Below are 72,089 nucleotides of genomic sequence, written 5' to 3' on the forward strand. Positions count from 1 at the left end.
GGTGGGAATGCAAGCTGGTGCAGCCACTCTGGAAAACAGTATGGAGGTTCCTCAAACAGTTGAAAATAGAGCTACCATACGATCCAACAATTGCACTACTGGGTATTTACCACAAAGATACAAATGTAGGGATCCGAAGGGGTACGTGCACCCCAATGTTTATAGCAGCAATGTCCACAATAGCCAAACTGTGGAAAGAGCCAAGATGTCCATCGACAGATGAATGGATAAAGAAGAAGTGGTATATATACACAATGGAATATTATGCAGCCATCAAAAGGAATGAGATCTTGCCATTTGCAACGACATGGATGGAACTGGAAGGTGTTATGCTGAGTGAACTAAGTCAATCAGAGAAAGACATGTATCATTTGGCCTCACTGATATGAGGAATTCTTAATCTCAGGAAACAAACTGAGTGTTGCTGAGTGGTGGGGGGTGGGAGGGATGGGGTGGCTGGGTGATAGACATTGGGGAGGGTATGTGCTATGGTGAGTGCTGTGAATTGCGCAAGACTGTTGAATCACAGATCTGTACCTCTGAAACAAATAATGCAAGATATGTTAAGAAAAAAGAAAAAGAAGAAGAGAGCAGGAGGGGAAGAATGAAGGGGAGTAAGTCAGAGGGGGAGACGAACCATGAGAGACGATGGACTCTGAAAAACAAACTGAGGGTTCTAGAGGGGAGGGGGGTGGGGGGATGGGTTAGCCTGGTGATGGGTATTAAGGAGGGCACGTTCTGCGTGGAGCACTGGGTGTTATGCACAAACAATGAATCATGGAACACTATATCAAGAACTAATGATGTAATGTATGGTGATTAACATAACAATAAAAATTTTTAAAAAATAAATAAATAAAAGTAAAAATGAAGTCTCTAGAGGTTCAGTAGTCTAGAATACATTTGAATAGCTCCTCAAAAGTGAGAAACAATTTGTTGCATTTTTGCTATCCACCACATAGATGATGCAAATGCTTGAAGGACATTGTTAAATTCTGGAGGCAAGTTAAAACACTTTTGGACAAACTACTCTGACCTATTTGTTGGTTAACCCATAATGCTGTCATTTTTTAGTGGGGTTTGGAGCAACAGAAAATTCTGCAGGTAGTCTAGAACATGATGCAAACTGTGTTATCCTGTGAGCCTTATGACCCACTAGACCCAATGGCATTGCAAAGGTCTGTGTAGTCTGAGATCAACTGTAGAACCTCTAGTAATGCCCACAGAAGGAACACCGTCCAGACTCCTAGAGTTTTGAAGTAAGGCGTGCTTTCTGCTGCTAAGTATTCTCCATTGAAACAAGCAGCTTCTACTTTGATACTTTGATATACTTTGATAATTTGGTAAATTACTGATTATGAGATGGTGAAAGACTATGTGACAAAAATTGACCATCATTAACTGCTATAATCTCTGTGTGATGCTAGTACTCTGTTAAAACGAATGGTAAATACAAGACTGACCAAAACAGGAGCAGAAGATGTAAGTAAACTGCACAAGCGAATGGTGTACATTTGAGTGGTAACTACTTCTACTCCTCAACTCCTTGTCTGTCAACTCTCCTTATGGCTCTATGGGGAGTTCACTATACTGAGTTCACAAAGGAGGGAAAAACTGGCTTCTAGATGTGTCTGCAAGATATGGTGACATCAGCTATAAGTGAAGTCCTGCTACCTTACAGCCACACTTAGGGGTCACCCTGAAAGTGTATGGTGAAGGCAAATCCTCACAGTGCACAGAGTTTGGTGAGGTATTTTGGCTGCCTATATTTGCTGAAGAAGGAATGTCTTAACTTTAGATTAATGCTGATTTATGGTCAATGGCTCGTTATTCAATGGCAATAGAGAACTAGGAAAGAAAAGACTGGAAATTTGATGATAAGGAGGTCTAGAGTAAAGGTGTGTCGATAGACATCTAGGAAGAGGCACAGAATGGAGAGAGAGAAATATGCATAAAGGAATAGATTAGGAGATGGATGAGGATCAGATTTGCTCCGGCCTCTCCCTGTGCTAAGCCCCCGGCTAGCCATGCAGAGCTCTACAATGTAAGATCATTGCTCTGGACGGGGTTGCTTTTACTGCCAGTTTCTGTTAATATTCCCTCCTTTCTTTCAGGGGGTGGTAATGTCTTCCTCTTGTCGCCATTTAGTGCTTCACTGTCCCCTCTTGGTTTCCCTTAACCCTTTCTATGCTTTGTCAAGAATGACTTTGTTAGATTTTCTCAATTATCCTATATAAGGATAATATTTAATTGTTGCTCAGATCCTGATTAATAGATTCCCTTTACCAACTACAATAATAAATTCCATTGAAGTAGATCTTTATTTTATTCACCCCCCCCCCCGTTACTCTGGCATGTAGGATGATGTGTGTCATATAGCAGATTTCCAATAAATATGTTGAATGAATGTATGTATTGACCACTTTCCATTAGTGATCTGTATGTTAGCTCTATTATGACTAATTTACATAGTCCCACCAGCCTTTCTGTGCTTAACTATTTTTAATTCATTAAAGAATGACAAATAATCATAAATATTGGGGGGGAAAGCAGGCAAATTTTTCATTATGAGCATGAAATCCAAGATAATTAGTAGAGAGTCTGGTGAAACAATAATAGAGTTCTGCAAGAAATAATGTTAAAGAAAAATAAACAGCTTTCCTATATGTAAATAAGTATTCTTGTTAGAAACTATTTGAAAATTTCCATTTGTAATCATATCAAAAATCAGACAGAAAATATATGAACACCCATATTAACATTTATAAGAAAAGTTACTCATGTTAAGAGATTTAGGGAAGATAAAAAATTATATTAATCTCAGATTGGACGGTGTCATTGCAATTATGGAAATATCATATCCAACCAATTAAGTCATAAATGTAGTTTGTTGCTAATTAAAATCTCAACATAAGTTTTTTTAGAGGTTTGACCCTAAAAAATTTTGTTAAAGTTTAGATGAATAGCATGTGAGAACAGTTAGGAAAATTCTGAAAAGTACTAGTCATGAGAGGGGATTAGCTTTACTTAATATTAAAAGTCATAATAAAGCTACAATAATTCACACAGTGTGATATATGGTACAATGATAGACCAGGGAATAGAACATAAAATCCATAGATCTGAGTAAATAATGAGTTACAAGTAAAAAAATACAAAAATACAAATGTAAAAATTAATACATTTCACATTTATATGGAAACGTTGAATTATTAAATTATGTCACACTTTGGATCATAATCAATTCGGGGGATAAATCTGCATCTTTCTTTCAACTTTCATCTCAGAGATTTAGATACAAAAATATATGAAATACTTGAAAAGAAAATTAAGTTGGGACAACCTTTCAAAACTTGACACAAGTCCCAAAGGCCAAAAAATAAGGCTGATAAATCTGACTATGTAAAACTTAATATTACTTTATGGGCAAAAACAAGGGTTTGATGGGGCCTCTGGCTGCTGAGCATCAGGGTGTGGGTGGATGATGAGCATTTTCTGAGAAAGGCGCTGAGGTTACATATGTGTGTGTGTGTGTGTGTGTGTGTGTGTGTGTGTGTGTGTGTGTAAAACATTCCATGAAGAACTTTGAAATTTTCTTTAAACGTTCATATTTTGAATTCCTATAAAAGTTTTTGGTGATGTCTGAGCTACAGATGTAGCTTTCCTTTTATGTCAGATGCCTAATGCCAAGTTCTAAGGAGGTTAATTGAATATTCCACTCTTCTCCATTGCTTTGCAACACCCTTTCTACCACAATAAAGTTCTTAAGTTCCCTTGTTTTATGCCTGTACATGTATCCTGCAAAGTCCTTTCTAAAAGATGCATGATTTGCATCTCCCTGAACATTTGCTTGATTATTTTATTTTGCTTTGTCATTTTTTATGCCTTAATTACTTTTGAAAAGTGTGCCTGCACTTCTCCTACTTTTTTCTTTCCTTTGGTTAAAAGATTTTTTACTTTTACTGGATTTCTATTTTCTAATAACATATAAATGTCACAACCTTAATCCTAAGAGATATTTTTATGTCCCTTGACTTCTCTTAGCCACTTAGAGTTCAATAGGCACACAGGTAAAGAAGATCCCATTTAAAATTTTGTTTTCTACTTTGCACTACTTTCCACACAGAAAATTAGAATAAAGCAAAATAAGCATCCATTCTTCGATTTTAAGTTTTCCTTGCCATATATGTCTTTTCTTTTAAAAGGTAAAGCCAATTTACAAATGTATAATTTCAATCTTAAATACTTAACTATTTGTGCCGTTAAATAAATTACTATATTTCCTATGTGATTCCCATATTAGTTTCACACCAAACAAGAGTAATCGTGTGTTCCCTAATATTCTTAATTCCCAGCCCATATTAAATTTCCCAAATTATCTCCATAGTCTGTGGTAGCTGCTGTCTTTTCAGTCGGGATCTGATCGAGGGGCAAGCATAGCATTGGATTGTAAAGGTCACATTAAAACTAGAACATCTGGGGGCACTAAAAGAACGTGGGCAGAAAGATGGTCACCGACAATATTTTACCAAATGTCTCAAAAAGCGGAAAATACCGCGAAGTCAAGAAGCGAGCGCAGAGGACAATGGGAAATGTAGTCGACTCCAGAGGGATCACCGCGCAGCACTCTGGAAACTGGTCCTCTGGCTTTCTTCTGCGCATGTGCTGTCCCAGCCCCGCCTCTTCCTCTCTGATCTCCGCCCGAGGAGGAGGTGCGCACGTGGAGCGAGAGCGCTGAGTGGCGGGGCCCAGCGCGTGTGGGGAGCCAGCGTGGAGGACTGGGCTTGTGCGGGGGCGCTGAGTAACACCTGGGAGCAGCTAGGGCGATGGGGACTTCCCGAGCCCGGGACGCGCGCCAGGCCCGCGATCAGCGTGGGCAGGTGGAGCTGAGCCCAGTCGGAAGCAGGTGCTCGGTGCGGGCTAGGCTGTGCCGGGACCGTGAGCCCGACCCTGCGGGCAGCTCAACCGGGGAAAACCCTTCCCCGCAGCGGGAGGGGAAAGCGCGTTCCTGACGTTGACAGCTAACGTGCTGGAAAGCGAGGGAAGCTGGTCTGCGGTGGAGCCCGAGTGGGGGAGCCGCAAAGACCAGGTAAATTTCAAGTCCGCCACCTGTAACCGGGGAAAGAGTCACTCTTCTGGAAATGAGGATAATAATAAGGTCTGCTTCTTGGCGCTTCTCTGAGTTAGGTAAGGGGTCACCTGTGAAGCCTGTAGCTTGGTGCCGGGTCCACGTAGCAGCACACGCTTTGTCCCTGTGGGAAATCTAAGTCTCAGATTAGTGAGATATTAGAGTCTGAGGGCCAGCAGGGTGTCCACTGTCCTGTCCCGTTTACTTTGCTCTCTGAGTTCTCTAACGCAAGGAGTAAAATGATATTCCTAGGACAGTGGATAAAGATGGAGCCTGAGTCTTTTTTCTATGTTAATTTTAATGAAAGAGCAGTGCTTTGTCCTTTCCTATACTCGAATCATTTGTTGTTGTTTTTTCTATTATTTTTTTTAAGTTGATTAAAAAAAAAGTGTAGTAACCTGCAGGTTTATGTCCCCGTAATCACTTCAGGGACTCATGTGGACAGTTTTTGTTGGCTCTGCATGGTCATTCCATGTCTTTTCAAGGGCCCAAACGCCCTATTCCTGTAGGGAGCCTGCGCCCCATCTGGGATGCTAAGACTTTGTGGAACCGGATGTAGGAGCTGTGAGGCATGCCAGATCTCTTGACTCCCTCCTCTTTCTTTCCACCCAGCTGAGTCTTAAAATCTCCCAAGAGGTGCAGAAAATGAACACATCTCAGGTGAGCATTTTACTCATTCCTCACTTTGTATTAGGATGGATATAAGAAGTTTATAAAGAGTCCATACATTCAGAAAAGTAGAAATAGATTTAGATCAAGTTAAGCTTTACTTTTTTACACTGTTTTACACTGTTTACCATTAATCCTGATTTTTAATGTTAGGATGCGAGTAGGCACCCTTTATCAGTATAAGCAGAGTCCTTCCTATGACAGTTTGCTAAGATGTTGTTTTAGTCATAAACATGCAAAAGTTATGTTCTAGTTGGCCCAAATGTGGAACTAGAATTTCAAGGTCTGAGGGTGGGCTCAGATTTTATGTTGACAGTGTCCCCGTGAGTTAAGGGAACATATGCCCAGTGTTTTGGTCCTTCTGCTTCTGCATATCCAGCTGTCAATTTTTTTTAAATTTTGGATAGTGTATTCATATGGCCCAGGATACATACTGAGAAGCCCTACTCCTGCTAGCATCCCTGTTCCTATCTATATGATGTCCTCTACTATTTTCGTTGGAACCAACAGTTACGCATACCATATATTCTTGCTTTATAGTTTGTTTTTTCGTAAATATAATTTGGACATTTTTCCATATTGATAATTAAAAAACATCTTCATTTTTTATATAGCTGCATAGTATTCCATTATGTAAAATAGTGATTATTTAGCCAGCCTTCTATTGAAAGAGACATTTGGGTGGTTGATAATTTTATATGTTTGTATGGGTGAAACTATAGGCTAAAATGGTCAGAGGTTAAATGCCGCTTCATTTTGTTAAGTACTGTAGAATTGTCTCCATAGTGGTGGTTATATTTGTTTTGCTGCATGTGAAGCGTTTATTCAGAATTGGTATATTGATAGCAACAATGTCCACAACAGCCAAAGTACAGAAAGAGCCCCGTTGCCCATCGACAGATGAATGGATAAAGACGTGGTATATAATATATACAATGGAATATTACTCAGCCATCAGAAAATTGAAATCTTGCCATTTGCAACGACATGGATGGAACTAGAGTATATTAGGCAAAGTGAAATAAGTCAATCAGAAAAAGACAATTATATGGTTTTACTCATATGTGGAATTTAAGAAACAAATCAAAGGATCATAGGGAAAGGAGGGGAAATAAAATAAGATGAAACCAGAGAGGGAGACAGACCATAAGAGACTCTTAACTCTAGGAAATAAACTGAGGGTTGCTGGAGGGGATGTGGCTGGGGAGATGGGGTAACTGGGGGATGGGCATTAAGGAGGGCATGTGATGGAATGAGCCCTGGGTGTTATATGCAACTGATGAGTCACCAAACTCTACATCTGAAACTAATAATATACTATATGTTAATTGAATTTAAATAAAATTTAATTTAATTTTTAAAAATTGGTATATTGAGCACCTACAGTGCCGCCTGCACTATGGTAGTTACTGTGTAAACAGCTGACAAAGATGTGTGCCCTCATGTAGCTTACATTCAGGTGATGGGAAGTCGTAAACAAAGACTTTGTGTTTTGATAATGGATATAGAAGAAATAAAATAAGGGACATGTTGTGAGGACCAGTTTTAATTTTAAATAAGTTGATCAGATAGATTTCTCTGAGAAAATACTTGAAAAAACATTTGACAGTTGTGAGGAAGGAAGACTTTTGGGTATCTGCAGAAGAACACTGGAAGCCAAGCGAGCTGCCAGTGCAAGTTCTCTGGGACAGCGTGGACCAGAGGTCTACAACCAGCAAAAACAGCAGTAGGCCAGGGTGGCTGCGCCATGACTGAAGAGGTAAAAGAGTGCAGATCATGTGCGGAATTGAAGGCTATCGCGCTTTTCACCCACATAACACAGTGGAGACCCATCCATGCTGTTGCATCTTTCCATAGTGTGTCCTGTTTTCCAATGATTGGATCTATCACAATTTGTTAATCCATTTACCAGTTGATGGACATCTGTGTTGTTCCCACCTTTTGGCTTTGTGAATAAAGCCACAGTAAGTGTTCATTCTTCAGTCTTTTGTATGGACACGAATCTTCATTCCTCTTGAGAAAATGATTAAGGGAGCATGTGGGATACTGGGTTTTGTAATAAGTGCATGTTTAACATCATAAGATGCTGCCATACTGTTTTTCAGAGTGGCCGTGCCATTGAGATTTCTAGATGCTCTGAATCCTTGCCAGCATTTGGTATTGTCAGTTTGGGATGAGGAAGCAGTGTTGGGTTTTTTTGTTTTTGTTTTTTGGGTTTGTTTTTTTGTTTTTTGGTGTTTGTTGTTGTTGTTTTTCAATTTAAGCCACTCCGCTAGGTATGTACAGGTATTTCATTTTGTTTTTAGTTTAATCTGATGTCTGATGATGTTGAACATCATTTCGTTTGTGTATTTGCCATCTGTACCTCCTCCAAGGTGAAATACCAAATCTTTTGTCAGTTTTTTCTCATTGAGTTTTTCTTATTCCCAAATTTTGAGAGTTGTTTAGATATTCTGATACAGGTCCTTTAATGGGAATGTTTTATGGATGTGTTCTAATCCATGACTTATCTTTTCATTTGTTTAATGCTGTCTTCCAAGAACAGACATTTTTAATTGATCAATTTAAAATTTATCAAAATATCAGACTTTATGGGTTGTTTGTTTTTTCTTTTCTTTTTTTTTTTTTCTGGTCCCATCTAAGGTATCTTTGCCTAATCTGGGTCACAAATATATTCCTATGTTATCTGTTAAAAGTTTATAGTTACGGATTTTACATTTATGATCATTTTAAGTTTTTCTTTAATTTTTTATCTGATTTTTTATCTGATTTATATTTTATCTGATTTTTTTATTTTTAATTTTGTTTATGATACAAGTTGTAGCTGTTCAAGGAAAGTTTTTGTTTTTTTTTTTCCCCTGTCTTATGGAGCTTTATTACTTCCAGTACCATTTGTTAAGAAGAAGGTACTTTATCTCCATTGAATTGCTTCAGCATCTCTGTTGGAAGTCATTTGACTATGTGTCCCTCTATTTCTGGACTCTGTTCTGTTGTTTTGTGTATCATTTTGCCTTTATCACACTGTCTTGATTATTGTTTTAATTAATATGTAATTGATTAATTGATTAATTACATATCTTGAAATGTAATGTGAGTTCTTCAACTTTGTTCTCTTCAGAATTACTTTGGATATTCTAGGTCATATCCTTTTCCTTTTAGAATCATTCTATCTCCTAAAAGTTTCCTGGGATTTTTGCCTGTCATCATATGAGATCTATAGATCAACTTGGAGAGAACTAACAGAACTGACATTGGAACATACTGAGCCTCTCAATCCCTGAACACACTATAGCTTTTCATTTAGTGATAAGGTGGGTTAGGAACTATGAAAGTACATGATCTGTTTTACATTTTAGAAGAATCAGTTGCTCCTGTTTAAGAATTGACTCTAGTGGGGCACTGGTTGAAGCAGTGACAATTTAGGAAGCTATTCAAGTGATTCAAGTAAGAATCCATGGTATTAAGTTAGCACTGAGGAGTAGCTTTGCAAATAGAGTGTGCTACCAAAGGTAGGATTTTTGACAATGGGATAAAAACCTGTTTTGTTTTACATCTCAGTTTAGTTTGATGAACATTTTTTTTTTATGATTTGGGTCCATTTCACTTCCTTTCTTTGAATTCTATATTCTTTATCCTGATTCTATTTTGCATTTTGATCTATTCCTTATATTTTGAGATTCACCTTTGCCTGTGGTGTGGATTGCAAATTTTTCTCTAATATGTTATATTTTGGCCCTGCTTATAATTTCTATCTTTGCCATAAAGAAATTTAATTATTATTGTCATCAACTTTAGCAGCCTTTTCTTTTATGAATTCTGAATTTTGAGTCCTATTTAGGTATTTTCCACTTTCCCCACCAGTCCTAAGATATGATTGATATGTGATATTGCGTTAGTTTAGGATATGCACCAAAATGATTTCATATAGGTATATATTGCGAATTGATTGTCACAGTAAGTTTAGTTAACATCCATCACTTCACATAGTTAGAATTTCTTCCTTGTGATGAAAACTTTTAGAATTCATTCTCTTAGCAACTTTCAAATATACATGCAGTCCTGTTAACTATAGTCGCCATGCTGTATGTTACATGCCCGGAACTTACTTATCTTGTACCTGGAAGTTTGTACCTTTGACTGCCTTCACACAATTCCCCCAGTTACCACTACCCCCCACACCCCGCCTCTGGCAACACCAGTCTATTTTCTGTTTCTATGAGTTTGGCTTTTTTAGATTTTCACATATAAGTGAGATCGTACAGTGTTTGTCTTTTTTTTTTTTTAAATGCTTTATTTATTTATTCATGAGAGTCTCAGAGAGAGAGAGAGGCAGAGGCAGAGGGAGAAGCAGGCTCCCCTGATGCAGGGCTCGATCCCAGGACCCCGGGATGATGACCTGAGCCGAAGGCAGACGCTTAACCATCTGAGCCACCCAGGCGCCCCAGTGTTTGTCTTTCTATATGTGACTTATGTTACTTAGTACAAGGCCCTCAGTGGCCATCTGTGTTGTTGTGAATGGCAGGATTTTTTTCTTTTTTATGGCTGAATAATTACATACATATATATTATACATATGATATAAATGAGATATATATATGATGTTTGTATTATGTATATTACATATATATATTATGTCCCCTTTTTTTTAAATCCACTCATCCATTGATGGATGCCTACATTATTTACATGTCCTGGCTATTGTAAATAATGCTGCAGTGAATAGGGGGTGCAGGTTCCTCCTTGAAATAGTTATTTCACTTCCTTTAGATATATATATATATATCTCCAGCTACTGCTGGGTCATATGGTAGTTCTATTTTTAATTTTTTGAGTAACTTCCATATTGTTTTCCATAGTAGCTGCACCAATTTACTTTCCCACTCACAGTGGACAAGGGTTCTCCTTTCTCTATATCCTCACCAACACTTGTTGTCTCTTGTCTTTTATATGATAGCCGTTCTAACAGGTGTGAGATGGTATCTCATTGTGGTTTTGATACGCATTTCCCTGATGATTAGTGGTGTAGAGCATCTTTTCATATACCTGCAGCCCATTTAGATTTCTTCCTTGGAAAAATGTCTATTCGGTTCCTCTGTCCATTTTTTTTTATCAGAATGGAGGTTTTTTGCTACTGAGTTGTATGAGTTCTTATATAAAGAGTTTTGGTTATTAACCCCATATGAGTTTTTCATTTGCAAATATTTTTTCCCATTTAAAAGGTTACCTTTTCATTCTGGTGATTTTTTTTTTTTTTTTTTGCAGTACAGAAGCTTTTTAGTTTGATGTAGGCCCCCTTGTTTATTTGTGCTTTGGTATAAATCCAGAAGTCATCACCAAGACCAATGTCAAAAGCTTAACTCTACATTTTATACTAGGAGTTTTATGGCTGCAGGTCTTACATTCAAGTGTTTAATCCACTTTGATTTGATTTTTGTGTATGGTGTAAGAAAGTGGTCCAGTTTAATTTTTTGCCTGTGGCTGTCCAGTTTTCCCAACACTTTAATTGAAGTGACTATCCTTTTACCACTGTATAGTCTTGTCTTTTTTGTCATAAATTAATTGGCCATATTTGTTCATTTATTTTTGGGCTCTCCGTTCTGTTCCATTGGTCAGTGTGCCTGTTTTTATGCCAGTACCATACTGTTTTGATTACTGTAGCTTTGTAATATCATTTGAAATCAGGGAGTGTGATGTCTCCAGCTTTGTTCTTTCACAAGATTGGCTTGCACTACTTGGGATCTTTTGTGGTTCCATACAAATTTTAGGATTCTTTTTAACAATATTAATTTTCCCAGTACATGAGCATGGAATATCTTTCCACTTATTCATGTCCTTTCACCAATGTCTTATAATTTTTATTGTATAGATCTTTTCCCTCCTTGGTTACATTTATTCCTAGATTTTTATTCTTTCTGATGGAATTATAAATGGGATTGTATTAATTTCCCTTTCTTATAGTTCACTGTGGTGTAGAGAAACTATTGATTTTTGAATATTGATTTTTACATACTGCAACTTTACTGAATTTATTAGTTCTGGCAGTTTTAGTGGACTCTTTAGAGTTTTCTATATCTAACATTATGTCACCTGTAAATAGAAACAGTTTTACTTTTTCCTTTACCATTTGGATTCCTTTTTTTTTTTCTTTTTCTTTTTCTTACCTAATTGCTCTGCTAGGACTTCCAGTACTATGTTGAATAAAAATGTCAAGAGGGGACATCCTTGCTTTGTTCCTGATCTCAGAGGCAAAGTTTTCAACTTTCCCTCATTGAGTATGATGTTAGCTATGGGTTTGTTATATATAACCTTTATTATGTTGAGGTATATTCTCTTTCTACCCACTTTGTTGAGAGTTTTTAGCATGAATGGATATTGGATTTTGTCAGGTGCTTTTTCTGCATCTATTGAAATGATCATATGATTTTTATTCATTTTGTTACCCTGGTGTATCACATGGATTGATTTGTGGGTGTTGAGCCATCTTTGCATACCTGAAATAAGTTCCACTTGATCATGGGATATGATCCTTTTAATGTATTACTGAGCTAGGTTTGCCAATTTTGTGGAGAATTTTGCATCTGTGTTCATCAGGGATATTGGCCTGTAATTTTCTTAGAGTGTCCTTGTCCAGTCTTGGTATCAGGAATACTGGCTTCATAAAATTAGTTTCAAAGTGTTTCCTCCTCGTGTTATTTTTTGGAAGAGTTTGAGATGGTTTGGTATTCTTCTTTAAATGATTAGTAGAATTCAGCAGTGAAGCCATCTGGTCCTGGGCTTTTGCTTATTGGGAGGTTTTGATTACTGATTCAGTCTTCTTGCTAGTAATCAGTCTGTTCAGGTTTTCTAGATTATCCAGTTTGTTGGTATATAATTGTTCATAGTAGTCTCTTGTGAACCTTTGCATTATTTCGTGTTATCAGTGGTAATGTCTCCTCTTTCATTTCTTTTTTTTTTTTAGATTTATTGATTTATTTTAGAGAGAGAGTGTGTAAGCAGGGGGGGAGGGGCAGAGGGCAAGGAAGAGAGAGAATCCTCAAGCAGACTCCACACTAAGCACAGATTCTGATGTGGGGCTCCATCCTAGGACCCTGATATCATGACCTGAGCCAAAATCAAGAGTTGACACTTAACTGCCTGAGCGACCTAGGTACCCTTCTCCTCTTTCATTTCTAAATTTGTTTATTTATTTGCATCCTCTTTCTTAGTTTCCTGGTGAGTCTAGCTACAGGTTTGTCTATTTTGTTTGTCTTTGGAAAGACTAACTCTTAGTTTCCTTGGTCTTTTCTATTGTCTTTTTAGTTTCTCTTTCATTTACTTCCACTCTGGTCTTTTTTATTACCTTAAAGTGTAAAGTAAGATCGCTTATTTGAAATCTTTGTTTATTAATGTAGGCATTTATCACCATGAATTCCCCTCTTAAAACAGCTTTTGCCATGTCTCATAAGTTTTAGTATGTTGTATTTCCATTTTCATTTGTCTCAAAAATATTTTGATTTCTCATTTTATTTCTTCGTTGACCCATTGGTTGGTTGGTAGCATGTCGTTTAATATCCACATATTTGTGCATTGTCTGTGGAGTAATTGCAGTTTTTTTCTAGTTTTATACCATTGTAGTCAGAGAAGATGCTTGATTAGATTTCAGTCTTCTTAAATTTATTAAGATTTGTTTTGTGGCCTAACATATGATGTATCCTGGAGAATGTTTCCAAGTGCACCCGAAAAGAATGTGTATTTTCCTGCTTTTAGATGGAATGTTTCTAAATGTCTGTTAAGTCCATTTGGTATAACATGTAGTTTGTCTTATGCTTCCTTATTGATTTTCTTCCTGGATGATCTATCCATTGTTGCAGGTAGTATATTGCAGTCCCAACCTATTACTGTATCCCTGTCTATTTCTACCTTCAGATCTATTAATTTCTGTATAATATTAGGTCTTCCTATGTTGGGCATAAATATTTACAAAGGTTACATCCTGTTGTTGGATTGATCCCTTATCATTATATAATTGCCTTCTTTGTTTCTTGTTATAGTCTTTGTCTTAAAGTATGTTTTCTTTGATGTGAATATAGCTATCCTTATTTGCTTTTTAATTCCATTGGCATGCAATATCTTTTTACATCTCTTCACTCTCATTCTGTGTGTCCTTAAAGCCGAAGTGAGTCTTTTGTAGGCGGCACGTAGTTGTAACCTTAAAAAAAAAAAAAAATCTATTTGGTCACTTTCTTTTGATTAGAGACCTTAGTCCATTTATATTAAAATAATTATTTATAGTTATGTCCTTTCTGTTGCCATTTGTTCATTGGTTTTCTGGTTTTTGGTAATTCCTTTGTTCCTTTCTTCTCTTTGTCCAATCCTTGTGATTTGGTGATTTGGTGTAGTGGTATGCTTTGATTTATCTTTTGGTTTTCTAAAGGTTTTTGCTTGTGGTTACCATGAGGGTTATGTGAAACATGTTACATTTATAACAGTCTGTTTCAAGCTGATAACCAATTAATTTTGAATGCATACCTCAGCTCTGCATTCTTATTCTGACCCCGACATTATGTTTTTGATGTCACCATTACATCTTTTTACTTTGTTTATCAGTAACAAATTAGCATGGTCATAGTTATTACTATTGTCTTTTAACCTTTGTTGTAGATTTATAAGTGATTCACCCACTACCATTACATTATTTCTTTGAATAAGCTTTCTGCTCCTTTCCACTTTTCTTCTCCTTCTGGGACCCCCCTATAATGCAAATATAGTCTACTTGAAGGTTTCCTGTAATTCCTTTAAGCTATTTTTGTTCCTTTTCATTCTTTTTCCTGTACTGCTTCTTAATTGTTGAATTCCACTGCCCTGTTACTGAGTTCACTGATCCTTCTGCTTGATCTAGGCTACTGTTAAACCCCTCTATTGAAGTTTTTAGTTCAGTTACTGTATTCTTCAGCTCTTTTTCTGTTAATTTCTCATATTTTCTATCTCTTGCTTGGAATTTTCACTTTATTTATGCATTGTTTTCCTGACCTTAGTGAGAATCCTAATGACCATTACTTTGAGCTCTATCAGGTACCTCACTAATCTTCTTTTTTTAATTATTACTATGTTCAGTTAGCCACTGTATAATACGTCATTAGTTTTTGATGTAGTGTTCAGTGATTCATTAGTTGTGTGTAACACCCAGTACTCATCACAACATGTACCCTCCTTAATGCCCATCACCCTTTTACCTCTCCCCGCCAGCTCCTCCCTTCTGAAACCCTCAGTTTGTTTCTCAGGGTCCATAGTCTCTCATGGTTCATCTCCCTCTCTGATTTCTCCCCCTTCAGATTTCCCTCCCTTCCTCTGTGGTCCTCCAAGCTATTGCTCATGTTCCACATAGGAGTGAAACCATATGATAATTGTCTTCCTCTGCTTGACTTACTTCACTTAGCATAATCCCCTCCAGTTCCATCCATGTTGATGCAAATGGTGGGTATTCATCCGTTCTGATGGCTGAATAATATTCCATTGTGTATATGTACCAAATCTTTATCCATTCGTCTGTTGAAGGGCATCTCGGCTCCTTCCATTGTTTGGCTATTGTGGATATGACTGCTATGAACACTGGGTGCATGTGCCCCTTCTTTTCACTACATCTGTATCTTTGGGGTAAATACCCAGTAGTGCAATTGCTGGGTCATAGGGTAGCTCTATTTTTAACATCTTGAGGAAGCTCCATACTGTTTTCCAGAGTGACTGTACCAGCTTGCATTCCCACCAACAGTGTAAGAGGGTTCCCCTTTCTCCACATCCTTGTGAACATCTGTTGTTTCCTGACTTGTTAATTTTAGCCATTCTGACTGGTTTGAGGTGGTATCTCATTGTGGTTCTGATTTGTATTTCCCTGATGGCTAGTGATGTTGAGCATTCTTTCATGCGTCTGTTAGCCATTTGCATGTCTTCTTTGGAGAAGTGTCTGTTCATGTCTTCTGCCCATTTTTTGACGGGGTTATTTGTTTTTTGGGTGTTGAGTTTGAGAAGTTCTTTATAGATCTTGAATATCAGCCCTTTATCTGTAATATCATTTGCAAATATCTTCTCCCATTCGGTGCAATTCAGCAGTGTGGCAAGATACAAAATCAATGCACAGAAATTAGTTGCTTTTTTATATACTAACAATGTAACTGTAGAAAGAGAAATTAAGGAATCGACTCCATTTGCAATAGCAACAAAAAACATAAGATACCTAGGAATAAACCTAACCAAAGAGGTAAAGGATCTATACTCTAGAAACTACAGAACACTTATGAAAGAAATTGAGGAAGACACAAAAAGATGGAAAAACATCCCATGCTCATGGATCAGAAAAATAAACATTGTTAAAATGTCTATCCTATGTGGAGAAAGTTTGTGGAAATGCAAGCTGGTGCAGCCAGTCTGGAAAACAGTATGGAGGTTCCTCAAAAAGTTGAAAATAGAGCTACCCTATGACCCAGCAATTGCACTACTAGGTATTTACCCCAAAGATACAAATGTAGTGAACCGAAGGGGCATGTGCACCACAACGTTTATAGCAGCACTGTCCACAATAGCCAAACTATGGAAACAGCCTAGATGTCCATCAACAGATGAATGGATAAAGAAGAAGTGGTGTATATATGTGATGGAATATTATGCAGCCATCAAAAAATGAAATCTTGCCATTTGCGACGATGTGGATGGAACTAGAGGGTATTACGCTAAGTGAAATAAGTCTATCAGAGAAAGACAGTTATCATATGATCTCACTGATATGAGGAATTTGAGAAACAAGATAGAGAATCATAGGGGAAGGGAGGGAAAAATGAAACAAGACGAAATCAGAGAGGGAGACAACCATAAGAGACCCTTAATCTCAGGAAACAAACTAAGGGTTGCTCGGGGGGAGGGGGGTGGGAGTAATGGGGTGGCTGGGTGATGGACATTGGAGAGGGTATGTGCTATGGTGAGCGCTGTGAATTGTGTAAGACTGATGAATCACAGACCTGTACCCCTAAAACACATAATACATTATATGTTAATAAAAAAAAAATGTCTATCCTGCCCAGAGCAATCTACACTTTCAATGCCATCCCAATTAAAATACCATTGGCATTTTTCAAAGAGCTGGAACAAACAATCCTAAAATTCGTATGGAACCAGAAAAGACTCTGAATCGCCAAAGGAATGTTGAAAAAGAAAAACAAAGCTGAGGGCATCACGTTGCCACCTGATTTCAAGCTCTATTACAAAGCTGTGATCACCAAGACAGCATTTTATTGGCACAAAAACAGATACATAGATCAATGGAACAGAATAGAGAGCTCAGGGGCACCTGGGTGGCTCAGTTGTTAAGCGTCTGCCTTAAGCTCAGGTCATGATCCCAGGGTCCTGGGAATGAGCCCTGCATCGGGCTCCCTGCTCGGCAGGAAGCCTGCTTCTCCCTCTGCCGCTCCCCGTACTTGTGTCCCCTCTCTCACTGTGTCTCTCTCTATCAAATAAATAAATAGATAATCTTAAAAAAAAAAAAATAGAGCCCAGAAATGGACCCTCAACTCTATGGTCAACTAATCTTTGACAAAGCAGGAAAAAATATGCAATGGAAAAAGGACAGTCTCTTCAATAAATGGTGCTGGGAAAATTTTACAGCCACATGCAGAAGAATGAAACTGGACCATTCTCTTACACCACACACAAAGATAAGCTCAAATTGGATGAAAGGCCTCAATGTGAGACAGGAATCCATCAAAATCCTAGAGGAGAGCATAGGCAGTAACCTCTTAGACATCAGCCACAGCAACTCCTTTCAAGACAGGTCTCCAAAGCAAGGGAAACAAAAGCAAAAATAAACTTTTGGGACTTCATCAAGATAAAAAGCTTCTGCACAGCAAAGAAAACAGTCAACTAATCTTCTTTTCATTAAGGACATTTTTGAGGTTTTATCTTGTTCTTTCATTTGGACCATATTCCTGTTTCTTCATTTTCCTTCTCTTTCTGTGTTGGTTTGTGCGTATTAGAAAAAACAGCCACTTCTTCCAGTCTTGACAGTGGCCTAGTGTGGAAGATGGACCTTATCATTCAGCCCAGCCCACACCCTTGGTTGTCTCTCAAATCTTTGTGATGGTCCAACCTGTTTCCTTTGTTCTTAGTGGTTCCCAGTAGCTGAGGGTGTACCAAGATCCATTGTGATGTGGATATTTTCTTATTCACTCAATATATAGGAGTTGCTCAGCTGTTCTCTTGATTTCTTTCTGAGGAAACTGCTCCATGTGTAGCTGTAGATTTGGTGTGTCTGTGGGAGGAGGTGAGACAGGAACTTTCTATGTCACCAACTTGACCAGAACCCTTCATTTCCCAGTCTTACTGTAATAGAAACTTTCCATGTTGTGTTCTAGAACTTGATTAATTTTATTTTTTACATTTATATGTTTGGTCCATTCTAATTTTACCTTGTTCAGTGGTATGATGTATAGATCTAACTTTCTTACCCCTCACTCCTATTTAATTATCCCTATGACATTTTTGAAACTTTGTATTTTTTCCAAAAATAAAAGATGCCATCCTTTTTCACCTTCAAAAATCACCTATATTTTAGTCATTTTTAACTTTCTCTTCTGCTCCATGGTCATTCAAGCTCAACATCTATTAAAACTTGACAAAGTTTGAATATCAAGTACAACAAATACAACATCATTATTCTTAAACATTTTTGGCTATATATGCTTTTTTAGCTTTCCATATGAATATTCAAGCCAAGATAAGTAAGCTGTATGTGTGTATGGTTAGTAAATAATGAAGAAGATACATTTATTTGAAATTCTAGTTTGAATTAACAATTTGAAAAATCAACATAATTCATTAATTTTATGAGAAAGCATGATCATACTATTGGATGTAGGAAATAAATTTTAGAATATTAAAATTTCCAGAGCGACTGGGTGGCTCAGTCAGTTTAGCGTATGACTGTTGATTTGGGGTCAGCTCATGATCTCAGGGTCACGGGATCGAGTCCTGCATCAGGCTCCCTGCTCAGCATAGAGTCTGCTTATTCTTCTCCCTCTGCTCTTCCCCTTGCTCACACACTCACACACTCTCTCTCTCTTTCTCTCAAATAAATGAAATCTTTTTAAAAAGAATATTAAAATTTCTAGTATTCTAGGAATGAAAGAATCTTCCTTATTTTTATAAGCTATATCTATCAAAAACTTTTAAAAAAGATTTGTAATTCATAGTTCACTAGGAAAACTTTTCCTGGGAAGAAAAATGTTGGAAGTCTTAGCCAGTGAAATAAGGCAAAAAAAAAAAAAAAAAAAAAAAAATTCAAAGGTCGGAAAGCAAGAAATAATTTCCCCAGTGTTTATAGATGATATGATCGCTGATGTAGAAAATCTACATGTATCTATAGGTAAACTGTTAGAATTAATGATGCTAGATACAAGGTCAGTATGAAAAATTAGGAATTTGTGCAGATAAAAATTTATATCTGTGTCATCAAGAAACACTTAGAAAATGAAATTTCTAAATTTGATGTCTTTAAATATCAAATGCCAGAATAGCTCTCTTTTCCCTTTGACTGCCTTATCTACACTGATAGCTTCTGAATTATTTCTCCTGCCTGATGTAGATTTTCTTCATATAGTCTGCTCAAAACACAAATCGAGCATCTCCAATATTGTCTCATTCTTCTTCGATGAATTGCTCTGCCAGTTGTTCACCCCGGCATCCTGATGATTCTAAGTGTTGCCGAATTTGACACTGGTCATTTCTCTGAGTCTCCTTTGTCCATTTTCTCTTACCACCAATAATAAATTTTTCCCCTGCCTTCTTGGTTTATTCTTCTTCTGGTAAATATTGGTATTCTCTCAAATTCAGTTTTGTATCTTTTCCCCCCTCAATTTATATGTCCTGTCTGAGCCAGCAGATTCTGTATTATGATTTCAGTTATCACCTTAGTGACTAATGTCCATTACAATTCTTATCTTTATTGTAGATTTCATATGCTACAAAATCACATAAGCAGCTCTGCAGTGGATAACTTTTCTGTGTGTCCTCACATATTTTGAGTACAACATAAACAAGAGGTGATCCTCTACCCAACCCTCTTTACCTCTTTTTCAAGTTTCAGTATATAGCATCAGCATCCGCCCCTTTGTTTATGCTGCTTCTCTGTGGAACTGACCAAGAAATCAGTGTTTCTTTCTCTTGGAGAATTAGTTTCCTATGTTTCTTTCCCATTGCTTTGCCTTAATATAGGTGGGTTGCTCTTAAATTGATCTCTTCTGTTTTGCTGCTTAAAACACTCCACTCTTCCCCTAGATCACTTCTAAAATAAATACGTAGTTATGTATGGATATATCCAAGGCTTACATTAGCCCCTTCATTGATTCCCCATTACCCTAGCAGAAGACTTTGAGTGGGAGTGTTGTATACCCTAGAGAGGCTTAGGACAAAACATTGGTATAGGATAAAATATTAGAAAGGTCTTTTTTTTAGTAACTTTATCTAAACAAAAAATCCCAATAAACATTATAAGTATCAAGTTAACAGATGGTGCATGTATATAATTTATAAGTAATTGCAAATGAATGAGGGCATGAGAATATTTGTATTCATTATGTATCCCCAAAATGGAAGACAGAGTTAAGGCTATGACAGGCATCCTTTGTAACATGTTGTTTTACACTCTACAGTAAACATGATAGAATTAGTTCCAAAGGTATTTTCCATGTCCCCTGTTCAGATTGAACAGAAATGTGCTATTACAGGCATCCGTGTCATTCAAGGATGTGACTGTGGAGTTCACCCAGGCAGAATGGCAGAAAATAGGCCCCACTCAGTGGACTCTGTACAGAGATGTGATGCTGGAGATCTACAGCCACCTCGTCTCCGTGGGTGTTTACCTTATGTGTCTGACTCTCAAATGCAACCTGATTCTTTTTTTTCATCACTTTATTGGAGTGTAATTAACCCAAAAATTAGATGCAGCAGTTCTCTAGATATAATTTGATAAGTTTTGAGGAATGTATTCAGTTGATTTTCACCACCCACATTGTGATATAGACTACTTCCACCACCCTAAAATATTTTGTTTCCTGTTCCAGCCATTTCCCTCCTTCTGCTTTCACCACTTAAAACTACTGATCTGCTCTCCGTCGTAATAGTTTTGCCTTTTCTAGAGATTTATACAAATGGAATCATACAGCACATACTCTTTTTCCTTTACTTCTTTCACCGAAAATAATTATTTTAAGATTCATGCATGTTTTGTGTATCAATTTATTCTTTATACTAGTAGTATCTTTTTGAATAGATACTGTCATTTTCAGATTTGGTCCTATATGAGTAAGGCTTCTACAAACATTCCAATACAAGTTTTTGTGCAGACATATTTTCATTTCTCTTGTGCAAAGACATAGGAACGGTTTTCCTGGGTCTTGCAGTAAAGGTATTTGTAACTTTTTATAAGTAACTGCCAAATGTTTCCGAAGTGACTACGCTATTTTCATGCCCATCAGCATGAGCCACATTCTCACCTACACCTTAGGTATTATAATTTCATCCACTTCAGTTGGTGTCAGGTTATATCTTACTGGATTTTAATTTACAATTCCGTGGTGAAAAATGATGATGGGCATCTTTTCATGTGTATTTTGGCTATTTGCATATCTTTTGTGAAGTATCTCTTCAAATCTTTAACTCACATCTTTTTCTATCTTTTTGGGGGGGGTCTTAACTGGGTTGAAAGAATTCTTTATGTAATAGAGGTGACCATTATAAGATAAATGTTTTCTGAACTTTTATTTCCCCATCTGTGGCTCACCTTTTTCTTAACAGTGTGTCTTGAAAGACAAAAGATTTTCATCTTGTCATATTATTTTGTGTTCTTCTACGTCTTATGCTGTTTTCCCTCCTTTTTAAGACACCTTTGCCTAACAAAAGGTCAGTGAGATTTTTTTCTGCTATGTTAAGTTTTATGTTTTCCACTTAGGTTTTCTATATGGTGTTAAGTACGATTGTGCTACTTTTGTGCATCTCATGGTCCACTCTAACAGCACTGTTTGCCGCAGAGATTACCCTTCCCCTGTTCAATTGCCTTGGTAGTTTTTCCAAATTAAATTGACCATATGTACACGTATTTATTTCTGGAATACATTCTATTTCATTGAACCTACTGTCTATCTTTATGGTAACACCACACGCTTTTTGTTAATATACCTGTGTGTTAACTATTGAAATAAGTTAAGGTGAGTCTAACTCTTAACTTTTTTTCAAGATTATATTAGTAGTTACTTGTTCTTTGCCTTTCCACATAAATTTTAGAAGCACTTACCATTTTTTTTTCTTAAAAATTGCTGAGATTATGATCAGGATTGCCCTGAATCTATAGATCTCTCCTTTCATTTGGCTTTTTAAGTTTTCCTTCCCATTATTTGTTTTCATCTTACACTTACACTTTACACTTCATGATTAGAAATATCAATAGCTTTCATGATTTTAATATTTTAAGTGATATCTTTAATTTCAATTACTAATTTTGGGGATAATGTCAAAATACAAGTAATTGTATTAACGTCATATTTCTTAATATTATCAACCTCATTATTTGTAGTACATGTTTTGAAAATCCATGATATGTTTTATGTATATAACAATGTCATCTGTGAATAAAGATGTTTTCCAGTCTTTATGCTACTTATTTCTCTTTATGAAACTTGTTAAGACTTGCAATATAATGTATACTGAATATAAATGATGAGAGAGGACAACTTTGTCTTGTTCCTAATCTGAAGGGCAAAACATTCGATCATTTACAAAGTTTTCTTTTATTATGCTTTCTTTTCTTTTTTGTTCCCCAATCACTTTAGTTTTTTTTAATTTTTCAAATATTTAATACTCCCTTCACCCATTTTCCCCAACCCCCATCCACTACCACTGACAACCACCAATCTGTTCTTTGTATCTACGAACTTGGTTTTCTGTTTGCCGGGATTTTGTTTTGTTTTGTTTTTAAGATTCCACATATATGTGAGATTGTATGGTATTTGTCTTTTTCTGATTGCCTAATTTTACTTAGCATAATGCCCTCGAGATCCAGCCATTTGTTTCAAGTGGCAATATTTCATTTGTTTTTCTGGCTGAATAATATTCTGGTGTGTATATACATCATGATTTCTTTAACCATTAATCCATCAATGGACACTCAGGTTATTTTCATATCTTAACTATTGTAAAATAATTCCTCGAAGAAAAATGGGGTGCACGTATGTTTTTCAGTTAGTGTTCTTGTTTTTTTCATATAAATACCCAGGAGCAGAATTGCTAGATCATATGATAGTTGTATTTTCAATTTTTTGAGAAACTCCATACAATTTTCCCCAGTGGCTGCACTAATTTACATTCCAACCAACAGTGCACAAATGTTCCCTTTCTCAGTATCCTCACTAACATTTATTATTTCTTATCTTTTTGATACTAGCCCTTCTAACAGGTGTGAAGTGATATCTCATTGTGGTTTTGATTTACACTTCCCTGATGATTAATGATATTGAGCATCTTTTCATGTGTCTGTTAGTTATCTGTAAGTCTTCTTGGAAAAATATCTGTTCAGATCTTCTGCCCATTTTTAAATTGGATTGTTCAGTTTTTTGCTATTGAGTTGTATGAGTTCCTTATGTATTTTGGATATTAACCCTGTATCAGATATATGATTTGCAGATACCTTCTCCCATTCAGTACATGGCCTTTTCATTCTGCTGATGGTTTCCTTTGTTGTGCAGAAATTTTTTAGTTTGATATAATTCCACTCTATTTCTGTTTTTGTTGCCTTCGCTTTTGGTGTCGTATTAAAGAAAATCTTCACCAAGCTCTATGTCAGGCAGCTTACTGAGTATGTTTTCTTCAAGGAGTTTTTTGATTTTGGGTCTTACATTAAATCTTTATTCCATTTAGTGTTAATTTCTGTGTATGGTGTTAAGATTGTGGTTTGGTTTCATTCTTTTGCATGTGACTGTCCCGTTTTCCCAAAGGTGAGCCACAGATGGGGAAATAAAAGTTCAGACCCAATATAATATTGAAGAGACTGTTCTTTTCCTTTTGTATATACCTGGCTGCTTTATCTTAAATTAACTGACCAAATATGTGTGGGTTTATTTCTAGGATCTCTGTTCTGTTCCATTTCTCTGTGAGTCTGTTTTTATGCCAATATCATACTATTTTGACTACTACAGCTTTGGGATACAGTTTCAAGAAAAGGAGTGTTATGCCTTCAGTTACGTTTTTCTTCCTCTAGATTGCTTAGGCTATTTGACATCTTCTGTGGTTTCATACAAATTTTAGGATTGTTTGTCATATCTCTTTGAAGAATGCCATGGGACGCATGTAAAACTCCCCACCGGGAGACACAAGCGCTCTGGAGAATGGCAGAGGGGCCATGAGATCGTGTCTGCCCCCCGAGCTTTCTGAAAGGGAGTAGAGTCAGCCTTCGATATGTGTTTCATGAAGAGCCGACTCTCATGTCACAGCCGCGATGATTAGCTAATAAGCCCCTTTCACAGAAGGATTGAGCTCTGGGTGTGTTGCCTCATGCTGTGCCCAGGGGTGGTGACTGTTTAAGAAATCTTTGGTGGTGACAGTCCTGTGGGACCCATGGGTTTAAGCCGCACCACACCTGGGCCCGGAGATGTGAGGTGACCCAGGCAGCAGCCACACAGTTTGGTGGGCCAGCAATGGTGTGAGCTCCCTTCTGGGTGGCACCAGTTCTTACATCCCCATGGGACCAGGAATGCAAGCTTCTCTGGTCTGCAGAGCCCTGTGATCAGGAGGGATCCCCTGTGTGGCAGCTGTAAAAATTAGGGCACCAGATGCATATAAAAGTTCCATCCTGGGAGATGCTGGTGCTCTGGAGCACCGTATAGGGAGAATGCAGAGGTGGTGTCTATCAGTCTCCATTCCCAGAGAGTTACAGCAGGCTCCTAGATGTGTGTGCTCAATTAGGTGCCTGTCCATCAGGACAGTGCCTTGCTATAAGTAGGTGAGCCTCCTTCACTTGAAGTCTGGGCGCCATCGACTGCCTCTGTGCTGGGCCCTGGGGTGGATGAATCCAAGCACAAGAGCCTTTTCTAAAGAGCCATTTCTCAGGTCACCAGATCTGTGGGTCTCAGGACACAATCCCCCATTGATTTTCAAAGTTCTGTGTATCAAGGGCTCATCTCTCTGGTGCACATCTTAAAAGTCAGAGTTCCTCATGTAGGATTTGAACTGTTTGCTTCACAGGAAGAAGCTCTAGGTTTTGAGTTCCCTCACACTTGAGGGTCACCAAAGTGGTGGTGGGGTTTATGACCAGATTGTGCCCCAGCCTCTCCTCCCTGCTTTGATGTGGTTTTCTTCTCTTTGCACCATTTGTATTCATCACTCAGCCAGCCCTTAGGTTTTTTTTTTTTAAGAGGATAGTGTTCTATATGTAGCTGTAGACTCAGTGTGTCCTTAGGAGGAGGTGAGCAGGATCTTCCTACCGCACTGTCTTGGACTGGAACCCATAAAGTACTATGTTCCTCTAGGTTTTTCATACCTGTCCTTTATCGGATTAAGGAAGTTCCCCTCCCTCGTTTTTAATTTAATCAATAGGTGTTAAATTTTTCAAACCCTTTCTTTATAGTGACATCATCTTATGATTTTTCTTTTTCAGTTAATATTGTGAACTCTATTTCTTTTGGAATCTTAACCTTGCATTCCTAGGATGAATCCCACTTGGTCATCCTTTTTACCTATTGCTAGATTTACTTAATAACATTTTCTTAAAAATTACATATTTGTAAAATATTTTTTTAAAGAGATTTCTTTTCTCATAGTGTAGTAAAGCTTGCTTCATGAAATGTGTTCTTCTGTTTTCTAGAAGAGCTTGTGTGTGCTCACTATCACTTGGTACTTAGTTATGTAGTAGTTTTTATCATAGAAAACCTTGTTTCCTTTGCATTTCCACCAGCAGTATCTGAGAGTTCTTGTTGCTGCACATCTGTACCAGCATTTGGTGTTGCCAGTGTTTTGGATTTTGGCCATTCTGATAGGTGTGTGATGGTGATCTCATTGTTCTTTTAATTGCAACTTCCTAATGACATAGGATGTTGAACATCTTTTCATATGCTTATTTGCTATCTGTGTATCTTATTTGGTGAGGTCTATTAAGGTCTTTTGCCCATTTTTAAATAGGGTTGTTTATTCTCTTACTGTTGAGTTTTAAGAGTTCTTTGTATATTTTGGATAATAGCCACATATCAGGTGTATCTTTTGCAAGTATTTTTCTCTCAATCTATGGCTTATCTTACTCTGTTAATCTTGTCTTTTGCAGACCAGACATACTTAATTGTAATGAAGTCCAATTTATCTTTTTCTTCTTTTTCTTTTTTTTCTTTCCTTTTCTTTCTTTCTTTTTTTTTTTTTTTTGCAGATTGTTCCTTGATGTTGTATCTAAAAAGCCATCACCGCACCCAAGGTCAATTGGGGTCTCTTCTCTGTTACCTTCTAGTTTTATAGGTTTTCCTTTTACATTAGGGTCTAATCCATCTCGAATAAATTTTCTTTTCATTTTGAATAAACTTTTGTGAAGGCTGTATGCATGTCTGTGTCTAGATTCACTTTTTTGCATGTGGGCATCCAGTTGTTCCAGCACCAGGTTTTGAAAAGACTGTCTTCACTATATTGCCTTTGCGCCTCTGTCAAAGATCAGTTGACTGTGTGTTTGTGGGTCTGTTTTGGGCTCTTAATATTGTTCTGCTGATCTCTTTGCCCCACTGCTCCCCGCATCACACTGTTGAGATTACTGTAAGGTTATACTAAGTCTTAAAGTTGGGTAGTGTCAGTCCGACCTTTTTCTTCTTCAGTTTTATGTTGGGTATCCTGCGTCTTTTGCGTCTCCATATAAGCAGGTTCACTTGGTAGATATCCATAACTTGCTGAGATTTTGACTGGAATTGCATTGAATCTATAGATCAAATTGTGAAGAACGGACATCTTGACAATATTAGTCTTCTGAACCATGAACATGGAATAGTTCTCCATTATTTAGTTCTTTATTACCTTTCATCAGAGTTTTACAGAATTTCTCTCTCATAGTTCTTGCGCATATTTTGTTAGACTTATACCTAATTATTTCATTTTGGGAATGCCAGGTAAATGACATTATGTTTTTAATTTTAAATTCCATTTGTTCGTTACTGGTATATAGGAAAGCAATTAATTTTTTTGTATATTATTCTCATATCCTACAATTCTGCTATAATTGCCTATTTGTTCCAGTCTTTTGGTCTGTCTCTTTGGATTTTCTGCATAAATGATCATGTCGTCTGTGAGCAAAAACAGTTTTTTTTCTTTCTTCCCAATCTGTATGCCCTTTATGTCCGTTGTCTTATTATATTAACTAAAACTTCCAGTATAATGTCGAAAAACAATGGTGAGAAAAGACATTTTGCCTTATTTCTGCTCTTAGCAGGAAAATTTCAAGTTTCTCACTGTTAAGTGTGATGTTGGCTATAAGTTATGATAGATATTTTTATCAAGTTGAGAAAGTTCCCTTTTTTCCTATTTTACTGAGAGTGTTTGTCATGAATTGTTGAATTTTATCAAATGCTTTTTCTGCATCTGTTGCTATGACTGTGTGAATTTTTTTCCTCTTTACCTTCTTGATGTGATAGATTACATTAATTGATTTTTGAATGTTGAACCAACCTTGCATACCTAGGATAATACCACTTGGTCATGATGTGTAATTTTTTTATATACACTGTGAATTTTATATATTTTTTTAAAGATTTTATTTATTTATTTGACAGAGGGAGGGCGCACAAGCAGGCAGAGCAGCAGGCAGAGGGAGATGACTGAACCACCCAAGGGCCCCTGATTTGCTCATATTTTGCTAAGGATTTTTGCATGTATGTTAATGAGTGATACTATTGCTTTGTTACCTTTTCTTATACTGTCTTTTTCTGGTTTGGGTATTAGGGGATGCTGTTCTCATAGAGTGAGCTAGGGAGTATTACCTCTGCTTCTGTCTTCTGGAAGAGATTGTAGAGAATTGGTATAATTTCCTTCTTAAATGTGTGGTAGAATTCACTGGTGAACCCTTCTGGGCATGATGACTTCTGTTTTGAAAGGTGGTTATTTCTTGATTGAATTTCTTTCATACATATAGGCCTATTGGTACTATTTTCTTCTTGTGTGAGATTTGGCATATGCTGTCTTTCAAGGAATCATCTAGATTATAGAGTTTGTGGGCATAGAGTTGTTGATAGTATTCTTTTTTTATATTTTAATATCCACAGGATCTGTTGTGATATCCCCTCTTTCATTTCTGATGAAACAGGGAGATAATCTTCTCTGTCCTTTTTATTTGGCCTGGTTAGAGGCTTGTTGATTATATTGATCTTTTCAAAGATTCAACTTTTGGTTTCATCAATTGATACATTAATTTCCTGTTTTCAATTTCATTGATTTCTGCTCTAATTTTTAAATTTATTTTCTTCTCTTTACTTTGGATTTAATATCTTTTTTCTAGTTTCCTATAGTATAATCTGAGATTATTGATTTTAGATCTTTCTTCTTTTTAATTTAGGCATTCACTGCTATAAATTTCCTTCTAAGTAGTACTTTCACTTATCCCACGATTTTGAATAATCTGTATTTTCATTTCAGTGAAAATATTTCCTAATTTGTCTTAAGATTTTCTTCTTTGGCCATGTGTTATTTAGAAGTGTGTGTTTAATTTCCAAGTACTTTGGTTTTTTTCCATCTGTCTTTTCGTTGAATTCTAGTTGAATTCCATTATGGTCTGAGAGCATACATTGTATGATTTCTATTTTTGTAAATATTTGTTAAGGTGTGCTTTATTGCCCAGAGTGTGGTCTGTCTTAGAGAATGTTCCATATAAACTTGAGAAGAATGTGTAATTTGCTGTTGTTGGATCACGTAGTCTATAGGTGTCATTTATATCCAATTGATTGATGGTGCTCTTGGATTCAGCTGTGCCCCTGTTGATTTTCTACCTGGTGGGTCCATCCATTTTTGATAAAGGGGTGTTGAAATCCCCAACTAAAATAAATAATAGATCTATCTATTTTCTCATTACAGTTCTGTCAGTGTTTGTCTTATGTATTTTGACATTCAATTATTTGGCACATACACGTTAAAATTGTTGCATGTTTTTGGACAATTGACCCCTTTATCATTACATAATTCCTTTCTTTATCCTTGATAAATTTCCTTGTTCTGAAAGTTAATATAACTGCTCCCTTTTTTTTTTTTTGATTTGTGTTAGTGTAGTGTATCTTTATTCACCTCTGTACTTTTAATCTATATGTGTCTGTATATTTAAAGTGGATTTCTTGAAGGCAACATCTGTTTGGGTCTTGTTTTTTGATTCATCTTGACAATCTGTCTTTTAATTAATATATTTAGACCATTGACATTCAAAGTGATTTTTTATGTAGTTGGAGCAATACCTACCACGTTTGTTGCTGTTTTCTATTTTTTGCCCTTGTCCTTTGTTTCTGTTTTTGTTTTAAAAGTAATCCAAGTCTGCTTCAAATCACATTCTACAGTTTCTCAGGTAGTATAGGTAGGTACCCTAACAAAATATTCCTAATTCTTCTCTTCCACTCGTTTTAACATAACTGTCATTAATTTTACTTATATGCATACAGGCATACATAATAGTATATATTATTTAGAGCAAACTTTTTCTGTTACATCGATTCAGAGTAAGAAAAATAAAAGCTTTTATTTTACCCTCACTTATACATTCTCCAGCATTCTTCCTTTCTTTGTGTAGATCTGAGTTTGAGCTATACCATTTTCCTTTTTTATTTTAAAGATTGTATTCATTTGCTTATTTGAGAGAGAGAGAGTAATAAGCAAGTGAGCACAGAGGGGGAGGGAGAAGCAGACTCCCCATTGAACAGAGAGCCTGATGCAAGGCTCGAACCCAGGTTCCCGGGATCATGACCTGAGCTGAAGGCAGATGTTTAACCAACTGACCCACCTAGGTGCCCCTGTACCATTTTCCTTTTTTATGAGGAACTTTTTTTAACACTTCTTGCAAGACAGGTCTACTAATAACAAATTGCCTCAATTTCTATTTTTCTGAGAAAGTATTTCTTCTTCACTTTTGAAGGATAATTTTGCAAAGTACAGAATTCAAAATTGGTGGATTTTTTTTCTCCCAATACTCTAAATATTTTATTTCACTCTTCTCCTTACTACATGGTTTCTGAGAAAGAAAAACTGGATCTAATTCTTACCTTTGCTCCTCTCTGGGTAAGATTTTTTTTTTCCTTTGGCTTCTTTCAAGATTTTTTCTTGGGGTTGCCTGGGTGGCTCAGTTGGTTAAGCATCCAGCTCTTGGATTTGGCTCAGGTCTGATCTAAGGGTCATGAGATCAAGCCCTATGTCAGGCTCCACACTGAGCATGGAGTCTGCTTGAGTTTCTGTCTCTCCCCCTCTCTCGATCCCTCCCCCCCCAAATAAATCTTTGAAAAAAAGTTTTTTTCTTGACTTGATATTCTGAAGTTTGAATACAATATTCCTAAGTGTAGTTTTGTTTTTTGCATTTGTTGTACTTGGCGTTCTCTGTGCTTCCCAGATCTATGGTTTTGTGTCTGACATTAATTTGAAGGAAATTCTCAGCTTCAAATATTGCTTTGAATGTTCCCCTCTCTCTTTCTCCTCTTTCTAGTATTCCTATACGTATGTTACATTTTTGTAGTTGCCCCACCGTTCTTGGATATTCTGGGTTTTTTTCAAAAGTCTTTTTTCTTTGTTTTTCAATTCTGAAAATTTCAATGTCAGATTCTCGAGTGCAGTGATTCCCTCAGCCGTGTGTAGTCTGCTGATGTGTTCATCAAAGGCATTCTTCATTTGTTCGTGTTTTTTTTATCTCTAGCATTTCTTTTTGCTTTTTTGTTATACTTTCTAACTCTTCTCTTACATTATCCACTTGTTCTTGTGTATTATGTACTGTTCTAAAAAGCCTATAGCATATTGACCATAGTTAAAAAAAAATCCTAATCTGATAATTCCAGCATTCTTACCCCCTCTAACTCTGATTCTGGTGTTTGTTCCATCCTTTCAAACCGCGTTTCTTGCCTTTTGTCATGTCTTGTAATTTTTTGTTGTAAGGTGAATGTGATGTGCTGGGTAAAAAGATCTGCAGGGACAGGGCTTTAGTAATTTAACGGTTAGCTGTAGGGCAAGAGAAATGTTCACAGTCCTGTAATTAGGTCAGTCTTTTGGTGGGCCTGTGCCCCTAGACCCTGAACTTCACTAGTGCTTTTAAATTTTTTAAGATGTATAAAAAGCAGGGCGCCTGGGTGGCTCAGTCGGTTAAGCGTCTGCCTTCAGCTCAGGTCACGATCCCAGGGTCCTGGGCTCGAGCCCCACGTTGGGCTCCCTGCTCAGCGGGGAGCCTGCTTCTCCCTCTGCCCCTCCCCCTGCTTGTGTGTGCACGTGCACTCTCTCGCCCTCTCTGACAAATAAATAAAATCTTGAAAAAAGATGTGTAAAGAGCTAGCTAAGGTGGGACAGGATGGCTAGAGGGACATCTTTTAGGGTTTGTGGACCCATTTCCAATATGGGGAGTTCCCTCCCACACAATACCAAGCAATTTTCTGACATCCATAGGGTGTCTGGGAATTTAACTCAATTTTGATACTATCTACCTGGAGATAGCATTGGATTCCAGAGGTTAAGGGCTCAGTCCTACCACACTGCCGCCCTTCACTTCACACGCCAGTCACAAGGCCCAGGCTGTTGCTTGTGCTTCTGACCAACCGGCTACAGATTGGAGCTTCCAAAGGCGACCTCCTTAGGTTTGATGAACTCAGGGAAACCTGTAGGTTTACCCCTTTATTAAAGGATATGAATCCATAGTGAGATGAAGAGTGACATAGAGTGACGTCCCGAACAAAGGAGCTTCTGACCTTGTGGCACTTGGGGCCTGGCTCAGTGGCACATGGAAGCCCATTCCCCATGTGGTAGATGAGAGAGAACTGGAGTCAATATTCCCTTTCCCCCAGTTTGGCTAGGCTCTGATCAACCCTCAGCAGGTTAGGCTCTGGTTCAGTAATTCCTTTTGAGAGCACACTTTGTTAAGAATAGAAAACTCTGGCCTATTTCAAATCGTTTCTTTTCTTCAGCCAGAGACTCCAAGCGACCCTCCTGCAGATGCCAGTGGGTCTCTGTCAGTCATCTCTGTCTCCAGTATTTTACACCACAGATGGTAGTTACGCTTGATCGCCGAATTTCTGGTCTGTCTCCTCAACTTACTGAGACCTCCAGGTTCTGCTCTGGTTCTGCTATGTGGCCTAAAACTCCATTTTTCCTTTTTCCTGGGATCCTGGTCCTGCAGTGCCTGCCATCTGCTGCTGCTTCATCATGGCATAAAGTGGAAAGCCCATGCAGTCCCTTTGTAAAGCCTAAAGCATGTAGATCCCTGTTGAGTTCAGTGTTGTGTATGCTTGTGATTTAGCTCAAGGAGTTTAATACTTTTGAGCATCAGAAAATAAATGTTTCTGTTGTCAACTCTGCAACGAAAGCTTTAAATGAGCATCTTTGTTGTGCCGTCCCTGAAAATGTGTCTTCTTTCACGTTCAGAATCCTAGAAGCCCATGCAGCAGGCCCAAGTCTTTAATTATTTCCCATTTACAGGGTATTGCTATACAAAACCAGAAGTGATCTTCAGGTTGGAGCAAGCAAAAGATCCATGCTTGTTAGAGAAAGAATTTCTAATCAAGAGATTCTCAGGTGAGTTATTAAGTACTGGTAGAAAGTATTCAGGGTAAATTAGATCCAGAGTGGTCAGTTAGAGATGTCTACTGTGAAATAATTTCAACACTCTCTTATAGAGCCCCTATCCATGTGGATGTTGAGAAAGACTATATCGTATCCAGTAGTATATGGAAGGGGAAGGTCTAACACAAGGGATGGATGCAATCTTGATCATTTTCTCATCTTTAACAGCTGGGAGCCTAAGTGTATATCATTTAAAATTGACAAATCAAGTAACAGAGTTATACTGAACAGTAAAAAAAATAAATAAATAAATAAAAACTAAGAAATGAAAGCATATAAGACTGGAGGTTAATGAATGGGAAGAGAGAGAAGAAACTAATGTTATTATTGATTATGTGTTAGGGGATTACTAGATACTATCTTACTAGATAGATGATTAAGGAACTACGTAAGATTATAAAGATAACCATGAGGGGCAAAATACACCTTTCATAATATTAGAAGAAAAATTCCCTTAATAAAACAAACATGCCTATTACTGAATGTGTTTTTTTTATAAAGGCTTTGTAAAGCACACTGTACAACATGAAGTAAGAAAAACCTACCTGCCATAGCAAGTAATGAAAATGGGTTAAAGCCAACTGTTGTGAGAATGTATTACCAGATTTTATCAGAGATAGACCTGAAGGATAATTTGGAAAGTTTGATATTAACAAATGGTAAAATGCTTTGCCAAAACAAAAAGCATATGCTGGGATCATTTATCTTAATTTTGGTCAAGATTGAATTCAGGTTAAAAACCATGAAATGAGGAAAAAGGTACTTTTATCATGTTAAAGAAGACAATAAAGAAGGAGCTATGGGAGTTTTAATATCTGTGTTCTAAAGAGATTATCAAGATTCACTCAAAACAAAACAAAACTAAGAACTATAAAGTGATATTGAAACACATTAGACAGGTGCCTGGGTGGCTAGTCAGTTAGCATCTGACTCTTGATTTCAGCTCAGGGCATGATCTCTGAGTCATGGGATCGAGCCCCGTGTTGGGCTCTGCTCTTAGCGAAGAGTCTGAGTGAGATTCTCTGATTCTCCCTCTCTCTTTGCCCTTCCCCCACTCATGCTCACACAGGTGTACTGCACTTCTCTCTCTAAAAATAATAGTAATAATAATGAAACACATTAGACATGGTAGCCACAGTGTATCCTCTGATTTGTTACAGATCCACTGCAAAACAGCTGGGGCTGTGGAACATAGAAATAATACATTTTACAAGAAACGAAGATACAATTATAAACGTTTTTCAGACTCTGAAAACAAAGAATAAACCCTTTAATTGCCAATGGAAGAGTCACAAAATATGAAAAAACATTAGGTAAAAAGGAAACATCATTAAATTTCAAAACAACAGAAAAACCAAAGTTCAACAAAACTAGAAATTGCAAACAATATAGGGAAATTGAAACCTCCTTCTGGAACTTAAGAACCTGTTGGCATGAGATCTGCAATTTCAGTATATCCAGAAAACTGTAACAATGAAAAGCATGGTATCAGAACCTCTGGGCTTTGGGTAAAGCACTGCTTACAGGAAAATTTGTATTCTGACATACTTATTTTAAAAAACAAAAAAGACTAAGCAGGGTGCCTGGGTGGCTCAGTTGGTTAAGCGTCTGCCTTCGGCTCAGGTCATGATCTCAGGGTCCTGGGATGAGTCCCGTATAGGTCTCCCTGGTCAGTGAGAAGTCTGCTTCTCCCTCTGCCTGCCGCTATCCCCACTTGTGCTCGCTCTCTCTCAAATAAATATTAAAAAAAAAAAAAGACTAAGCAAAGCAGAAGAAATAATTTAATGAAGATAAAAGTAGAAACCAGTGAGTTGGAAAAGTACAGAGGTGTAAATAATAACTAGCCAAAAGGTGTTTCTCAGTCCTTTCGAAGAAGTAACTATGCCGACGTACCTAGCAATAGAGTAGGGTGAACATTTAGAAATATGTGTAAGACAGGTAGACAGAAACTTGAAAAACTATGAGCGATATTGAATAGAGTTTAGAGAGAGAATTCCGTGTTCACAGATTGGGTAAACAATTTTAAAACTCTCAATAATACTCTTAGTATATGTAAAGATGGAGTATAATACCAAGTGATCTCATTTCGTTTCTGTTTGTTTTTCTAAAACGTGGCAAACTGATTCTAAAATGTATATGGAAATAAAATAAATACATACATACATAAGTAAAAATAAAATTTATATAGGAATAACAAAGGCCCAGTAATAATTTAAAACATCTTTGAGAAACAATGTTATGGAACTTTCTCTGCCTGGTATTGAATGAAACTCTTGTCAATACAATTAATTGTACTCATGTAACTATAATTAAACAAGTCATTGAAATATAGTAGCCCAGGAATAAACACATTTTAAACACTTGACTTCTTGTACCCCTACTTTATACATTCAGCAGAAATCAATTTGGGGTGGAATTGTATAAGGTGAAACAAAATATTTTAGAAAATCATATAGGAGAGAATCTTTCTCACTGTGGGTCGAGAAAAACATAAGACCAAAATCACTTAGCCATGTAGGAAAAATTTGATAAATTTGACTGCGTTAAAGTCCTGAGAGGAAAGTATATAGCAATACAAGCCTTTCTCAAGAAACAAGAAAGGTCTCAAATACACAACCTAACCCTACACCTAAAGAAGCTGGAGAAAGAACAGCAAATAAAGCCTAAACCCAACAGGAGAAGAGAAATAATCAAGATCAGAGCAGAAATCAATGAAATAGAAACCAAAAGAACAGTAGAACAGATCAACGAAACTAGGAGCTGGTTCTTTGAAAGAATTCACAAGATTGATAAACCCCTGGCCAGTCTTATCAAAAAGAAAAGAGAAGTGACCCAAATCCACAAAATCATGAATGAAAGAGGAGAGATCACAACCAACACCAAAGAAATACAAACAATTATAAGAACATATTATGAGCAACTCTATGCCATCAAATTAGATAACCTGGAAGAAATGGATGCATTCCTAGAGATGTATCAACTACCAAAAGTGAACCAGGAAGAAATAGAAAACCTGAACAGACCTATAACCACTAAGGAAAAAGAAGCAGTCATCAAAAATCTCCCAACAAACAAAAGCCCAGGTCCAGATGGCTTCCCAGGGGAATTCTATCAGACATTTAAAGAAGAATTAATACCTATTTTCCTGAAACTGTTCCAAAAAATAGAAATGGAAGGAAAACTTCCACACTCATTTTATGAGGCCAGCATTACCTTGATCCCAAAACCAGACAAAGACCCCATCAAAAAGGAGAATTACAGACCAATATCCTTGATGAACATGGATGCAAAAATTCTCACCAAAATACTAGCCAATAGGATCCAACAGTACATTAAAAGGATTATTCACCATGACAAAGTGGGATTTAGCCCTGGACTGCAAGGCTGGTTCAACATCCACAAATCAATCAACGTGATACAATACATTAACAAAAGAAAGAACAAGAATCCTATGATCCTCTCAATAGATGCAGAAAAAGCATTTGACAAAGTACAGCATCCTTTCTTGATAAAACTCTTCAGAGTATAGGGATAGAGGGTACATACCTCAATATCATAAAAGCCATCTATGAAAAACCTCCAGCCAATATCATTCTCAATGGGGAAAAGCTGAGAGCTTTTCCCCTAAGGTCAGGAACGCGGCAGAGATGTCCACTCTCACCACTGCTATTCGACATAGTATTAGAAGTCCTAGCCACAGCAATCAGACAACAAAAAGAAATCAAAGGCATCCAAATCGGCAAAGAAGAAGTCAAACTCTCACTCTTTGCAGATGATGTGATACTGTATGTGGAAAACCCAAAAGACTCCACCCCAAAACTGCTAGAACTCATACAGGAATTCAGTCAAGTGGCAGGATATAAAATCAATGCACAGAAATCAGTGGCATTCCTATACACCAACAGCAAGACAGAAGAGAGACAAATCAAGGAGTCGATCCCGTTTACAATTGCACCCAAAACCATAAGATACCTAGGAATAAATTTAACCAAAGAGGCAAAGGATCTGTACTCAGAAAACTATGAAATACTCATGAAAGAAATTGCAGAAGACACAAAGAAATGGAAAAACGTTCCATGCTCATGGATTCGAAGAACTAACATTGTGAAGATGTCAATGCTACCTAGAGCAATCTACACATTCACTGCAATCCCCACCAAAATACCATCCACTTTTTTCAAAGAAATGGAAGAAATAATCCTAAAATTTGTATGGAACCAGAAGAGACCCCGAATAGCCAGAGGAATATTGAAAAAGAAAAGCAAAGCTGGCGGCATCACAATTCCGGACTTCCAGCTCTATTACGAAGCTGTCATCATCAAGACAGTATGGTACTGGCACAAAAACAGACACATAGATCAATGGAACAGAATAGAGAGCCCAGAAATGGACCCTCAACCCTATGGTCAACTCGTCTTTGACAAAGCAGGAAAGAATGTCTAATGGCAAAAAGACAGTCTCTTCAACAAATGGTGTTGGGAAAATTGGACAGCCACATGCAGAAGAATGAAACTAGACCATTTCCTTACACCCGACACAAAAATAGACTCCAAATGGTTGAAAGACCTAAAGGTGAGACAGGAGTCCATCAAAATCCTAAAGGAGAACACAGGCAGCAACCTCTTCGACCTCAGCCGCAGCAACTTCTTCCTAGAAACATCGCCAAAGGCAAGGGAAGCAAGGGCAAAAATGAACTATTGGGATTTCATCAAGATCAAAAGCTTTTGCACAGCAAAAGAAACAGTCCACAAAACCAAAAGACAACCGACAGAATGGGAGAAAATATTTGCAAATGACCTATCAGATAAAGGGCTAGTATCCAAAATCTATAAAGAACTTATCAAACTCAACACCCAAAGAACAAATAATCCCATCAAGAAATGGGCAGAAAACATGAACAGACATTTTTCCAAAGAAGACATCCAAATGGCCAACAGACACATGAAAAAGTGCTCAACATCGCTCGGCATCAGGGAAATCCAAATCAAAGCCTCAATGAGATACCACCTCACACCGGTCAGAATGGCCGAAATTAACAAGTCAGGAAACGACAGATGTTGGCGGGCATGTGGAGAAAGGGGAACCCTCCTACACTGTTGGTGGGAATGCAAGCTGGTGCAGCCACTCTGGAAAACAGTATGGAGGTTCCTCAAACAGTTGAAAATAGAGCTACCATACGATCCAGCAATTGCACTACTGGGTATTTACCCCAAAGATACAAATGTAGGGATCCAAAGGGGTACGTGCACCCCGATGTTTATAGCAGCAATGTCCACAATAGCCAAACTGTGGAAAGAGCCAAGATGTCCATCGACAGATGAATGGATAAAGAAGAGGTGGTATATATACACAATGGACTATTATGCAGCCATCAAAAGGAATGAGATCTTGCCATTTGCAACGACGTGGATGGAACTGGAGGGTGTTATGCTGAGTGAACTAAGTCAATCAGAGAAAGACATGTATCATATGACCTCACTGATATGAGGAATTCTTAATCTCAGGACACAAACTGAGTGTTCCTGGAGTGGTGGGGGGTGGGAGGGATGGGGTGGCTGGGTGATAGACATTGGGGAGGGTATGTGCTATGGCGAGTGCTGTGAATTGTGCAAGACTGTTGAATCACAGATCTGTACTTCTGAAACAAATAATGCAACATATGTTAAGAAAAAAGAAAAAGAAGAAGATAGCAGGAGGGGAAGAATGAAGGGGAGTAAGTCAGAAGAGGAGATGAACCATGAGAGATGATGGACTCTGAAAAACAAACTGAGGGTTCTAGAGGGGAAGGGTGGGGGGATGCGTTATCCCGGTGATGGGTATTAAGGAGGACATGCACTGTATGGAACACTGGGTGTTATACGCAAACAATGAATCATGGAACACTACATCAAAAACTAATGATGTAATGTAAGGTGATTAACATAACATAAAAATAAAAAAAAAAGAAAGAAAATGGTGGGCTTCATATGGTAAGTGTAAACAAGCCAAACGCCCATCAACAGATGAGTGCAAAAGTAAATTACATTTATTTGATGGAGTGTTACACATCAGAGATAATGTACTAACTTATAAACTATAGCAAAATCATGGGGGAATCTTGCACACAATATTGAACAAAAGAGCAAAACAAAAATGATTATAGGAAGCTATAGGATTCAATTTTTATAAAGCAGCTGGTAAAGTTAAATTGTATATTTTTAGGGACGTATGCAGAGTCTCCAAACTCTAAAGAAAAGTCAGGAAGGTACTGATGTGAATTTTACAAGTGATATGATGTGTAAGCATGAAGAAAGTCTTGCTCCAGAAACAATATGTGGGTCTTCCCTGATGTGGTCCTGCTCTGCTCTTGGATGTGGATGGTGACTCCAAAGGTGTTCATTCTATGTCATATTTTAAACTGCACAGAAGAATTTTGTGGTTTCAGAGTTTGACGGTTACAAGATAAACAATGGGAGATAATACTTGCTACGAATATCTGTCACAGAGGGTTTGCCTCAATAAATAAAGAATCCAGATCTTACATGTCTCGTCAGTATGGCTGCCCATGACAGTGAACTCAGGCAGTCCATTTCTCCCCCTTTTTTTCCTTCAAAGCACTCATTTCCTAATACACCGTATATCAAGTATGTATTATGTTTTGTTTACTGTCTGCCTGTTTCTACTGGAGCAATTGCTTTCCAAGAAGGGTTTTTTTTTTACTGTTTTGCTCACTGGCTCATCTCCTGGTATGTAATTTGGCATTCAAATAGACTTACGTTATTTAATTTCTAAGAATTGTGAATATAAAGTCAGACAATTCATTAGAAAGAAAGGACAAACAGGGTGTAAAAATGGCTAATAAACATGAAAAATACGTAACATTAATGGCAGTCTCAGGAATACAAATTCAGACCACAGTACAATGATTTTGGACTCATTCCATTAGTACCAGGAATAATTAAGAGATAATGCAAGAGAAATGTCCACAAGGCAGGCAGTGGTGTAAATTGGCACAATTACTGGGAAAAGTTTTAGCGTATTCATAAAGTTGAGCATGCACATTCCCTGTGACAGCTATCCATTCCAGGTTTATTCTCTGGAAAGACTTGAGTATGTTCAGCAGAAGACATGAATCAGACTTTCCATGGCATCAAGGCTTTTAAAAAAGTACAAACCTAGAAATAACTTCCATATTTATTTATGAAAAAACTTAAAGGTATCTTCAGACAGTGGACAATTATATAGCTGTAATGTGGTTGGATCTAAGAAACCTAGCGTGAAGAAGCACATTCCAAAAATCTACATAAAGGAAGATATTGTATTAATAATACTTGGACACAGTAAAAACTAAATGTGTGTGTATGTGCGTGTGTGTGTGTTCTACCAAGAATATTCTTTCTTACTTTTCCTAGTCTGGAATGTAATATATGATATTTTGTAATTACATTGAGATTGACACTAATGCTTTTTAGGGGAAAGGTATTCCATATTGAATGCAAATGCCCTAGTCAGATTTCTGTGACTTGTGAGTTAACCGGTATACATTGGCAGTATGTCTGAGCTGATGTGTCACAGAGAGGCCTAGGTAGCTCCAGGCACACTGTATTTCAAGGACCCTTCTCTGTATCCTGGAGGGGTGCAAGGAAAATTAGAGAATCTGTGTTCTATTTTAGATAAAAGAAAGCAAAACTGCACAAAATATATTTCATAGCATTTAAAATACCATCAGTTAAAAGATAAAATAGATCTGGCTAGGAAAGAGAAAATGGATGTGATGTCATCAATTTTAAAATGCACTGTGATTGCAGTGATAGTAATTTACTTGAAAAAATTGTGTCCCCATATATGTAACTGCTCTTCATGTATCCATTGTTCATGTGAATGGAATAGGCTTAATTGCTTTCAGATTCAAAGTAAATGGTGCTTAAATTCATGGAGAGATATAAGAAGGCATTTTTTTTTAACTTGAGGAAATAGTCTTGCCCTGAAGATTATGTAGAATTTGAGCTAAAAAAAGAAATAATATAGGGCAAGATTTTTTTGGAATGACTCATTTAAGGGGTGTCAAATAGTCTAGCCAGACTACACCCCAAAAATATGTGGACTTCTGTAATGCTAGCTTGAACAGCTAATGTTCCTGAATTGGTGTAAAACATTGTTTTCCAGATGACTCTTATCTGATGGAACCTGGGGCAGTGGTTTTAGGGACCATGTTAAATTTCCAGCATAGGCCTGAAATTGTTGCTGGAATGTGGGTAGCCACTGCGTAATAGCAGTTAAGCATACCAAAGATAAAAGCAAAGGCTTTTATGTTAAATGAATATAAGAAATATCTAAAGTTTCTAGAAGCAGGATGAAACATAGTCCTTAAGGTTCTAGAAGCCAGTAGAAACTATGTACATTGACCCGTAGATGGAATGCTGACTTATGGATTACTTGGGGATGGATTTGTTGCGAGAGAGTAAGCATGATAGAAAACTTATAATGTGATGGTCAGGAGAGTATCGTTATTGAACAATCCTGATACAATATACCAAGGCCCCAGAGCTAACATAGAGCAGGGAACTCAGCCAAGACTGAGAGATGGCTCTTCTCGTTAGTGCATTTCATTTCCTGTGAATAACAACCAGGAGAGTTTGAGTTTGAGGTATAGGCCTGTTTTTTCAATTGGAAGGAAATTGTGCTATTATAAATGCATTTGGTGTTGATGTGTAAACTAGGGGGGAAAAGGAAAGAAAGAAAGCTTCAAATAGAAACATGGAGACTAATGAGTTTCCTGTGCCGTAGTCTGTATTTGGCGGTGTAAGAACATAGACCTGGATATTCATCCCTGATCCTACCCTCTCATGTATACCTTGAAAGCCTTACTCACAGACAGTCCTGTCCATACTTCCCGTAATCTTTGTTGAATTTATCTTATTCTTAGATGTTTCCAGTTCCCGAACTCATTATACCTTTCCTGTACTTCCTTTCTATGTAATTTTGAAAAATCACATTTTTTAAATGTCATATGTACATATGTATTCATTGCCGGTTTGTTTTCTTTTTTTTTCCACTCCAGCAATTTCTTTTCAAATGAAAACAATATAGGGGATATATCCTTCAAATTAATCAATCTTGTGTGATAGGACTAGAACCAAAGAGTCAAAATACATAACAGACCATACATATATGGGCTCCTTCCCATAAGAAATGGATCTTAAGATTCATAAGATATTTTTAATTTTCTCATTTTTAGAAGATTGCCAACATGATAACCTTGTAGAGAAGAACCAAGAAATCAGACAGACATTTATGGCAAGTTTCATTTGCTCATTTTCAGAGAACTGACACAGGAGGGCAAAGTTTCAACCAGGAGTCACACTTAAGAGTAAACCAGGGAAATCATGCAGACGTGACACCCTTTGAATGTGGACAAAACTTCAGCCATAAATCAACTCACACAGCAGAGAAATTCTGTGATCATAATATATGCAGGGGAACCCTCAGCCACCAGTCAGCCTGCAGTGTATGTCAGAGGACTCACACAAGGTTGAAACCCTATGACTATAGTGAATGTGGAATATCCTTTCGTAAAAAATTGTTCCTCCTTATTCACCAGAGAATTCACACAGGGGCGAAACCTTACAAATGTAACGAATGTGGGAAGGATTTCAGCCACAAGTCAGGCCTACGGAAACATGAGATAACTCACACAAGGGAGAGACCTTATGAGTGTGTTGAATGTGGGAAAACTTTCAGCTGCAGGTTAGGCCTGAGAGTACATCAGAGAACTCATACAGGGGAGAAACCCTATGAATGTAGTGAATGTGGAAAAACATTTGTCCAGCAGTCAGCTCTCAAAACACATCAGACCATTCACAAAGGGGAAAAGCCTGATGAATGTAATGAATATGGGAAAACCTTTGCCCAGAATTCAACCCTCAAAAAACACCAGACAATTTACACAAGGGAGAAGTCCTATGACTGTAAGGAATGTGGAAAAGCCTTCAACCAGAAGTCAAGCCTAGGAATGCACCAGAGAACTCACACAGGGGAGAAGCCATACAAATGTAATGAATGTGGAAAGGCTTTCACTGCAAAGTCAGGCCTAAGAGTACATCAAAGGATTCACACAGGAGAGAAACCCTAGGAGTGTAATGAATGTGCGAAAGCTTTTAGCAAGAAATCTAGCTTAAGGTTACACCAGAGAACTCACACAGTGGGGGGAAAAACCCTATGAATGTAATGAGTGTGGCAGAGACTTCACCTATAAATCAATCCTCAGAGGACATCAGGAAACTCATAAAAGGGAAAAACTCTCTAAATATGACAAATGTGAGAAAGCTTTTAGTGAGAAATCTGTCTTAAGGTTACTACAGAGAACTCATACAGGAGTTCTGTGAATGTAATGAGCATGGCAGAGCCTTCACCTATGGATGAGTCCTCAGAGGACATCAGGAAACTCATAAAGGGGAAGATCTGTATTAATGGGATAAATGTGGGAAAGCTCTAAGTCATAAATCAGGCTTAAGAAACCCTCAGGAGATTCACACAGTGAAAGGAACCCTATGAGTGTAAAGAATGTGGAAAAACTTAGATCTTGAAGTCAAACCTCAGAGATCACACACAGGAAAGCCTTATGTGAACATACTGAGCAAAGGAAATCATTGATTGCAAATCCAATACACAAGAGAACTATAGCTGTTCTGTGTTACAGACTTCAGACTGTTTTCCTGTAAGTTTTCCAGGGCCGGCCATTTGCATGAATATTTGCCCAGTTTGGCCTGCCCCTGCCCACGCCTGGCCCCACAAAACCTCTGCCATGTGTTTGCTAATACAAGAATGCTTTTTGAGACCTTCCAGAGAGTATGTGTAAACAACAGCCCACCCTGGATCCTAGAACCCCGATAGAGAACCAGGAGTTCAGTGGGTCCATGCAAACCTGTAGTCCCAGGTTGGAATCCTGACTTAGCTACCTCCTGGGCCAGTGATCTCCTCTCCCTGAGTCTCCGTTCCCTCATTTGTGAAGTGTAACAGCAGCTCCCACCTTGCGTGGTTGTGGTAAGGATTAAGGTGCATGGTGGAAACAAAGCAATGTCAGTTCCCTTCTGTGTTCAGATAATGCACACCTCCCAAGAGATGCTTACGGATAAAATTAGGGGAAAGAAGAGGCAGGAGTGTGGAGATGACAGGAACTCGAAGGGAAAGGGAGAGATCTGAAGGAGGGATGGCATCCAAGCGAGAGGAATCCTTGCAGTGCTCTGAGCTTGTGGCTCCACTCCTTGGCCCTTTTCCAGGACAGTCCAGATATCGCCCCCTGGTGTTCACAGATACAGGCTCCGGGCCACAGCAACCATCTTGAGATGTGTGTGGACTGGAAATGGGAGCAAATGGGAGTTCTGTTGCCAGAGCACATTTGGGGACACTAAGGATTTGGGTGAAGTCTGGGTTTCTCAACCAAGCCTTCCTTGCAGTTTTTTTTATAATCTTTAACATATGTAAAGGCTAACTACATTATTTGATTTTTTACTTAAAGCAACTCATAGTTTGATTTACAAATGCATTTCTTTTTTTAAAAAAAGTTTATGTTAGTAACACTAAATGAAACCAGTTTATAACTTGCCATCTATAGAAACTAATTGAAAAAAAAGTACAAAAACAGAACAGCAATTTAAAACTTGTAAATGTGTGATCTAATCCGTTTTTTTTTTTGTTATGTTAGTCACCATACAGTACTTCATTGGTTTTTGATGTAGTGTCCTGTGATTAATTATTTATGTATAACACCCAGTGCTCATTTAAAATCATCTCTGACATGAGAAAAATGACATGAAGGAACCTCCTAGGTGTAGGAAAGACTATCAGCTCTTGGGGTCTTTCAGTCACTAAAATATCTCACTGTCTCAAGGTTCAAAGGGCTGACGTGGCCTAAGCTAATTTCCATAAGGTGGAAGGAAGGATGCAGCTCAAACCAGTTGTGGTGGAGGCACAAAAAATTGAAGTGTACAGTTTCTAGATTACAGGGATGATCACAAAGAACTATTGCAGATCAGCACTCATTCACCTATCAAAGCGAGTGATTTTCCCATGTTTAGAAGTGGAGTTTGGGATACCTAGTTTGTTTGGAATGGCCTCAGCACCATTTCAGAAAGTTCCCAGTCTGAGGAAAACATGCTCATGGTTGGTTTTAGGGCCCCAAATATGGCACCTGGCCCTGGGGCCCCCTGCCATGTTATGGACAAATCAAGTTCTGAGGAAGAAGAAAAGGTGTAATTCTTTCACAGTCTCATCCTTTCCATTCCCAGCACCAGAGTTGCAGTTCAGACTCTTTTTTCTAAGACACTGAAATGTTGTACATGAAGAGATAATGTGGGAAACATGCCACGTTGTGGAGTATAATGGAATGTGTATCTATGAACCCACCACCTAACAGGAGTAACAGTATGGGTCATGACGGTGTATCCACTGGTATACTTTCCCTACTGACTATTCCAAATGGTGTGCACTCGTGTGTGTGTGTGTGTGTGTGCATGTGCATGTATGTGTGTCAGTGATTTGCCTTTTAAAAAATAGCATGAATTATGAATCTGTAAACAGTAATTGGTTCTGCTGATTTCAAGATTAATTAGAATGGCCATATATCCTGCTTTTTTTGATTCAATGTTACGTACCTAACATTCATACATATCGATTTATATGGTTGTACTTCATTCAGTTTCATTTATGTATAGTTTGATAAAAGAATGTATTATTCATGGTTTTGCCCAGGTATTTTGGAATAGAGAAACATGTTTCTACATTCTAACTTCTTGAAGGAACAGAAAAAAGAAATGGAAAGGTTGGGTTGCAGGCTTATGCCAGGATGTTGATAGGAAACTTTCTGACTCAGTTTACCTGGGTTGCAGGATCTCAGCTGAAACTGTCCCATAGTCTAAAAGATGGTGTACAGGGCGCCTGGGTGGCTCAGATGGTTAAGCGTCTGCCTTCGGCTCAGGTCATGATCCCAGGGTCCTGGGATCGGGTCCCGCATCGGGCTCCCTGCTCCTTGGGAGCCTGCTTCTCCCTCTGCCTCTCTCTCTCTCTGTCTCTGTCTCTCGTGAATAAATAAATAAAATCTTAAAAAAAAAAATAAAAGATGGTGTACAGTTACCAAGCAAGACTTGCAAAGAAGTGTCCAAAAGCTACTCTGACTGATAAGTTCAGAAAACATGATTGGGTAGTTATGAAGTGTTTTCTTCTTGACATTTGTTGGTAACTTTTTAAAATTTTTACTAAGGTAAAAGTATGCATAACATAAAATTTACCATTTTAATTATTTTTGAAGTATCTTTTCAGTGGCATTCAATACATTCACAGTGTTATGCAACCATTTACCACCATTCATCTCCAGAACTTTCTTCATCTTCCCAAATTGAAATTCCATATCCATTAAACACTAACTCCCCAATCTATCCTACTTCCAGCACCTGGCAAACACCAATTTGCTTTCTGTCTTTACCAATTTGACTACGGTATGTACATCATATACATGGAATCATGCAGTATTTGTCCCCTTGTGACTGACTTATTTTACTTAGCAGAATGTCTTCAGGGTTCATCACTGTAAGAATTTCCTTCATTTTTTAAGCTGAATAATATCCCATTGTGTGTATATACCAGATTTTGTTTATCCATTTATCTGTCCGTGGGGACTTGGATTGCATCTACCATTTGAATATTGTGGATATTGCTGCTGTTAACATGGATGTACGAATAATTCTTCAAGATCTGCTTTCAGTTCTTTTGAGTACATACCCGGAGGTAGAATTTCTGCATCATACGGTAATTCAATTTTTAGTGTATTGAGGAACCATTACACCATTTTCCATAGCATCTGCATAGCATTTTACATTCCCACTAGCAGTACACAAGGGTTTTGATTTTTTTCAGTCTCCCTGATGTTATTTTCTGTTACTCTGATAATAGCTATACTAATCCTAATGATCAGTGATATTGAACATCTTTTCTTGTCCTTATTGACATTTGACTATCTTCTTTGGAGGACTGTGTATTGAAGTTTTTTACCCATTTTTAAATCAGGTGGTTTGTTTTATTGTTGTTAAATTGTAGAAGTTCTTTATATATTCAGGACATTACTCTCCTGATGGATATATGGTTTCCAGATATTTCCCCAGTTTTGTGGCTTGCCTGTCTATTCATTCTGTCGATAGAATCTTTCACATATTTCAGTTTATTTTTTTTCTTTTGTTATCTGTGCTTTTGGCGTATTCAATAAATCATTGCCAAATCTAATGTCATGAAGCCTTTGCCCTATGTTTTCTTCAAAGAGTTTTAAAGTTTTAGCTCTTATGTATAGATCTTTGATCAATTAATTTTTTAAATATGGTGTAAAGTTAGGGTCCAACTTCATTCTTCTGCATGTGGATATCCAGTTTTCTCAACAGTATTTGTTGAAAAGACTGTCCTCTCCCCACTGAATGCTCTTGGCACCCTTGTCAACAATCATTTCACCTTACACGTTGAGGCTTTATTTCTGGTTTACTCCATTGATCTATATATCTGTCATTTTGCCATTACCACACTATTTTGAATACTGTGGCTTTGAGTAACAAATACGAAATCTGTAGATTGCTTTAGGTAGTTTAGATCTTAGCAGTATTAATTCTTGTAATCCATGAACATAGAAACTTTTCTCATTTATTTGTGTCTTCAGTTCCTTTCATCAAAGTCTAATAGTTTTCATCGTACAGATGTTTTATCATCGAGGTTAAATTTTGTCCTCTTTTCTTGGTTTTGATGCTATTGTAAATAGCACTGTGTTCTTAATTCTCTTTCTGGTAGTTAATTGATATCTGTAGAAATACAGGTGCTACTTCCATGTTGATTTTGTGTTCTGCAACTGTACTAAATCCATTTATTCATTTTAACAGGTTTTTGGTGAATTTTTTGTAGGGTTTTATATTTAAGATCACATAATCTGCAGACAGTTTACTTCTTCCTTTTGGATTTGGACGGCTTTTATTTCTTTTACCTGCCTTAATGCTTTGGGTAAGACTTCCAGTACTATGTTGAATAGAATACTATGTTGAATAGACAAGCACCCTTGTCTTGTACCTCATCGTAGAGGAAAATCATTCAGCTTTTCACCATCAAGTATGATGTTAGTTGTGGGCTTGCCAAATATGGCCTTTATTAAGTTGAGTTACTTTCCTTCTGTATCTGCTTTATTGAGCCATTTGTCATGAAAGGATGTTGAATTTTGCCAAATGCTTTTTCTGCCTCTATTGAGATGATTGTATGCTTTATCTTTCATTCTATTAATGTACTATATTGCATCTATTGATTTGCATGTGTTGAACCACCCTTACATCCCAGGGATAAATTCCCCCTTGATCATGGTATATGTTGTTTTACTATGCCTTGGAATTCAGTTTGCTAGTATTTTGTTGAGGGTTTTTACATCTGTGTTTATCATGGATATTGGCCTATAATTTTCTTTTCTGGTACCGTCCTTTATTATTTCTTCTTTGACCCATGGTTTGTTCATGAGTGTGTTCAATTTCCATATATATGTGACTTTCCATTTCTAACTTTTGGTTTTGGTATGAAGGTAATGCTCACCTCATAAATTGAGTTTGGGAGTCTTCCCTTATCTTCAGATTTTGGAAGAGTTTGTGAACAGCTAGCATTCTTTTTTCTTTAAATGTTTGTTAGAATGCACTGGTGAAGCCGTCTAGTCTTATATTTTTCTTTGTTGGGAGGATTTTGATTATTGCGTCAATCTCACTCATATTGGCCTACTAAGATTTTCTTTCTCATAACTCAGTCTTGTCGGATTGTATGATTCTAGGACTTTACCCATTTCTTCTACGTTATCGAATTTGTTGGTTATTAATTGCTAATAGTTGTCTCCTATGATTCTTTTTGTTGCTGTGGTATTGTAATGTGCCCTCTTTCTTTTATAATTTTGTTTATATGAGTCCTTGTTTTTTCTTGGTTAGTCTAGCTAAATAATTGTCAGTTTTATCTTTTTAAAATAAGCTCAGTTTTATTGACCTTTTTATTTTATTTTTTTAAATTTTTTTTATTGTTACATTAATCACCATACATTACATCATTAGTTTTGAATGTAGTGTTCTATGATTCATTCTTTGTGCATAACACCCAGTGCTTCACGCAGAATGTGCCCTCTTTAATACCCATCACCAGGCTAACCCATCACCCCACCCCCCTCCCCTCTAGAAACCTCAGTTTGTTTTTGAGAGTCTATCATCTCTCATGCTTGGTGTCCCCCTCCGATTTCCCACCTTCGTTCTTCCCCTCCTGCTATCTACTTTTTTCTTTTTTTTCTTAACATATATTGCATTATTTGTTTCAGAAGGACAGATCTGTGATTCAACAGTCTTGCACAATTCACAGCACTCGCCATAGCACATACCCTCCCCAATGTCTATCACCCAGCCACCCCATCCCTCCCACCCCCCACCACTCCAGCAACCCTCAGTTTGTTTCCTGAGATTAAGAATTTCTCATATCAGTGAGGTCATATGATACATGTCTTTCTCTGATTGACTTATTTCCCTCAGCATAACACCCTCCAGTTCCATCCACGTCGTTGCAAATGGCAAGATCTCATTCCTTTTGATGGCTGCATAATAGTCCATTGTGTATATATACCACCTCTTCTTTAACCATTCATCTGTCGATGGACATCTTGGCTCTTTCCACAGTTTGGCTATTGTGAACATTGCTGCTATAAACTTCGGGGTGCACATACCACTTCGGATCCCGACATTTGTATCTTTGGGGTAAATACCCAGTAGTGCAATTGCTGGATCGTATGGTAGCTCTATTTTCAACTGTTGGAGGAACCTCCATACTGTTTTCCAGAGTGGTTGCACCAGCTTGCATTCCCACCAACAGTGTAGGAGGGTTCCCCTTTCTCCACATCCCCACCAACATCTGTCGTTTCCTGACTTGTTAATTTCAGCCATTCTGACTGGTGTGAGGTGGTATCTCATGGAGGTTTTGATTTGGATTTCCCTGATGCCGAGCGATGTTGAGCACTTTTTCATGTGTCTGTTGGCCATTTGGATGTCTTCTTTGGAAAAATGTCTGTTCATGTTTTCTGCCCATTTCTTGATGGGATTATTTGTTCTTTGGGTGTTGAGTTTGATAAGTTCTTTATAAATTTTGGATCCTAGCCCTTTATCTGATAGGTCATTTGCAAATATTTTCTCCCATTCTGTCGGTTGTCTTTTGGTTTTGTGGACTGTTTCTTTTGCTATGCAAAAGCTTTTGATCTTGATGAAATCCCAAAAATTCACATTTTTGCCCTTGCTTCTCTTGCCTTTGGTGAAGTTTCTAGAAAGAAGTTCCTGCGGCTGAGGTCAAAGAGGTTGCTGCCTGTGTTCTCCTTTAGGATTTTGATGGACTCCTGTCTCACATTTAGGTCTTTCAACCATTTGGAGTCTAGTTTTGTCTGTGGTGTAAGGAAATGGTCCAGTTTCATTCTTCTGCATGTGGCTGTCCAATTTTCCCAACACCATTTGTTGAAGAGACCATTCTTTCCTGCTTTGTCAAAGATAACTTGACCATAGAGTTGAGGGTCCATTTCTGGGCTCTCTATTCTGTTCCAATGATCTATGAGTCTGTTTTTGTGCCAGTACCATACTGTCTTGATGATGACAGCTTTGTAATAGAGCTGGAAGTCGATGCCGCCAGCTTTGCTTTTCTTTTTCAACGTTCCTCTGGCTATTCGGGGTCTCTTCTGGTTCCATACAAATTTTAGGATTATTTCTTCCATATTTTTGAAAAAAGTGGATGGTATTTTGATGGGGATTGCATTGAACGTGTAGATTGCTCTAGGTAGCATTGACATCTTCACAATGTTTGTTCTTCCAATCCATGAGCATGGAACGTTTTTCCATTTCTTTGTGTCTTCTTCAATTTCTTTCATGAGTATTTTATAGTTTTCTGAGTACAGATCCTTTGCCTCTTTGGTTAAATTTATTCCTAGGTATCTTATGGTTTTGGATGCAATTGTAAATGGGATCGACTCCTTGATTTGTCTCTCTTCTGTCTTGTTGGTGTATAGGAATGCTACTGATTTCTGTGCATTAATTTTATATCCTGCCACTTGACTGAATTCCTGTATGAGTTCTAGCAGTTTTGGGGTGGAGTCTTTTGGGTTTTCACATACAATATCACATCATCTGCAAAGAGTGAGAGTTTGACTCCCTCTTTGCCGATTTGGATGCCTTTGATTTCTTTTTGTTGTCTGATTGCTGTGGCTAGGACTTCTAATACTATGTTGAAGAGCAGTAGTGAGAGTAGACATCCCTGCCGGGTTCCTGACCTTAGGGGAAAAGCTCTCAGCTTTTCCCCATTGAGAATGATATTGGCTGGAGGTTTTTCATAGATGGCTTTTATGATACTGAGGTAGGTACCCTCTATCCCTATACTCTGAAGAGTTTTGATCAAGAAAGGATGCTGTACTTTGTCAAATGCTTTTTCTGCATCTATTGAGAGGATCATAGGATTCTTGTTCTTTCTTTTGTTAATATATTGTGTCACGTTGATTGATTTGAGGATGTTGAACCAGCCTTGCAGCCCAGGGATAAATCCCACTTTGTCATGGTGAATAATCCTTTTAATGTACTGTTGGATCCTATTGGCTAGTATTTTGGTGAGAATTTTTGCATCCATGTTCATCAAGGATATTGGTCTGTAATTCTCCTTTTTGATGGGGTCTTTGTCTGGTTTTGGGATCAAGGTAATGCTGGCCTCATAAAATGAGTTTGGAAGTTCTCCTTCCATTTCTATATTTTGGAACAGTTTCAGGAGAATAGGAATTAATTCTTCTTTAAATGTCTGATAGAATTCCCCTGGGAAGCCATCTGGCCCTGGGCTTTTGTTTGTTGGGAGATTTTTGATGACTGCTTCAATTTCCTTCGTGTTATAGGTCTGTTCAGGTTTTCTATTTCTTCCTGGTTCAATTTTGGTAGTTGATACATGTCTAGGAATGCACCCATCTCTTCCAGGTTATCTAATTTGCTGGCATAGAGTTGCTCATAATATGTTCTTATAATTGTTTGTATTTCTTTGGTGTTGGTTGTGATCTCTCCTCTTTCATTCATGATTTTGTGGATTTGGGTCATTTCTCTTTTCTTTTTGATAAGTCTGGCCAGGGGTTTATCAATCTTGTGAATTCTTTCAAAGAACCAGCTCCTAGTTTCGTTGATCTGTTCTACTGTTCTTTTGGTTTCTAGTTCATTGATTTCTGCTCTGATCTTTATTATTTGTCTTCTCCTGCTAGGTTTAGGCTTTATTTGCTGTTCTTTCTCCAGCTCCTTTAGGTGTAGGGCTAGGTTGTGTATTTGAGACCTTTCTTGTTTCTTGAGAAAGGCTTGTATTGGTCTATACTTTCCTCTCAGGACTGCCTTTGCTGTATCCCAAAGGTTTTGAACAGTTGTATTTTCATTTTCATTGGTTTCCATGAATTTTTTTAATTCTTCTTTAATTTCCTGTTTGACCCATTCATTCTTTAGTAGGATGCTCTTTAGCCTCCATGTATTTGAGTTCTTTCCAACTTTCCTCTTGTGATTGAGTTCTAGTTTCAAAGCATTGTGGTCTGAAAATATGCAGCGAATGATCCCAACCTTTGGGACCGGTTGAGACCTGATTTGTGACCTAGGGTGTGATCAATTCTGGAGAATGTTCCATGGGCACTAGAGAAGAATGTGTATTCCGTTGCTCTGGGATGGAATGTTCTGAATATGTCTGTGAAGTCCATTTGGTCCAGTGTGTCATTGAAAGTCTTTATTTCCTTGTTGATCTTTTGCTTAGATGATCTGTCCATTTCAGGGAGGGGGGTGTTAAAGTCCCCCACTATTATTGTATTGTTGTCAATGTGTTTCTTCGCTTTTGTTATTAATTGCCTTATATAATTGGCTGCTCCCATGTTCGGGGCATAGATATTTACAATTGTTAGATCTTCTTGTTGGATAGACCCTTTAAGTAGGATATAGTGTCCTTCTTCATCTCTTATTACAGTCTTTGTTTTAAATCTAATTTGTCTGATATAAGGATTGCCACCCCAGCTTTCTTCTGGTGTCCATTAGCATGGTAAATGGTTTTCCAACCCCTCACTTTCAATGTGGGGGTGTCTTTGGGTCTAAAATGAGTCTCTTGCAGACAGCATATCAGTGGGTCTTGTTTTTTAATCCAATCTGATAGCCTGTGTCTTTTGATTGGGGCATTTAGCCCATTTACATTCAGGGTAACTATTGAAAGGTATGAATTTATGAATTTAGTGCCATTGTATTGCCTGTAAGGTGATTGTTACTGTATATTTTCTCTGTTCCTTTCTGATCTGTGCTGCTTTTAGGCTCTCTCTTTGCTTAGAGGACCCCTTTCAATATTTCTCGTAGGGCTGGTTTCGTGTTTGCAAATTCCTTTAGTTTTTGTTTGTCCTGGAAGCTTTTTATCTCTCCTTCAATTTTCAATGAGAGCCTAGGTGGATATAGTATTCTTGGCTGCATATTTTTCTCGTTTAGTGCTCTGAAGATATCATTCCAGTCCTTTCTGGCCTGCCAGGTCTCTGTGGATAGGTCTGTTGCCAATCTAATGTTTCTACCATTGTAGGTTACATATCTCTTCTCCCGAGCTGCTTTCAAGATTTTCTCTTTGTCTCTGAGACTCGTAAGTTTTACTATTAGATGTCAGGGTGTTGACCTATTGTTATTGATTTTGAGAGGGGTTCTCTGTGCCTCCTGGATTTTGATGCCTGTTTCCTTCCCCACATTAGGGAAGTTCTCTGCTATAATTTGCTCCAATATACCTTCTGCCCCTCTCTCTGTCTCTCTTCTTCTTCTAGGATCCCAATTATTCTAATGTTGTTTCGTCTTATCGTATCGCTTATCTCTCGAATTCTGCCCTCGTGATCCCGTAGTTGTTTCCTCTCTTTTTCTCAGCTTCTTTATTTTCCATCATTTCGTCTTCTATATTGCTGATTCTCTCTTCTGCCTCATTTATCCTAGCACTTAGTGCCCCCATTTTTTATTGCACTTCATTAATAACCTTTTTTATTTCGATCTGGTTAGATTTTTGTTCTTTTTTTTCTCCAGGAAGGGTTTCTCTAATAACTTCCATGCTTTTTCAAGCCCAGCTAGTATCTTTAAAATCATGATTCTGAACTCTAGGTCTGACATCATACTAATGTTCGTATTGAGTAGGTCCCTGGCAGACGGTACAACCTCTTTTTCTTTTTGCTGAGGTGATTTTTTTCGTCTTGTCATTTTGTCCAGAGGAGAATAGATGAATGAGAGAACAAAATGCTAACAGGTTAACAATGTCCCCAGCAAATATACTCTAAACAAATCAGAAAAGACCTGAAACCAGGGGAAAAGAAAGGGAAAGAAAGAAAAAAGAAAGAGAAAAAGAAAAAGATAAAAACAAACAAAAACATAACACACCAAAAAAAAAAACAGAATATGATCAAATATGATCAGGCTAGTGCATAGATCAGTGCCACACACTAGGTTTTGGGTGTATTTTGGTCTGTTAGAAGAAAGTGCCTCCTAAAATTTTAAAGAAAGACATATATGTACAAAATAAGGGTTGATACAATGAAGGGATGGAAGATGACTGTAAAGATGAAAATTATAAAAGATTTCATAAAAGGAATTGATGACATAAGTTGTTTGAAAAAAGAAAAGTTTAAAAAAAAGGAAAAAGAAACGGAGAGAATGTGATCAGGCAGGAGACTAGAACAAAGTCATACACTAGTGATTTAGGGTATATTTTGATCTGTTAGAAGAAACTGTATCTCAAAATTTTAAAGAGAGAAGAACTTATATATATGCACCAAAAATAAGGGTATCTACTATGAAGGGATAGAATATGACTCTAAAAATGAAAAATAAAAAATGTTTTTTTAAAAAAGGGATTGATAAGATGTTAGTTGAATATGGGAAAAAGAAAAATTCAAAAAAAAAAAACCAGTTAAAACAATTAACTTTGAAAAACTAATGAATCATGGTAAAAAAGCCATGAATTCTATGTGCAGTATTCCCCTAGCGCTGGACTTCTCCCGTTCTCTTTGTTCGGTAAACTTGGTCTTGACTGGCTGTTTGTGCTGATCTTCTGGGGGAGGGGCCTGTTGCCGTGGTTCCCAAATGTCTTTGCCGGAGGCAGAATTGTCCCGCCCTTGTCGGTCAGGGCTAAGCAAGCTGCTCGGGTTTGCTCTCGGGAGTTTTGTTCCCTGCAAGCTTTCCGTAGAGCTTTGGAGGATGAGCGTGAAAATGGTGGCCTCCCAATCTCCACCCGGAGGAGCTGAGAACTCAGGGCCCCGCTCCTCAGTGCGCCCCCAGAGAAAAGCAGTCACTCCCGTCTCCCCGGTCTCCGGCCGCACTCCGTGCTCACCCGGCCTGTGACCGAGCGTTTCTATCTCTGGCCCCCGACCCCGTGTGGAGTCCCCAAACCCAGCAGATCCCTGCGGTGCGCTCCCGCGCCGCTCCTCCCGGGGGAGGAAGGGGAGTCTCCCCGGCTCTGCCGCCTGTTGGGTCCCTGCTGGAGGAGCAGTGGCCCGACTGGGCCGCGGATCACAGTTTATGGCAACCCCGAGCTGAGAGCCCGCGCCTCGGCTCCGTCTCTGCAGCCGGCTTCCCCGCTCCGATCCCTGGGAGCTCTGCCGCACTCAGGCGCCCCCGGTCTTTCTGTGACCCCGGAGGGTCCTGAGACCACACTGTCCCGCGAGGGTTCCACCCCCCGCTTAGCCACTGGAGCGACGTCCCTCCGCGGAGCCAACTTCTAAAAGGTCCGATTTTGTGCTCCGCGGCTCTAGCACTTGCCAGAAGCGGCCAACGGAGGCCCCCTCCCCCGCCGTCTATCCTCCCGAATATCGCCTCGGATTCACTTCTCCGCACGTCCTACCTTCCAGTAAGTGGTCGCTTCTCTGTTCAGAGAGTTGTTGCTACTCTCTTCTTCGGTCTCCTGTTGAGTTCGTAGGTGTTCAGAATGGTTTGGTCCCTATTCAGCTGAATTCCTGAGACCAGACGAAATCCAGGTCTCCTACTCCTCCGCCGTCTTGCTCCGCTCACCTATTGACCCTTTCAAAAAAAATGTTTAAGACTTTATTTATTTGAGAAAGAGCACGAGCAGGGAAGGGGGGAACCAGGGGAGGCAGAGGGACAAGCAGACTCCCCACTGAGTGTGGAGCCCAACATGGGGCTTGATCCCAGGACCCCGGGATCAGGGCCTGAGCCAAAGGCAGATGCTTAACCAACTGAACCACCCAGGCGTCCCTAAAGTTTTTCTAGTCCCTGTTTGATATATTTCTGCTGATTTTTATTATTTACTGCTGCTAACTTTGGGCTTAGGTTTTTTTCTTCTTTTTCTAGTTCTTTGACCTATGAAGTTTAATTGTATATCTTTCCTTGTTTGTGATTTAGGCATTTATAAGTATAAACTCTTCCTTAGAATTCTATTTTCTTTATTATTTCTTCTTTGACCCATTGTTTAAAACTGTGTTCAATTTCCATATATTTGTGACTTTCCAGCATTCTTCCTATTCTTCATTTCTAGATTCATACCATTTTGGTTGGAAAAGAAAATTTTGTATGAATTCTTTTTAAAGTTGTTATTAACTTGTTTTGTAACTATCCTGGAGAGTGTTCTGTGTGCACTTGAGAAGAAGGTGTATTCTGCAACTATTGGATGGAATATTTCCTGTATATGTCTGTTAGGTCCATTTGCTCTGTAGTGTTATTCAGGTCCAGTGTATCATTTATTTTCTTTTCAGATGATCTGTCTTCTGATATAAGTATGATACAGAAATACACTACTATTATTATATTGCTGTCTATTTCTCCTTTCACTCTTGTTAATATTTGCTTTATATAATCAGATGCTCCTATGTTAAGCACATATATACTTACAATTGTTATATTCTCTTAATGAGTTGACCTTTTATCTTTATAAGAGTGGTTTACTTCTGGCCACATGGACTAGTGTGTCTCCTGTCTGGTCCCTCGTTTTACAGTTTCCCACTGGATCCCAAAACTACAAAGGCACTTTTGTACTTTGATGGCTGCCAAATTACTGTTAATGAGGGGTGATAGGCTAGAGGACTTCCTATTCTGCCATCTTACTGATGTGTGTCTTCATTTGGGAATTCTTCTGGTAGTAAATTTTGAGATAAGGTAGTGAGAGACTTCAGTTTTGTTCTTTTTTAAGATTGTTCTATCTTCAGGGTCTCAGGAGATCTGTACAAATTTTATAAGATTTTCTATTTCTTTTTTTTTTTAAGATTTTATTTATTTATTTGTGAGGGAGCGCACAAGCAGGGTAGAGGGGTAGAGGGAGAGGGAAAAGTAGACTCCCTGCTGAGCAGGGAGCCCAACACAGGCTGGATCCCAGGACTCTAAGATCGTGACCTGAGCCGTAGACAGACACTTAACTGACTGAGCCACCCAGGCACCCCTCTATTTCTCTTTTTTTTAAATTGCCTTTGGGATTTTGACAGGGACTGCATTAAATCTGTATATCTGCTTTGCGTAGTATGACATGTTAACAATTTTCAGTCTTCCATTCCATGAACACGGATGTTTTTATTTTCATTTGTATCTTCTTTAATTTCTTACAGCAACATTTTATAGTTTTCAGTGTACAAGTCTTTGAGCTCTTTAGTTAAATTTATTTCTTAGTGCTTTATTCTTTTAAATTCTATTGTAAATTAATTTTTTATTTTTATTTTCTGATTTTTCATTACTAATGCTTAGAAAGACAACTGATTTTTTGTTACTGATTTTTGTATCCTACAACTTCACTGAATTCATTAGTTCTAACAGATTGTGTGTGTTTGTGTGTGTGTGCGTGTAATCATAAGGGATTTTTACATTTAAGATCATGTCATCTGAACACTCTGAGATAATTTTGTTTCTTCCTTTCGAAATTGGCTGTTTTTTATTTCTTTTTCTTGCCTAATTGCTCTGGCTAGGACTTCTAATATTGTGTTGAATAAAAGTTGCATGAGCAGCCACCTTTGTTTTATTCCTGATCCTGGAGGAAAATCTTTTAGTCATTCCATGTCTAGAACAATGTTAGCTATGATTTTTCTTGGATAGCTTTTATTATTTTGAGATTCTTTCCTAAATTTTTTTTTCTTGAGGGGGTGTTGAATTTTGTCAAATGCTTTTTCTTCACCAAGTTAGACAATCATATTCTTTTCATTTTATTGTTTATGTTGTGTATTACATTGATTAATTTTCACATGCTGAATTATCCTTGTATTATGGGAATCAATTCCACTTGATCAGTGTACAATCCTTTTAATATACCATTGAATTCTGTTGGCTAGTGCTTTGTTGAGTAGTTTTACTTCAGTATTCCTAAGCGATATGGTGTATGGTTTTTCTTGTAGTGTCTTTTCCTATGTTTTATATCAGAGTCATGTTGGCGTCATAGAAAAACTTCACAGTTTTTCCATCTTCACTTCTTTGGAAAAGATTGAGAAGAATTGATGTCAAGTCTTCTTCAAATGATGGAATTGATAGAATTCATTAATGAATTTATCTGGTCCTGAGATTTTCTTTTTGGGTGGTTTTTGATTACTGATTTTCATGCACTCACTAGTATTAGATCAGTAAAAATTTTCTGTTTCTCCGTGTTTTAGTCTTGGGAGTTTATGTATTTCTAAGAATTTATTAATTTTATCTAGGTTCTCCAATTTGTTGGCATGTGATTGTTCATAGGGCTTTCTTATAATCCTTTTTATTTTTGCAAAATTAGCAGTAGTTTCCCATCTTTTATTTTTTATTTTAGTTATATGAGTATTTTCTTCTTTTTCTTATTTAATCTAAGGAACGGTTGTCAATTTTCTGGATCTTTGTAAAGAGCAAACTTTTGGTTTGGGTTGTGTTTTTTTCCTATTGTTTTTCTAAAAATATCTGTTTTGTTTATCTTGACTCTAATCATTATTGTTTTCTTCCTTCCAGGTTTGGATTTTTGTTCTTTTTCTTATTAAGGTTTAAGGTTAGGTTCTTGATCTGAGATCTTTTTTCTTTTTTAAATGTGTTTACAACTATTGATTTCTCTCAGCACTATGACATTTCTGCCAAGAAGCCTGTTGATAATCTTACTGAGGATCCCTTGCATTTGATGAGCTGCTTGTCATTTGCTATTTTCAAGATTAGCTCTGTTCTTTGGCTTTCAACATTTTGATTATAATGTGGCACAGTGTGAAATAAAGTATCTTTATTGTATATAACATTGTCTATGTAGAAAACTCTTAGTAGTAATACACAAATTTGGCAGAGTTGCAGCATATAAATTCAATTTCCAAACATCACTTTTCTATATACCAAATTCAACAGCCAATTTGAATTTGAAATTTAAGAAAATGCCATTTATAATAGCACTAATAAATAAAATACTTAGGTATAAGTGTAGTAAAATATGTGTATAATCTTTATGCAGAAAACTACAAAATGTGTTGAAAGAAATCAAAGATCTAATTAAATGGAGAGCTATACTGTGCTCATGAATTGAAAAACTTAACAGTGTTCTGATTTGATCTATAGGTTGAGCACAATCCCAGTCAACAGCAAGGTCTTTTGTAGGCATGGACAAGCTGATTTTAAATGTATATGGAAAGAGAAGTGAACTAGAATATCCAAAACAATTCTGAGAAAGAACTTAGAGTACTCAATATTAGCCCATTTTAAGACTGACTGTAAAGCTACAGTAATCCAGACTAGCAAAGGATAGATAGAGACCTAAATCAGTGGAATAGGGAGCCCAGAAATAGGTCAACTCAGATATAGTCAACTGATTTTCCATAAAGGTGAAGGACGATTCAGTGGAGATAAGATGGTATTTTCAACAAATCATGTATAATAATTGGATGTCTGCATGCAAAAAAATAAAAAAGGAATTTCAACCCATTCCTCATACCTTTCACAAAAGTTAATCTAATCAAAATTGACCATAGACTTAAATTCACAATACATAAGTAGAAGAAAACACAGGAGAAAATCTATCATTCAGATTTAGTGATTGATTTTTATTTATTTACTTATCTTTATTTTTTAGTGATGAGTTTTTAGTTAAACAAAGCAAAAGCACAATCCATGAAAAAAATTGAATTCAATTTTGTGTTCAACTAATGTCATGCATTGTATTATTTTTCTTATGTGGAACTACCCTTGCAATCCAAGGATAAACATTGCCTTAGTCATGGTGTATAATTTTTTTTTGTATGTTTGTATATTCTGTTTGCTAGTATTTTTTGAGGAATTGTACATGTATAATAATAAAGGAAATTAGTCTGTAGTTTTCTTGTGGTGTCTTTCTGGTTTTGATATCCAAGTAATATTGGACTTATGAAATGGGTTAGAAAATGTTTCTTCTTGTTTGGAACACTTTGTAAAGCGTTAGTGTTATTTTTTTGTCAAACATTTGGTAGAATTTACCAGTGAAGCCATCTGGTCCTGAACTTTTCTTTGTATGAAGTTTTGTTTTTATTTTTTTATTACTGCCTTAGTCTATTTTCTTTTTATAGATTCATTTAGATATTCTATTTTCTCTTGACTCTATTTTGGTAGTTTGTCTCTTTCTGGAATTTTCTCTATTTCTTTTGAATTATCCAGTTTGTTGGTATACATTCGGTTATAGTTTTCCCTTAACATTCTCTTTCTGCAACTTGGTCATGATACCCCTCCCTTCATGCTTGATTTTTAATTTGAGTCTTCCTTTTTTATTCAATTTAAGTAATAGCCTGCCAATTTTGCTTATCTTTTTCAAAGAACCAGCTGCTGCTGTTGTTGATTTTATGTATTGTATTTTTATTCTCTATTTCATTAATTTACATTTTAACATTTATTATTTCCTTACTTATGATTGCTTTGGCTTTAGTTACTCTTCTGTTTCAAGTTTCTTTTTTTTTTTATTTTATTTTATTATGTTATGTTAGTCACCATACAGTACATCATTAGTTTTTGATGTAGTGATCCATGATTCATTGTTTTCATATAACACCCAGTGCTCCATGCAGTACGTGCCCTCCTTAATACCCATCACTGGGCTAACCCATCCCCCCATCCTCCTCCCCTCTAAAACCCTCAGTTTGTTTCTCAGAGTCCACAGTCTCTCATGGTTCATCTCTCCCTTCAGTTTCCTGCCCTTCATTTTTCCCTTCCTTCTCCTAATGTCCTCCATGCTATTCCTTATGTTCAAGTTTCTTAAAATGGAACAGTATATTGGTTTGAGATCTTACTACTTTTTAAATGTAGGTGTTTACAGGTATATATTTCCCACTGAGCACTGCTTTTGCTCTCTCCCAGTTTTGTTTGTTTGTTTGTTTGTTTCAAGTTTGTATTTAAATTCCATTTAGTTAACATATAGGGTATTATTAGTTTCAGGAGTAGAATTTAGTGATTCATCACTTACATGTAACACCCAGTGCTCATCACAACAAGTGTTCTCCTTAATCCCCATCACCATTTAACCCACCGCGCACCCACCCTCCCTCCAGCAGCCCTCAATTTGTTCTCTACAGTTAAGAGTCTGTATTATGGTTTACTTCTCTTTTTTCTTTTCCCCTGTGTTCATCTGTTTTCTTTCTTAAATTCCACGTATGAGTGAAATCATATGGTGTTTTGGCTTTCTCTATTTCCCTTAGGATAATACACTCTAGCTCCTTCCACATCATTGCAAATTGCAAGATTTCATTCTTTTTTATGGCTGGGTAATATTCCATTTTATATATTTATATTTCTGTACAGACATGCACACACACCTCACAACTTCTTTATCCATTCATCAGTTGATAAACATTTGGGTTCTTTCCATAATTTGGCTATTGTTGATAATGCTGCTATAAACACTGGGGTGTGTCAAATCAGTATTTTTGCATCCTTTGGGTAAATACCCAGTAGTACAATTACTGGATTGCAGGGTAGTTCTATTTTTAACTTTTTGAGAAACCTCCATACCATTCTCCAGAGTGGCTGCACCTGTTTGCATTTCTATCAACAGTGTAAGAGGGTTCCCCTTCTTCACCAACATCTGTTGTTTCCTGTGTTGTTAATTTCTGCCATTCTGAGAGATAATGCACATATCTTCTCCCATTCCATAGGTTGTCTTTTAGTTTTGTTGATTGTTTCCTTCACTGTGCAGAAGCTTTTTATCTTCATGAAGTCCCAATAGTTCATTTTTGCTCTTGTTTCCCTTGCTTCCAGAGATGTGTCTAGTAAGAAGTTGCTACCATTTATTGAAGAGACCATCTTTTTTCATTGGATATTCTTTCCTGCTTTGTCAAAGATTAGTTGACCATATAGTTTTGGGTTCATTTCTGGGTTCTCTATTCTGTTACATTGATCTATGTGTCTGTTTTTGTGCCAGTACCATACTGTCGAGCACATTTAATGCAATCCCTATCAAAATATCACCAGCATTTTTCACAAAGCTAGAACAAAAAATCCTAAAATTTGTATGCAATCACAAAAGACCCCAAATAGCCAAAGCAGTCTTGAAAAAGAAACACAAAGCTGGAGGCATCACAATTCCAGACTTCAAGCTATATTACAAAGCTGTCATAATCAAGGCTGTATCCCAGTTTAGATGTGGACTTCGGTTCTCATTCCTCTCAAGGTACTTTCTAATTTGTCTTCTGATTTCTTCTGTCTCATGTCTACATATTTGTGAATTTCCCAAATACTTTTCTGTTAATGATTTTCAAATTTGTATGATTACAGTTGGAAGACATATTTGGATTGTTTCTATTCTTTTTTTTTAAGATTTTATTTATTTATTTGACAGAGAGAGAGATAGCGAGAGAGAGAGAGCACAAGCAGGAGGAGTGGGAGAGGGAGAAGCAGGCTTCCTTCCTGCGGAGCAGAGACCCCAATGCAGGGCTCAATCCCAGGGCCCTGGGATCATGACCTGAGCCAAAGGCACACGCTTAACGACTGAGTCACCCAGGCGAATTGTTTCTATTCTTTTGAATTTGTTGAGACTTGTTTTATGGCCTAATCTGTCATCTGTCTTTAAGAATGTTCCATGTGTACTTGGGAGAAATGTGTATTCTGTAGTTTCCAAGGAGTGTGCTATAGGTGTCTGTTAAGTTTAATTTTGATTCATAGTGTTCACATTTTCCATTTCCTTATTCATCTTCTGTCTGGTTGTGCCTGCCATTATTGAAAGTGGGCAGTTATTAAATTGCCTAGTTTTTCCTTCAGTTCTGTCAGTTTTACTTCCTGTATTTTAAAGCTGTTTGAGCGTTGGGGTATAAATGTGTAATTGTTACATCTTCTTAGTGGATTGATCCTGTCATCATTTAAAATGTTCTTATAGTGACCTTTTTTGCTTTAAAGTCTATTTTGTAGGATTAATGTAGACACGTCAACTCTCTTTTGCTTACCATTTGCATAGTGTAGTTTTTCGATCCTTTTATAATCAGCCTTTTTGTGTCTTTGAATCTAAAGTGAGCATGTCTTTGGATCATGTTTTCTTTTAAATCCATTGTGTCCATCTCTGCCTTTTAAATGAAGAGTTTAATCAGTTTGCATTTAATGTAACTCCTGATAATGTAGGGATTTATCTCTGCCATTTTGTTTTGTATATATCTTTTGCCTTTTTATTCTTTAATTCTCTCATATCTGCCTTTTTCCATGTTACATAGATACGTTCTACCAATGTTCCAGTATAATACCATTCTAATTCCCTTATTATTTCTTTTGGAAAATGATTACCATAATGCCCTCCCTCATTCCCCATCCTGCCTCAGGTGCTGAAGTATTCATTTTTTGCTGTCACGTGTTAACAAATTCATAAGGATATGCTGCCCCAAAATATGCCACCTTGGCATATTGAACATTTTGATCTGAAAAACTTTGAGAAAACAGCAGAAGCAGGAACATCACTGATCTTCCCCCACCTTTCTCCTCAGATATAGTTTTAAAAAAAGAAAAACCCTCACATGAGAGGTGCCCTCCCTATACTTGGGAGAAAAGAGCACTTTTATCTTCAATACAGAGGGACTCTGAGAAGAATTCAAACAAACAGAACTTGCTGTTTCCCTCAGTTTTCTGTCCTTCTCTCATACTCTGACCTGTCACAATTCTCCATGATTGTCCTCTTCCTCAAACCTAGCCTAGACATCGCTGGCTCTCTTTGGGTTTTCATTTCCTTATGAAGGTTCCTGTGTTATGTAAAACTAAGATAAATTAGTATGCTTTCTCCTGTTAATCTTCTTTGTCAATTTAATTTTCACACCCAGCCGGGGACCCTAAGAGGATCAAGGAAAACTCTCCCCTACCACCACCACATTGTTTTCTATTTAGCTATAATAATTTTACATTTTTTTAAATCACCCTCTGTTGTCACCCAGACCTTTTGGTCTAGAAGTGTTATATTGCATGACAGACGTAAGTAGGTTTTTTTTAAGTATGTCATTTTACAAGAAAATCACATCATATTTAAGAATTAGGACAGATTTTTTTCAGATATGGACATATTTCTTTCCTTTTTAAATTTTTTATTTAAATTCAATTTAGTTAACATAGAGTGTATTATTAGTTTCAGGGGTAGAATTTAGTGATTTATCAATTTCACACTACACCCAGTGCTCATTACATCAAGTGCCCTCCTTAACGCCCATCCCCCAGTGACCCCATCTCCCCACCCTCCCCTCCAGCAACCCTCAGTTTGTTCCCTAGAGTTAAGAGTCTCTTATGGTTTGCCTCCCTCACTGTTTTGTTTTGTTTTTTTTTTAAGATTTTATTTATTTGCCAGAGAGAGAGAGAGAGAGAGAGCACAAGCAGGGGGAGAGGCAGGCTCCCTGCTGAGCAGGGAGCCCAATTTGGGACTCGATCCCAGGACCCTGAGATCATGACCTGAGCCGAAGGCATACGCTTCACCGACTGAGCCACCCAGGCATCCCTCCCTCTTGCTGTTTTTATCTTATTTTATTTTTCCTTCACTCTGCTATGTTCATCTCTTTTGTTTTTTAAATTCCACGTACGAGTGAAATTATATGGTATTTGTCTTTCTCTGACTGACTTACTGCGCTTAGCATAATACCCTCTAATTCCATCCATGTTGTTGAAACTGGCAAGGCTTCTTTTTTTTGATGGCTGAGTAATATTCCACATGTACCACATTTTATTTATCCATTCATCTGTCGTTGGACATCTGGGCTCCTTCCATATGTTGGCTCTTGAGGACATTACTGCTGTAAACACTGCAGGGCATATGCCCCTTTGAATCACTATTTTTGTATCCTTTAGGTAAATATCTAGTAGTGCAGTTGCTGGGCCATAGGGTACCTGTATTTTTAACTTTTTGAGGAACCTCCGCAGTGTTTTCCAGAGTGGCTGCACCAATTTGCATTCCCACCAACAGTGCAAGAGGGTTCTTTTCTCTGCATCCTTACCAACATTTGTTGTTTCCTGAGTTGTTCACATTAGCCATTCTGACCAGTGTGAGATGGTATCTCATTGTGGTTTCAATTTGTATTTCCCTGATGCCAAGTGATGTGGAGCATTTGTTCATGTGTCTGTTAGCCATTTGTGTGTCTTCTTTGGAGAAATGTCTGTTCATGTCTTCTGCCCATTTCTTCACTGGATTTTTTGTTTTTTGGGTATTGAGTTTGACAAATTCTTTATAGATTTTGGATACTAGCCCTTTATGTGCTATGTCATTTGTAAATATCTTCTCCCATTCTATAGGTTGCCTTTTAGTTTTGTCAAATGTTTCCTTTGCTGTGCAAGAGCTTTTTATCTTGATGAGGTCCTAATAGTTCATGTTTGCTTTTGTTTCCTTGACTTTGGAGACTTGTCTAGCAAGAAGTTGCTGCAGCCGAGGTCAAAGAGGTTGGTGCCTATCTTCCCCTCTAGGATTTTGCTGGATTTCTGTCTCACATTTAGGTCTTCCATCCATTTTGAGTTTTTTTTCTGTATAGTGTAAGAAAGTGGTCCAGTTTCATTCTTCTGCATGTGGCTGTCCAATTTTCTGAACACCAATTGTTGAGGAGACTGTCTTTTTTCCATTGGATATTCTTTCCTGCTTAGAAGAAGATTAGTTGACCATAGAGTTGAGGGTAGGACAGAATTTTGAATTCCAAATGTTTTTTCAAGTGTGTTTACACAATTTCCCACCCCTTTTGTCTCAGTCATTTATCTAGTGAGGAAAGTATAAAAGATCTGTCAAAAGTTCAGAAACAACAGAAGTAAAACCACTGAATCGATGAAGTGGTAATTAGTAAAAGTTTATTGTGCACACACCAAAAAGTTCATGCACTGGAAGCACTCAAACCAAACATGTAATGAGGCTTGAGGTACATTGTGATAAAGCAGCTCATAGAGTAGGAAGGCCCTGACTGTTTATTTTTCACAGTGATTGGTTATAATATTGGGACTTCCTTAAATAATAGGGTTAATGGTTACCTCCTATCAATTTTGGGAAACAGTTCAAGTTTTGCTTATGATTTCCAGAGGCATAATCAAGAAATGACCCAGGTCAAGTTAGCCTTGCTGAATTCAGCTTTGCCTGTATGATTTCAACTGTTCAGGGAATTTTCAAGGGTGGTCTCCGTTTGTTTTTTATTTTAACAGGTTGATCACATTCTGGTGACCGCTTATTTAATAATCAAACTGCCTTACTGTGTTACATGCACTAAGAAAAGGGTGAAGGGAGTAGAGTTGTCATATCGTCCATTGCTGCAAACTGCAACTAATCTCAAAGTTGAACATAGCAGCAGTTAAGACATTTCCAAGAGAGGTTTGAAAGTCTAATCTGTTAGTGTGTGGAGGGGTCACAGTTCTTGTGATCTGTACAGCCCAACTTGTAACTTCGGGCAGAGTCACAGGTTAGGATCTCATTCAGTCCCTACCTCAGAAACACAGAGCCAGTCAGCAGCTTAATTTCACATGTTCCCATCAGAGAACAAGCTATACCTGTGAGCATTTGTATGTGACCCAGAGGTGTCCCAAATCTCAGGCGGTGCCCGCTTTTATTCCACAGTTCACAGGAAAGGTGAAACAGCCTAAGGCAGAGAATATCAGATTACAAGTTCAAGTGAAAAGAAAGCCCTTTCTAAGCCCTTTTTTATGCAGTTAGCTTTGGAGTCGAAATTCACCCATTCAAAAATGTGCACATCAGGCCAGGAAATCAATCTCTCATTTTGCTAGAGTTTATTAGCAACTAAAAACTCCCCTTTCAAACTTTTTTTTTTTTAGTATTAGAGATTGCCTGTCTTTTTATGTTGTCTTCCTTTTTCTAGAGACTCCAAGAGACAAAAAAATCATAGCAAAAGTCAATACTTACTGTGTTGGTTTGTTTGGGTTGCCATTAACAGACTGGGTTGCTTCAACAACAGAAATGTATTTTCTCAGTTCTGAAGGCTAAAAGTCATAGGGGACCAGACTGTGCCACCCAGAAGCATGCTACTGTGGCATAAGATTTATTTTCAGCTGACTATTTTGAAAAACAGAATTAGGAAAAACTAAAAACAGCATAAATTTCCCTTTTGCAAAGGAAATTCACATTTATAAAGGTCCCTCTGCCCCTACCCCTTCCTCTGCCCTTGGATTCTGGGAGCCCACTGTCTTATAGTTGGGACTCTCATTTTAATTTTATAGATGGCTTTTACCTCTCACATCAGAGAGCAGCAGCACCTAGGCATCAAAGGCATGTTGCATTCCACCCCTTCATTTTTCCTTCTTCCAAATAGTGCTTTATAGTGCTTTTGCCACACTGCAGTGAGTCATGGTCATTTTAGTGAATCCCACTTCTCATGCCAAATGTAGCGAGGGTCCATAAGACCACCGTCAAATTTGATTATTTGTTGGAAGGCTTCACAAGACCTCCTCATACTCATGGCTATAATTTATTACAACTAAAGGATACAAAGCAAAATTTGCAAAGGGAAGGGTGTGTGGGGCAAAGTTGAGAGAGATTAAATGCAAAGTCGGTGAAGTCTTTCTCAGTGGAATCCCACAAGATACATTTAATTCCCCCAGCCAGGAGTTGTGATGACACATGTGAAAAGTTGTCTACCAGGGAAGTTCATTACAAATTCACACCCGGTATTTTTATTGGGAGTTTAGTCATGTGGGCACTTTCTACCTAGCAAGTATCAAAATTCCATTCTCCCAGAAAGAAAAGCAAGTGTCTGATATAAACCACATTGTTTGCACAGTTTGGGCACAGTTGAGCTATTCTTATCAATTCCAAGAATGGTGAGAAGGCTTCCAAAATCTAGGTTTCTAGATATCAACCTTGTAAGTAGACTTTTAAAGGATAGCAGTCAGGCCTGTTCTATTACCTGGTAAAAAAAAAAAAAAAAAACATAAACTAAGGCATATTAAAAATTTTAAGAGTTTATTTGAGCAAAAATTGATCTGAATCAGGCAGCATCCAATCTAGCAGATAAAAAGGAGCTCCAGGAAGCTGTAGAAGATGAGACTCTTTATAGCTTAGAAGGGAGTAGAAACAAGGAAGTTATACCAGGCAAAAGAGGCTGGTTATGGCAAGGTTACTTTCCTGTAGGGGATGGCAGAGGTCTGTAAGGGAGGTTACCTAACTAGTGCTGATCAGGTGATTCCTGATTGGTTTAAGTTTCCATTTCTGGGAGAGGAGAAACTGTTACTAAGTTCAGTTTGGTGACATGAAGCTTATTATAAGCAACTCCATTGGGTGCCTATTATTTTTAGCAATTCCCCCCTTTCAGACTCAGTTAAGAGGTACAATCAAAAATATAAGGCATAACTGAATTTCTTAGTGACATTTAGCAGGTCATGATGTTGGATTCACATTCTTTGAGTTAGTCATTATTTTTGTTCCTTTTCTGACGTTCTAAGGGAGGTCATTTGGTGTTTGGTAGCTTCAAACATCTATTTTAAGTTTTTGAGATAATACAGTACACCAGGGAAACTATTATCATAAGCAGGATAATTCCCAATGTCTGGAGCGCACTTTGGAGCCATCATCCCCAAGACCCAAGTTAGTCAGAACCAAATGAGTCATAGAAAGACCCTGTTGAGGGAATCACTTTCTAAAGCCACCTGGCTCGTTTAGTGATATGTAGCCAGGTGAGCTTCCCCAGAAATGTCAATTCAAGTACAAGTGAAGTTGGTCAGAGCTCAGACACCTCCTTGTTCAGCTAAAAGATAATCAGTGGCTATCCAGTTATCAAGAACAACTTTGGCCAGAGAGTCTAGGGACTTTGATTGAGAGGCTGTTGCTTTAGCAGCAGAACTTACAACTTGAAAAACATTTGGGCTAATTTTTATATTTAATTAAGCCACTTGTTTGTCTTTAAGCCAATTAAATAGAGCTCTTTACAGATTAACTTTGGCAATGCCATATGGAGGTAGAAAAATTATGACACATCTATAACATACATATATAGACATATCTAAACATACAGACACAGAGATCTTACAGTTTTTATTTTAAAATTTGAGCCATGAGTCAAGGTGCAGTAATGTGGAACTCACTACTTTATAAAAGAACAGTTGAATCCAAATTGTATTTCTGGCAGATGGAATGAGTTAAGGTTTCTTGCTTGGATGGCTAAAGCTTTTTGCTAATATTTGTGAGAGACAATATTTTTCACAGGCCTGGTTTTCAAAGTAGCCTCCCCCCTCCCCTTTTCTTTCCTCCTTCTAATTAAGAATTACCTTGGTTCCTAGAGGAGACCAGGTAGAATATTTACATTTTAACAAGCACAGAAAAAGAATGTATCACCAAGAAAAACTTTTGTTCTCTAAGTTCAGGTTTTTTACAGTATCTGCAAGCCTTTGAGATGAATGAGGGAGGTTTGGGGATTGGTGAAAGGGTAGATGGGCTTTAAATTGCTTCTGGAGCCATAGTTCTGTTCTTATAAAGACTTGATTTGTAAGACAAGTACAGTTGTCTTTAATGCCTCAAAGAATTGGGTTGTAATCTGAATTATATCAAGGCTGAACCCACCCATCCAACTACATTATCTTCAGTTTGCTTCTTTATATCAGGGAGAAGAACTTCAACTAAGATGGAAATTAAGATTTCTGTGTTTCAGGGCAGAGCTGTGTATCTCTGGAATGTTTTAGTAAATCCGAAAAAGGCTTCAGAATGTTTTTCTTTCCCTCTGGGGGATACTTTCATCTTAGCATAGGGAAGAAGTCCTTTAAAAAGCTCCTATCAGGCTCAGAATATCTGCTCCAATTTGGCCAACTTCTGACTGTAGTACTTTAAAAAAAAATCCTTTCAGGGGTGCCTGGTGGAATAGTTGGTTAAGCGTCTGACTCTTGGTTTTAGCTCAGGTCATGATCTCAGGGTCCTGGGATCGAGTCCTGCATCAGGTTCCATGCTTAGCGTGGAATCTGCTTGGGATTCTCTCTCCCCTCTCCCTCTGCCCCTCCACCCTGCTGGCTTGGTCTCTCTAAAATAAATAGATCTTTTTTAAAAAAAAATCCTTTCAAATACCTAGTCAAGTTTCAGCCAAGACAAAGAGTAAATATCCTTGGCAGTGTTGAACAACCCCTTGTATAGAAGAGACGTTCTCAAAGAGGATGCAAAAGATACTAATCCTCCCAAGGTCCAGAGCCACTCCCAAAGATAACCAAAAGAAGTACTTAGACAATTCCCCTGAGAGCTGGCAATAGCCAAGAGGACCCAGATACAAGTGCAGTGCAACCACATATCTGTCCAGCCATACCTAGGTGCAAATAAGGTGCAAATAAAAGTTCAGCCATATTTTGGAGGCCCCAGTTCTCAGGACACAAAGAGATAGGAAAGCAATAATTGTCCCTGGGAGAGAAAAGATTAACAATCAGTGGGTTCCCAAAAGCAAATCCACAAGTCACAATTCAGAGATCTAATTCTTTTAAAAATATTTCTTTGCCTATCCGGATTTGGAAAGGAACAGACAGTGAAATTTTACAATTCCTCTCCATCTGGCACCATAGAGATCTGGGAGAGCTGATTTTGGTAGGAATTCTCACACTTTGCTGGCTTCTGCCAGTTTTTGTAGGATCCCATCTCTAGGCTCTGGAGTGATTGGGGTGTCCCACCAGGTCTCATCCTGGCCACCAAAAACTGTAGAAGAAGAAACAACTTTCCCCCTACTCTTTAGGGTGAGTGTTTGACTGAGACCCCTTATTCTGTAGGGCACCTTGTAAATGGATAAACATATCTAGGTTAAAAGTTCTCCACTGTGGTCACTGTAATTCAAGATTGTCTTTCCTTAGGTTAACCTGCTTATTCAGCCTTAATACTGTACTCACCAGAGGCCTCACACCGGACCCAGTCCTGCTTATGTTGGACCCAGTCTGACCCCAGACCCAGTCCCATTTAAAAATGCCCCAGTCTGTGGGATGCCTGGGTGGCTAGTCGGTTAAGCGTCTGCCTTTGGCTCAGGTCATGATGCCAGGGTCCTGGGATCAAGTCCCACATTGGGATCGTTGCTCAGCAGGGAGTCTGCTTCTCCCTCTGCCTTCCACTCCCCTTGCTTGTGCGAGCACACACTCTCTCTCTGACAAATAAAAAAAAAAAAAAATCTTAAAAAGCCCCAGGGGCGCCTGGGTGGCTCAGTCATTAAGCATCTGCCTTCAGCTCAGCTCATGATCCCAGGGTCCTGGGATCCAGCCCTGCATCGGGCTCCCTGTTCCACAGGAAACCTGCTTCTCCCTCTCCCACTCCCCCTGCTGTGTTCCCTCTTTCGCTGTGTCTCTCTCTGTCAAATAAATAAAATTTTTTTTAAATGCCCCAGTGTAGGGGTGCCTGGATGGCTTAGTTGGTTAAGCACCTGACTCTTGATTTCAGCTCAGGTCATGATCTCAGGGTCATGAGATTGAACCCCATATCAGGCTCCATCCTGGGCATGGAACCTGCTTAAGATTCTCCCTCAATCAGTCAATCAATCAATAGCCACAGTCCAGGAAAATAAATGCTCAAAGTCTGAAAGCTTATAATGCAAAAGCTGTAAAGCTTTTGTAAAGCTTTTGTAAAGCTTTACTTAAATTTACTTTTAAGTAAATCTAAGATAGATTTACTTAAAACCTCCAGAGACAGCAAGAAAGCAGTGAACTCAAGGGGCTCAGTGATAAACCTGCTTGCTTTTTGCCCCTTGGGACCATCGGGGGTCTCCTTCAGTTCCCTCTTCTGACACCAGAACTTTTAAAAGATAAACTGAGGCATATTAAAAATTTTACTAGTTTATTTGAGCAAAACCTGTTTAGATTAGGCAGATAGAAAAGAGTTCTGAGAAACTATACAAAATAAATATCCTGAAGGGAGCAGGAATAAGGAGGTTCTACAAGGGCAAAAAAGTAGGTTGGTTATTGCAAGGTTACTTTCCTTTAGGGGATGACAGGGGTCTATCAGGCAGATGACCTGACTAGTGCAGAGCAGATGATACTGATTGGCTGGTTTAGGATTCCATTTCAGGGGCGCCTGGGCGGCTCAGTCAGTTAAGCATATAACTCTTGATTTCAGCTCAGGTCTCGACCTCCACGTTGTGAGGTCAAGC

General features: G+C 37.9%; 1 pseudogene; it reads left to right on the forward strand.

The window, feature by feature from the left end:
- The first annotated feature begins 7,544 nt into the window (after positions 1 to 7,544).
- LOC114219775 (uncharacterized) lies at positions 7,545 to 43,172 on the forward strand (annotated as a pseudogene).
- The last annotated feature ends 28,917 nt before the right edge of the window (positions 43,173 to 72,089 follow it).

The sequence above is a fragment of the Eumetopias jubatus genome, unplaced genomic scaffold (genome assembly GCF_037043125.1).
Source record: "Eumetopias jubatus isolate StellerSeaLion01/CBP00866 unplaced genomic scaffold, mEumJub1_p1.0 scaffold_15, whole genome shotgun sequence".
In the NCBI taxonomy this organism is placed as follows: domain Eukaryota; kingdom Metazoa; phylum Chordata; class Mammalia; order Carnivora; family Otariidae; genus Eumetopias; species Eumetopias jubatus.